Below are 72089 nucleotides of genomic sequence, written 5' to 3'. Positions count from 1 at the left end.
TTGTAGTTCGTCACTTCTTTACCGAGAATTTAGTTAAAATTACGTTCTAATTACGTCTTGAAAGTACACGAATGAGTCTCACACGCTATTCCGGACCATACCGCGGATTAATGAAACTGCTCTACATAAAAGCAAGTAAGTGCTTTGACACGTAGATAAAAGGGTAATACACCCTAGCTTACATTACTGCAGCTGATCAACATGTGAGTAGTTCTGCTGGCACAGTTCCCGCGTCCCGTCTTGTGACGTCATATGTCTGTTATTGCTGCTAGATGAACTAAGGTATCATCTACAATATTAAGAAGAACCACTTCTCGGATTCTGTTAATTAAATACTATTATAATATGTCATGTCACCAACTAAATGGAATTTCATATTAATCCAGATAACCCTGACGTCCTTCTGGAAGGACGACGTCACTCACTGTTGAAATTACACTCCTGGAAATTGAAATAAGAACACCGTGAATTCATTGTCCCAGGAAGGGGAAATTTTATTGACACATTCCTGGGGTCAGATACATCACATGATCACACTGACTGAACCACAGGCACATAGACACAGGCAACAGAGCATGCACAATGTCGGCACTAGTACAGTGTATATCCACCTTTTGCAGCAATGTAGGCTGCTATTCTCCCATGGAGACGATCGTAGAGATGCTGGATGTAGTCCTGTGGAACGGCTTGCCATGCCATTTCCACCTGGCGCCTCAGTTGGACCAGCGTTCATGCTGGACGTGCAGACCGCGTGAGAAGACGCTTCATCCAGTCCCAAACATGCTCAATGGGGGACAGATCCGGAGATCTTGCTGGCCAGGGTAGTTGACTTACACCTTCTAGAGCATATTGGGTGGCACGGGATACATGCGGACGTGCATTGTCCTGTTGGAACAGCAAGTTCCCTTGCCGGTCTAGGAATGGTAGAACGATGGGTTCGATGACGGTTTGGATGTACCGTGCACTATTCAGTGTCCCCTCGACGATCACCAGTGGTGTACGACCAGTGTAGGAGATCGCTCCCCACACCATGATGCCGGGTGTTGGCCCTGTGTGCCTCGGTCGTATGCAGTCCTGATTGTGGCGCTCACCTGCCCGGCGCCAAACACGCATACGACCATCATTGGCACCAAGGCAGAAGCGACTCTCATCGCTGAAGACGACACGTCTCCATTCGTCCCTCCATTCACACCTGTCGCGACACCACTGGAGGCGGGCTGCACGATGTTGGGGCGTGAGCGGAAGACGGCCTAACGGTGTGTGGGACCGTAGCCCAGCTTCATGGAGACGGTTGCGAATGGTCCTCGCCGATACCCCAGGAGCAACAGTGTCCCTAATTTGCTGGGAAGTGGCGGTGCGGTCCCCTACGGCACTGCGTAGGATCCTACGGTCTTGGCGTGCATCCGTGCGTCGCTGCGGTCCGGTCCCTGGTCGACGGGCACGTGCACCTCCCGCCGACCACTGGCGACAACATCGATGTACTGTGGAGACCTCACGCCCCACGTGTTGAGCAATTCGGCGGTACGTCCACCCGGCCTCCCGCATGCCCACTATACACCCTCGCTCAAAGTCCGTCAACTGCACGTACGGTTCACGTCCACGCTGTCGCGGCATGCTACCAGTGTTAAAGACTGCGATGGAGCTCCGTATGCCACGGCAAACTGGCTGACACTGACGGCGACGGTGCACAAATGCTGCGCAGCTAGCGCCATTCGACGGCCAACACCGCGGTTCCTGGTGTGTCCGCTGTGCCGTGCGTGTGATCATTGCTTGTACAGCCCTCTCGCAGTGTCCGGAGCAAGTATGGTGGGTCTGACACACTGGTGTCAATGTGTTCTTTTTTCCAATTCCAGGAGTGTATTTATTTTTGCGAATAACGCATTGTTGCAACGGTCTGTGACGCATTGTTATATGAAGTAGGCAGAGTCAGTTGCGCGCTGCGACAGTTAGTTTGACGCTATCGTTCATAGTGAGTGAGAACCTGTGTCTTGAAAATAGGGCAGATTTTACCATGGACGAACTGACTGACCTTGTCATCAATGGGTATGTATATTTTCTTTCATATTTCGTCAATAATTCTAAAGCTTGTCATATAATATCTTAAAGAATTAACCCATACTATTTATGGGTTCATATTACTATTGAAAGTTTTCGTCAGTTGTAATTCAATAATGTATTCAACCGTCCTTCCAGAAGGCCGTCAGGGTAATATGTTGTCGGTTTGTATTCACAGAAAACGATGTACACTGATGGAACTTTTGGACATGTTAGAATCAAAAGATGAGGAAATACTTAATAATGGTGTGAACGTAACATTACACCCTCCTCTAAATTCAACTGATGACGTAACAGAAGAAGATTTGTGTGCTGAAGAAAATCCAAGTGTAGATAAATTACCAGTAAGTCAGATCAATGCTACTGCTCTTTGTGATTTGGCCATTTCTACCAATGGTAATGCAGTGAATGTAACATGGATACAATCCTTTACCTCTGATGTTGTTCCGGGACCCTCCAGCAGTACAAAAACAGAAACAATAACAACAACAACCACAAACAAACCAGCATGGCTATCGAAGAATAAAGTTCTAAACCTCAAGAAATATAACTGGAAAAGTGGTGAAATAGTTAGTCCAGCACCTGTATGGCCTCTAATGTTCACAGTTGCAATGAAGAAAGGGCGAACACCGCTTGAATATTTCCAACAGTTTTTTGATAACAAAGTGCTTCAAATGATGGTCACTTACACAAATCAGTACAAAGCCAAGAGAGATAGACTAGGTGATTTTTCAGAAGATGAGATCTTGGTGTTTATTGCAATACTTCTGCTAAGTGGATATGTAACAGTGTCACGCAGAAAGATGTACTGGCAATCACAACAACCTCGTAACAAATGCCATGTCCAGAGATCGATTTGACTTTATCTTTTCCAATTTGCATGTATGCAACAATGATAATTTAGATAAATCAGACAGTTTTGGGAAAATCCGCCCATTACTGTGTATGCTGAATGATAGATTCAAACAAGTTGTGCCTAACGTCGATGATGGTCCCATACTTCGGAAGTCACGGGTGCAAACATTTCATAAAATCCGATGTGCATTCAAATTTTGGTGTGGAGGCACAAGTGGTGGATATATTATTTGGCTCTAACCCTACCAAGGGGCTGGCACGTGTAGTAAGGATTATGTAACGAAAGGTATGGGGTACGGTGTGGTAATGACTTACGTTGACCAGTTACTTCCACATGTTCCATATCGAATATACTTTGATAACCTCTTTACCAGCGTTGAACTACCACATGACCTAAAAGAGAGGGGCGTGGAAAAAAAGGAAGAATAAGAGGAAATAGAGTTAAGAATTGTACTCTATCATCTGCAGATAAAATGATAAAAGAAAATAGAGGATCATATGAAGTTTGTTCTGATTCAGCATCCGGGATTTCCATTGTACGTGTGAATGACAACAGTGTTGTTACTGTAGCCACCAACTTTGACAGAGTGCAACCACTACACTCTGTAGCAAGATTTTCCAGGGAACAAAACAAAAGGATTTGCGTGCCTCAACCTAACTTATTGCACTCCTACAATACTCATATGGGAGGCATAGATCGATCTGACCAAAATGTATCCCTATGTAGATGCTCTATAAGAGGGAAAAAGTGGTATTTCCCGATCACTGCACATATTATAGACATTGCAGAGCAAATTGCCTGGGATCTTTACAAGCACAACGAAGAACCCATAGATCATCTGACTTTTCGTCGTCGAATTGTGACTGCAATTCTTGAAAGTAACAAAAGAGTCACTACCAGCAGATGAAGTCCTAGTAAGAGAGCAAAACTAGATTCTAGATTTGATGGAAGATAACACTATGTTGCTGAATTACCAACGGACGAGATAAAAAAAAAGAAGAAGCAGCTGAAATGTCGAAGTAGCCACAAAAAAACTACTACTATGTGCGTAAAATGTGACGAACCACATCACGTTTGTTGCTTTTTGTATTATCATACTAGTGCGTAAAATATGTGTATAGGTTATTTTCTTTGTTTTTGTATTTATTAGCTGTTTTAGCCCATAATTTATTTATGTTTATTTCAAAGTATAAAAACGAAAACAAGTTCATCTACATCTACATCTACATCCATACTCCGCAAGCCACCTGACGGTGTGTGGCGGAGGGTACCTTGAGTACCTCTATCGGTTCTCCCTTCTATTCCATTCGCGTATTGTTCGTGGAAAGAAGGATTGTCGATATGCCTCTGTGTGGGCTCTAATCTCTCTGATTTTATCCTCATGGTCTCTTCGCGAGATATACGTAGGAGGGAGCAATATACTGCTTGACTCTTCGGTGAAGGTATGTTCTCGAAACTTTGACAAAAGCCCGTACCGAGCTACTGAGCGTCTCTCCTGCAGAGTCTTCCACTGGAGTTTATCTATCATCTCCGTAACGCTTTCGCGATTACTAAATGATCCTGTAACGAAGCGCGCTGCTCTCCGTTGGATCTTCTCTATATCTTCTATTATTGTGCAATGTCAGATACTTTAAAAATATGTTCCCTTATTGTCCTGATGTCCTTCAGGAAGGACGCCCATTTTTGGAAATACTAAATAAAAATAAATACTCAAAATTGTTTTTACTTTGTTCCTTACAACCTTGTGAATGAATGTAGATAAGATATAAATCATTTTTGAAAAACAAATAATTCAGGACTATCTGGGTTAATACCACGTCCTGTAACAAACACACATACAGTGCCGCCTTTATAAATTTTTCGCATACAGCAAGTAACAACACACATAGCTTTATAAATAAAAAATCTGCATGATATGTTAGTACGAGTAGCAACTGCAACATGAGTAATCATAAATGTCCAACTACGAGTACATGTCGAAGAGGAATACTCACATTCAGTATACATAGAAACGCCTAAGAAACTGGTATATGTAAACTGGTATATGTAAACAGGCTACAGTCAGCAACGCCTATATAAGACAAGGGTCTGGCGCAGTTGTTAGATCGGTTACTGCTGCTACAATTGCAGGTTATCAAGATTTAAGTGAGTCTGAACGTGGTGTTATAGTCGGCGCACGAGCGATCGGACAGAGCATCTCCAAAGTATCGCTGAAGTGGGGGTTTTCTCGTACGACCATTTCTCGAGTTTACCGTGAATAACAGGAATCCGGTAAAACATTAAATCTCTGACATCGCCGTGGCAGGAAAAAGATCCTGTAAGAACTGGACCAACGACGACTGAAGAGAATCGTTCAACAAGTCAAAAGTGCAACCCTTCCGCAAATTGCTGCAGATTTCAACGCTGAGCCATCGATAAGTGTCCGCGTGCCAAACATGCAACGAAACATCATCGATATGGGCTTTCGGAGCCGAAGGCCCTTTCGCGTACCCTTTATGACTGCACGACACGAAGCTTTACGCATCGCCTGGGCCCGTCAACCCAGACAGTGAACCGTTGATGACTAAAAACACGCTGCGTGGTCGGACAAGTCTCCTTTCAGATTGTAACAAGCGGATGGATATGCAAGGGTGTGGAGACAACATGGACACTAAATGTCAACAGGGAACTGTTCAAGCTGGTAGAGGCTCTGTACTGGTGTGGGGCGCGTGAAGTTGGAGTAATATGGGACGCGTTGTACGTGTGGATACGAATATGGCAGGTGACACGCACGTACGTGTGCATTCTGTCTGATCACCTGTATCCATTTGTATCCATTGTGCATTCCGACGCTCCTGGTAAATGTCAGCAAGACAATGCGACACCCCACACGTCCAGAATCGGTACAGACCGGCTCCAGTAACACTTCCACTGGGCATCAGACTCCTCAGACATGAACATTATTGAGCATATCTGGGATGCCTTGCCACTTGCTGTTCAGGAAAGTTCTCTACCCCCCCGTAGTCTTACGGACTTATGGACACCGAGCGAGGTGGCGCAGTAGTTAGACACTGGACTCGCATTCGGGAGGACGACGGTTCAACCCCGCGTCCGGCCATCCCGATTTAGGTTTTCCGTGATTTCCCTAAATCACTCCAGGCAAATGCTGGGATGGTTCCTTTCAAAGGGCACGGCCGACTTCCTTCTCCGTCCTTCCCTAATCCGATGAGACCGATGACCTCGCTGTCCGGTCTCCTCCCCCAAACAACCCCCAACTTATGGACAGCCCTGAAGGATTCATTGTGTCAGTTCCCTCCTACACATCTTCAGGCATTAGTCGAATCCGTGCAACGTCGTTCTGCGGTACTTCTGCGTGTTCACGGGGGACCTACACGATATTGGGCAGGTTTACTAGTTTCTCTGGATCTTCAGTATGTAAAGATCAGCTGAATAAGGGTCCGTGGAACCCCTATACAGTGTTTTTCGTCAGTGTCGCAGAAGGCGGGAGGGGGAGTCATTATTGTGGAATAGCATCGCTTCAGTCGGCCTTTCTGGGTCGTTTATCTTGGGCGGCGTCTGCAAGACGTCTCAGTTGTTTACAATAAATTTCAGAAGTGATGGTTACACCTTGAGGAAACAATTCGTAGTACACCGCACCGTCGCTGTTTCACCACATGCGTAACATTATCTTCTGTGGATGCGCGCAGATATTTGTATGGAAAGTTGCTACTTTGTTTGGACTTAAGTATTCTTTTCTTTTCCTCATGTTTGCACAAAGACACCATTTTTCATCACCAGTAATGATACAGAATAGAAATGGTCGATGTTCCTTTGACGCCAATTGATGACGCGCTAGCAGAGATGCACCCGCTGATTATTGTAATTTTGGCCTAAAGCATGCAGAAGACATATAACCGATTTTTGAACCTTCTCCATTGCATTATAATGTTGCACGGTGGTGGAATGCTCACAGTTCATCACATTTGCCAGTTCTCGAGTACACTGACACGGATCAATGTGAGTTAATACATTTAAACGATCTCATTCAAACCTTGAAAGATTTTCCCGAACATTGAGAGTCACCAACGTCAAAACTATGCCATTTAAAACGAGAAAACATTTATGGCCGTGCTCTTTCCAACGGCATTATCGCCATACGAGGTCAAATACTTCTGACTGCCTCCGCTGCTGTCACCCCTCCACTGAACTGAAACAGAAGAATATGCCGGAAATGTTCCGTTTTCTCCACTTGACACCTCTGTCTCTAGCCCCTACAGCTCCACCCACTGTCTCCAAATTAGAAAATAGCAAAATGTAAAGTCAAATATCAACAGTGAACTACAAATAAAAAATGACAATCATTAATTAAACCCGTAGCAGCCGAAATACGAACCTGCAAAACAAAAACGCTACGGCCTTATGTGACAACCTAATATTTTCAACAAATCGTATGTTTACTCATTGACCTCGTATACTGAACCAACTTGCCATGTAATGTGCTGGGAAACATAACTCGTATCTTTGATCACGCCGTGAAATCTCGGGTGGCGCTATTCGAAAATGTGCCCCGTCGGCAGAAGAGGATTAATTTCCGGCGGCAGAGCCTCGCTAGCGGCCGAGAAACGAGTACAGCGGCACGGGGCGACCAATCACGGATGGCGGACTGTTTGCTTCCTGCGAACCAGATATCGCAATTTGCAGCGCGTGTCGGCGCCACTTGCGCTTCCGCCGCTGGGAGGTGGTGACTACCTACATGCTGCCCGCCTGTACACATGGCGCTCTGTTACGTTGGCAGGCCTGTTCCTACCAATTGCGGTGCCATCCCCGGTCCACCGTACGCCGCCCAGATTATAATAATTGCCCAATTCCGAAGCGCATTTGATGGCTCTTATGATGTGTTAAAAACGCAGGCGGCTCATGGTTTCAGTCCTATTATTTGTTTCGTTTTTGGTGGTGTCCACCGATTAACCAGCTACTGTTGCTTATGAATCCACATAACGATACACTTCGCAAATTTTTATGTTTCGTACCCACATACGAGGGGTGCTCAATACGTAATGCCTAAAAGTATCTAGGGTACAGCGTATCATCTGTCAATCTTTCAGACGTCTTTACCCATTTGTTTGCTACAATATGTAGATTGTCCGTAACAGCAAAGAACTAGCAGCACAAAAGGTGAATTTTCACATTATCAAAGGAAAAAGAGCTCATAGCACTTAAGTTATGCTTTTTAGACCCCATGTTAGAGGTCATTTTTTTCCTGTTTTGGTTCGTACTGCCGTGGCTCAAAATGTTCTTCGTTTTAAGCATGTGGAGGAATGGATATCTCTAAAAAGGATAATCACCGACATTGGAAAGAAAACCGTACCTACAAAGAAGGTAACTGCGAAGAAACCACGGGTAGCAAAAGAAATACAGGGTGAGTCACTAACTATTGCCACCAACAATATGATGGGAGGTGAAAAGTTTGTGGGACAAAAGTTGCATGGTATAACGGGATCCATAATATGGTTCTTTGTTGATAGGTGGGGTCGCTCCACAGATATGAAGGTCTACTTCATTTTTTATGGGATGCTATAGTATGGTACTTATTTTCTGATAGCGGCTATTGAGACTAATCCAACGATGTGTAATAGTAAGATCTTTGAAGGTCAACGATGGTCACTAAGGTGGCGTCAACGTCCATTTACAGAAGGTGTTCGAAGTGATGACCATTGATGTCAACGCAGTGCTGCAATCTTCTTATCATGGATTGAGTAGTATTCCTTATATCATCGGCGCTGATCGAAGCACATGCTCTGACAATTCTCTCTATAACACAAGGATCTCGAACCACAGTGCCAACTTGCGTTACCTGGTTCGTAACTTTCCTTTGCCGCATATGTTTCCGATGCATTAAAGATCCAGTTCTCAATTTATCATACGCATATTTAAACGTACGACGGGTAGGGTGACTATGTTGAGGATATCATTCAGCGTGTAAGTCTCTAGCTCTCTCTGAATTTCGTTTGCATTCTACATAAATAAGAAGCATATCGGCTTGTTCTTCGCAGGAATACATCGTTCACATTCGCTTTATTCAACGTCACTAGTCTTGCCGTTCCTATTAGTGTTGTACTGGAAAACCGTCGGCTGGTGTTTACACGCCAATGACACGTAAGATGGACACACCGGCGAATATTTGCTATTTGGGCGATATACGAGATACAATTGTCAGAGCATGTGCTTCTATAAGTGCCGAAGTGATGAGGAATACCACTGAATCCATGATAAAAAGATTCCAGCACTGCATTGATACCAATGTCATAGCTTCGAACACATTCTGTAAATGGACGTTCATGCCAACTTTCTAACCTTTGTTGACCTTCAAAAACCTAACTATTACACATCAATGGATTCGTCTCGATAGCCGCTATCGGAAAGCATCCCGTTAAAAAGAAACAAAGTAGACCTTCATATCTCTAACGCGACCCCACCTAGCAACAAAAAACCAACGTCATATTATGGTCCGCGTTGTAGCATGCAACATTTGTCCCACAAACTTTTCAGCTCCTATGGTACTTTCGGAGTTATTCTAGGTTGCAATAGTTGGTGACTCACCATGTACTTCAGCTAATCGATGAAAGAAGGAAGTACAAATATGTTCAGGGAAGTTCAGGATCATATAAATGCAAGTCGCCGAGGAACCAGAAAATAGGAAGCGCAGGGAAGCTAAGGCGTAATGGCTATATAAAAAATTTGAAGAAGTACAAAAATAAATTACTATTGGAAGGATTGACTCAGATTATAGGAAAGTGAAAATAACCTTAGGTGAAATTAAAAGCAAGCGTTGTAACATTAATTGTGCAACAGGAATTCCACTGCTAAACGCAGAGGACAGAGCGAACGGGTTGAAAGAATACAAAAATGGCTCCGAGCACTATGGGACTTAACTTCTGAGGTCATCAGTCCCCTATAGCTTAGAACTACTTAAACCTAAGGACATCACACACATCCATGCCCGAGGCAGGATTCGAACCTGCGACCGTAGCGGTCGCGCTGTTCCAGACTGTAGCGCCTAGAACCGCTCGGCCACTCCGGCCAGCGAAAGAATACACTGAAGGCCTCTATGAGAGAGAAGATTTGATTGATGTGATAGAAGAAGAAACAGGAGTCTATTTGAAAGAGATAGGAGATCCAGTATTAGAATCACATTTTAGGATAGCTCTGGAGGACTTAAGATCATATAAGGCAGAAAAGTTAGCTAACATTCCTTCAGAATTTCTAAACTTATTGGGGAAGTTGCTACAAAACGACAGTTGTGTTGAATTAATGAGTCTGGATACAAGCCATCTGAATTTACGAAAACTCCACGCACCTCAGAGGACTGTTTTGTATCCCTCCTGGAAGGCGGCGCGTGGGTAGGAGAAGGAGCAGGAAAAATACGTCGGTACTGCAGTGACTTTAAAAATGGTTTACTGGAGCTAGAAAGAATACATAACTTGTAGAGATGCGACGTCTTCGACCCGTCGTATGGAGAGAAAACTGAAGCGAAGTGTCCTGGCTGGTTGCACCTGATAAAATGGGGCGACGCAGTCGCGATGCTCGTGGAGCTGCACAGCACCAGCTAGAGAGCGCAGTCGTCGGTGTCTCGTGGCAGTGCCAACCTTTGAAACTATGCCATGGCATCTACATCTACATCTATATCCATACCCCGCGAGCCACCTGACGGCGTGTGGCGGAGGGTACCATGAGTACCTCTGTCGGTTTTCCCTTCTATTCCAGTCTCGTATTGTTCGTGGAAAGAAGGATTGTCGGTATGCTTCTGCGTGGGCTCTAATCTCTCTGATTTTATCCTCATGGTCTCTTCGCGAGATATATGTAGGAGGGAGCAATATACCGCTTGACTCTTCGGTGAAGGTATCTTCTCGAAACTTTAACAAAAGCCCGTACCGGGCTACTGAGCTTCTCTCCTGCAGAGTCTTCCACTGGAGTTTATCCATCATCTCCGTAACGCTTTCCCGATTACTAAATGATCCTGTAACGAAGCGCGCTGCTGTCCGTTGGATCTTCTCCAACTCTTCTATCAACCCTATCTGGTACGGATCCCACACTGCTGAGCAGTATGCAAGCAGTGGGCGAACAAGCGTACTGTAACCTACTTCCTTTGTTTTCGGATTGCATTTCCATAGGATACTTCCAATGAAAGTCAGTCTGGCATCTGCTTTACCGACGATCAACTTTATATGATCATTCCATTTTAAATCACTCCTAATGCGTACTCCCAGATAATTCATGGAATTAACTGCTTCCAGTTGCTGACCTGCTACTTTGTACCTAAATGATAAGGGATCTATCTTTCTATGTATTCGCAGCACATTACACTTGTCTAATTTTGAGATTCAATTGCCATTCCCTGCACCATGCGTCAATTCGTTGCAGATCCTCCTGCATTTTCGTACAAATTTCCATTGTTACAATCTCTCGATACACCACAGCATCATCTGAAAAAAGCCTCAGTGAACTTCTGATGTCATCCACAAGGTCATTTATGTATATTGTGAATAGCAACGGTCCTATGACACTCCCCTGCGGCACACCTGAAATCACTGTTACTTCGGAAGACTTCTCTCCATTGAGAATGACATGCTGCATTCTGTTATCTAGGAACTCTTAAAGCCAATCACACAATTGGTCTGTTAATCCGTATGCTCTTACTTTGTTCATTAAACGACTGTGGGGAACTGTATCGAACGCCTTGCGGAAGTCAAGAAACACGGCATCTACCTGGGAACCCGTATCTATGGCCCTGTGAGTCTCGTGAACGAATAGCGCGAGCTGGGTTTCACACGACCGTCTTTTTCGGAACCCATGCTGATTCCTACAGAGTAGATTTCTAGTCTCCAGAAAAGTCATTGTACTCGAACATAATATGTGTTCCAAAATTCTACAATTGATCGACGTTAGAGATATAGGTCTATAGTTCTGCACATCTGTTCGACGACCCTTCTTGAAAACGGGGATGACCTGTGTCCTTTTCCAATCCTTTGGAACGCTACGCTCTTCTAGAGACCTACGGTACACCGCTGCAAGAAGGGGGGCAAGTTCCTTCGCGTACTCTGTGTAAAATTAAACTGGTAGCCTATCAGGTCCAGCTGCCTTTCCTCTTTTGAGCGATTTTAATTGTTTCACTATCCCTCTATCCATCGTTGATACCACAGACCGTAAAGGCTGACGTGCGCGAATTATCACATAATCAGCTTAACAGCTCATGCATCCAAGCTGCTGACAATAGTAATAATCAGAAGAAGAAAAGTGAGAATGTGTGAGATGACCGTGAGTTTGGCTTTAGGAAAGGTAAAGGCACCAGAGGCAATTCTGGCGTTGCGGCTGATGATAAAAACAAGAGTAAAGAAAAATCAAGACGCGTTCGTAGGATTTGTCGATCTGGCAGATGCGTTCTAATGCGTAAAATGGTGCAAGATCTCCGAAATTCTGAGATTAATAGGGGTAAGCTATAGGGACAGTCGGGTAATATACAGTATGTGCTAGAGCCAAGAAGGAATAATACGGCCAAGAACGAAGTGCTCCCAATGAAAAAGGGTGTAAGAGAAGGACGTACTCTTTCAACCGTACTGTTCAATCGGTCCCTTGAAGAAAATACGATGAAATTAATAGGAAGGTTCAGGAGTGGAACTGAAATTCAAGGTGAAAGAGTACCAATGATACGATTCGCTGACGACATTGTTATCCTGAGTGAAAGTGAAGAAGAAATATATGATATGCTGAATGGAATGAACAATCTAATGAGTACAGTATATCGATTGAGAGTAAACCGAAGAAAGACGGAAGAAATGATAACAGCGAGAAACTTAACATCAAGATTGATGGTTACGAAGTAGATGAAGTTAAGGAATTCAGTTACGTAGGCTACAAAGTAACAGATGACGGACGGGGCAAGGAGGACATGACAAGCAGGCTAGTACTGTCATAAAGGGCTTTCCTGGCCAAGGCAAGTCCTCTAGTATTAAAGATAGGTCTTAATTTGGGGAAGAAATGTCTGAGAATGTACATGCCGCGCACAGCATTGTATGGTAGTGAAACGTGGACTGTGGGAAAACTGGAATAGAATCGAAGCATTTGATATATGGTGCTATAGGCAAATGTGGAAAATTACGGGGGACTGGTAAGATAAGGAATGTGGAGGTTCTGCGCAGAGTCCAAGAAAACAGGAATATGCGGAAACGCTGACTAGGCGAAGGGACAGGATGATAGGACACATGTTAGAGCATCAGGGGATGACTTCCATGATAGTGGATGGAGCTGTAGAGCGTAAAAATCGTAGAGGAAGACGGAGATTGGAATACATCCAGAAAATAATTGAGGACGTAAGTTGCAAGTGCTACACTGAGATGAAGAGGTTGGCACAGGAGAAGAATGCGTAGCGATCCGCATCAAACCAATCGGAAGATTGATGAATAAAAAAATAAAGATCTGTTTTCAAGGGAATCTTATCCCATCCTTCCTGCCAAGTAGCGCCAAGTTCAGGAAAGGTGATGGAGATGGATAACGATCACGCAAAGCAGACCACAAACAGTAAATAATAGTGCAATCTGATCACTGTGGTGACCAGGACAGATGTGACAGTTCGTCCTTACGCTCACAAAACCAGTCCTGGAGATGCGAGCTGTGAAAAGAGGGCCCTGTAGTGTTGGAATATAGTATCACCATTACATAACAGTGTGTCATGTGATGGACCTCATGAGCCAATACGGTGACTTAATCCTTGGCTGTAATGCGACATCGCAGAGTAACTACAGGGTCCACGAAGTATCACAATATGGCTGTGATCAAAACCCCGCCATGTTTCACACTTGGGGCGCAGGCTAGGCCGGAAGCTAGAAACAGTATTGACCAAGACTCATTCGACCATATGAGTTCCTTCCATTGCTTCACAGTCCAGGTCTTATAGCTTCGGCATTTTTGTATTGATGAATGGTTTTGAATTCCAGTTCGCTCTGTTGTCCCCAGCTTCTGAAGCTCCCTTCTCGGAGCTGCCTTCGCGTTGCATTGGTGATGATGATAGGATTTGCAAGTGCGACGTTCTGCTTCGAAGTGATGTTTTTCATCTGTAGTCCTCTTATTTTTCGTCAGAATCCTCTTCAATAAGCGCCTGTCACAAACATATTCGTCCGTGTTGTGACTAAGCAGATGATTTTTTGTTTTTCATTTTCCCTTTTTGCGGTATAAATCTTCGACATTGTGGCTCTTGAAACACCAGACATTTTGGCTACATTGTTACGGCAGCACCGACCGCACGAGGATAGCAAAAGCTATAGATAAATCTAATAAATCTTCGATAAGGTGCATTTTCAAACTCCAAACACTTCGTCTATCTTGGTTCCGAAAGCACCCACCATTCGAGCACCAACAGTTTACCCAGGTTAGAATTACTTAGCTCCTACATAATGGATCAAACCTACTCAGGACAATGTTCAGAACGCGACTGACACTTGGAACGTAGTGACAACACCCCACAGGTGCCATTCGTGGTGAAAGACAAAATTTGCTGTTTTGGTTTATCTTCAAACGTCCATTTCTCGCGTTGTTTCCTGATATTTGTCCAGCCCGTGTAAGTGACGTTTGGGGTGGTGCAAAGAACGACGCAACTGGAGAGTGGATGGCTGGAAACAAATGATACGAAGTGATGAATCTCTCTGTTCGTTGTGGCAGTCCGATGGAGGTGTTTGGGCTCTGACGAATGATAGGAGAACGTTACCTGTTATCATGTATAGTGAGAACAGGGAAGTACGTAGAAGGTGGTGTAAAAGTATGTTTTCCGCGGTCACATTTTACCATATTGTATATTGCATACAGCAGAGGAACATTTCTGAGGCGATACTTGCCTTATCAGCTTGACTATTAACTTCGTCGTAAAGCAGCTTTCGCAGGTCAATATTTTGCGGACACTACTGTAAAGGACTGACTTGCCAGCGTCCCTACCTGAACCCAGCGGATAACCTATGGCATGCGTTACAACACCCACCTTGCTTTAGACCCCAACGTCCGACATCACTACCTCCTCTAGTTTCGGCTCTTCTAGAAGTATGGGCTGCCGTTCTTCCACAGACAATTAGCGACCGCATTGAAAATGTGCAGCAATGTGGAAGCTGTCAGAAAAGCGGATAGTGGATACACCGTATATAATGTCCGCAAAGAGGTGTCCGGATACTTTTCGTCAAATAGTGTATGCTGTTACAATATTGAAACAGGTAGTTGATTGTAAGATGAAACATAATCACAGAACACAGAAGGGAGCTAAATAGCTGTGGTATCAATCAATGTGATGCTTGACAGATTAATAACAGTATATATTACTGTTAAGATAAACCTTCTGTAGATTGAAGCGATTAGTGTGACGAAATTCGACTGGTGAATATCCTTTTATGGTAGGAAGACTGTGGCGAAATCCTCTTACCCTCCTGTGGACGACTCCGAGCCGAAGGGAACTGAATTGTAGCACCTGCTTTACTAACAGGTGTAGGTTCTTCAGATTTCACATATTGTCTAAAAGACGCTTCTCCCGTAACAAAATAAAGGAATCCACAGATGCAAGACTGATTTGAACACTGCTGCGCTTTAGTAGACGCGGATCAATTGGAAGTGTACTATTTCGTGTACGGGTGAATTGGAGGTTTCTGTTCCTTGTACATTTCTGTTAATTTGTTGACAACCAAAAGATGCTCGCATAGCCAAACTACTTGTTCCTACATAAATGCAAGTTACGACAGCCTATAGCAGTTTCCTGATGCTGTTCTTCAAATTCTTAAACTTGAGAGAATATTACATATAAGTGCGACTCGCAGAGAACCAAAAATACAAAACGGATGCATTGTTGTTTTGTATTTTCAGTAAAACAAAGAACCGTCTCTCGATACCTCGCTGGGTTCCTTGATCTGGGTCGAGCCATGTGTGAAGAGACTAGTAAGAGTTTCTGCTTCCTGATGACAGCGTCCGCCTCAATAGCAGCGTGGTCAGGGCCGCAGATAGCCATGCAAATGGCCCGGGTTTGATTCCCGCTGGGTCTGAGATTCTGTCTGCTCGGGGAGTGGGTGTTGTGTTGTCTCCATCATCGTATCATTCTCAGCGACACGCAAGTCACGGAAACGTCAATCAATGAGACTTGCGCCAGACAACCGGTCTATCCGACGGGTGCTCCGACCACATGGCATTTCATTTCATTTCATGACGCCAGCCGCCTACTTTATGAGATAGCTCCCGGCGTTATTAGCCTCTAATGGGTCGTTCTGAACCATAGATGTATCCGTTGGCAGTAGCCAGTGCGCCTCTTGGTGCGGTGTGTGTGTGTGTGTGTGTGTGTGTGTGTGTGTGTGTGTGTGTGTGCGTGCGTGCAGGCAAATGTATCGTAAATGATGATGCATTACGCCGTTACAGCAGGCACAGTAGGACGGCAGTGAGCGACAACAGATATATTACAAAGACCATTCTTATTGCGTGCGGCGCCTATTCATTCTTCAGTCTGCCTCTTTTTATACATTTTATAGCACCAGTTTCTCCCATTCTTGGCCACTGTCAAATATAATTTCCCATTGTTTTGAAAAAAAAAGGACCTGTTATTGCTCTTTCAAACTTCTTACTTCCTCTCAGTTCATCAGCGGTACTCTCGCCCCATAGTTCGTTACATTTCACATGGGTTCTACAAAGATAACAATTTCATTTCAATGATTTTTGTTTCCTCTCTAAAGTCTATTTTAAGACGACATGGAACGCAGCGCGCTATCTTGGCTCCAAAAATCCTTACGACGGGTAGGATACGGAAAGAAGCGTTACTAAATGATAATCTAATGGTTTGCTTGTAGTATCCAGATATCTTGTTCACACTACAAGCAGTTTTAAGAGGGTGATTTGGATCTATACAACCGCGGGATTCAAACAGATGTAGAGGAAAGACCGTTGCCGATTATTTTAAGGCTACATAGTTGAAGGTTTGAAGAGAGGGGATTAATGGCTGCCTTTCTAGTATCAGACTTTCAGAAACAAGGCAGGAATTACAGTAGCATGAAACCGTCGTCGAGGACTGTCCTCGGCGTATTAGACAGAAATCAGATGTACCTAATTGATGATTACAGTGGACGAGAACCATCAAACCAACGTAGTTTGGCAACCACGTAGTTGCTTGCCCATGACGCTTGTTGTCATATTCACGATTAATTTTAACTTCTGTACGTTACTTTCCCCTGCAGGATTCTCAGAGTATCTTAAATATCTCTGTTCTGTGCTCGGTATGAGGGTCGAGATGAAGGAACGGACTCGTCAGGAACGCCGAATTCCAACCTCCCCATTCCAGTTTCCTGTAAAAACGTAATCAAGACTTTTCGCAACTCTCCGGATCGTATCCTCCGTAGACCTCGAATGAAATGTTTGAGATCTCTACATGAAACGTTCTTTGACGAATGTGTCAAGCAGATGAGTTCCACCCTGCTATTCCCGTAACCGGAAATGTTTTCATCATCTGCTGCGTGGAATTGTAACGACAGTTCGACTACGAAGATAGCCCAGTTGTTAAGACGTTTGAGAGACATTTGTCTAGGCGTATTAACTCACTCACAATTAATTCGTGGAAGATGTAAAAACTGATAACCTCCCATATTTTATTTGTCTCTTGTGCCGTGGCGGCTTTGTGCTATCCTTGGATTCCCTGACTGACTGGTGTCCCGTTAGCAATCTGTACTCAGTCGCTCGGTTTATCACTGTTTGCGAGTGGGGAGGAGGCGGGACCCGTGCCGCGGTTGGTGAGTTTGTGTTGGTACGAGGTGGCAGCAAGTGCAGACTGGAGGGCCAGTCTGTCGACATGATGACCGAAGGGGCCTTTTGCTGTATTCAGAGCTGTATGCACGATACCATCTATTGTGGCTAATTTCTGGGTTTTGGACAGAGAGTGCCCCAGCAACTTTCCTTCTGGAATGTTCTCGCCTTGTGCAGTTTGGACGCTTGCGGCCGGAATAGTGCGTCGAAAGGTGGCTCATGGAGTACTAAAGAAGTTATGGTGCGTACTGTGTCTATTCCCTCAGGGAACCTCGCCTGTGCAGTTTGAAAGATGAGGTTCTGTAGCAAATACTGTAACCTATTTGAACTCGCGCGTGTAACTTTGCTGATTTGCTTAGTGATTTCTATTTAAAAAAATTATTCTGTTCCATCTTGGCGTGGTGGCACAGCATCATTCTACTGCTGCTATTTAAAAAACAGTCGTACGTTGCAGAATGTTCCTTGTTAACTTAAGCACAACACGCTTCACCTGCATAGGGCATCATTAATTTCTGTTAAAACATCTGAAATTGTCTGCCAAAAAGCATCCAGCAAGAAGGCATCATGCCCATCAGGGCGAAACGTGTTCTTCTTCAGTTAATAAAGAACCTTGTGCAATGTACGACTGTTTTTTAAATAATGATTTCTATTTATATGTGTATAAGAAGTGTTGTAATGTCTGTTGGTGTATTAGAAACTCCGATTTTACTTACGTGGGCTGCTGACTGAAGAGGTAAATTTGTCTTTGAACTGTGTTGGTGGTAGCGGTAAGTACCTATGGGACCAAACTGCTTAGGCCATCCGTCCCTAGCCTTACACACTATTTAATCTAACTTAAACTAACTTACGCTAAGGACAACGCACACACTCATGCTCGAGCGAGGACTCGAACTTCCTACGGGGGAGGGGGGGGGGGGGGGGGGGGGAGCTGCGCGAACCGTGGCAGGGCGCCTAACACCACGCGGCTACTCATTAGGCATTAGGTTCAAATCATTCCTTATCTGTTGTAAGTTTCGAGCAATGTTGGATCAGCATTTGATGTTCTAAACTAATATTGTTTACAATTTGTTTTAGATGGATTTAAATCCTGAGGATCTGCAACCGCGATCTTATTTGTAAATGTTAAGCCGAAAGCCCGTGACAGACGTGAAAGCTTCTAGCCATTATTCTGTAGTTTCAAATGACCATTCCATGCCTGTTAGCAAGTCTGCTATTGGTTATCACAAGTGTCGTATCCTTTTATATTAGCAGTTTTAGTACAGTAATTGAAATTTCTGCTTGTAATTAAAAGGTTTAAGATTGAAACTTCCTGGCAGATTAAAACTGTGTGCCCGACCGAGACTCGAACTCGGGACGTTTGCCTTTCGCGGGCAAGTGCTCTACCATCTGAGCTACCGAAGCACGACTCACGCCAGGTACTCACAGCTTTACTTTTGCCAGTATCTCGTCTCCTACCTTCCAAACTTTACAGAAGCTCTTCTGCGAACCTTGCAGAACTAGCACTCCTGAAAGAAAGGATATAGCGGAGACATGGCTTAGCCACAGCCTGGGGGATGTTTCCAGAATGAGATTTTCACTCTGCAGAGGAGTGTGCGCTGATATGAAACTTCCTGGCAGATTAAAACTGTGTGCCCGACCGAGACTCGAACTCGGGACCTTTGCCTTTCGCGGGCAAGTGCTCAACCATCTGAGCTACCGAAGCACGACTCACGCCCGGTACTCACAGCTTTACTTCTGCCAGTATCTCGTCTCCTACCTTCCAAACTTTACAGAAGCTCTTCTGCGAACCTTGCAGAACTAGCACTCCTGAAAGAAAGGATATAGCGGAGACATGGCTTAGCCACAGCCTGGGGGATGTTTCCAGAATGAGATTTTCACTCTGCAGCGGAGTGTGCGCTGATATGAAACTTCCTGGCAGATTAAAACTGTGTGCCCGACCGAGACTTGAGCACTTGCCCGCGAAAGGCAAAGGTCCCGAGTTCGAGTCTCGGTCGGGCACACAGTTTTAATCTGCCAGGAAGTTTCATATCAGCGCACACTCCGCTGCAGAGTGAAAATCTCATTCAGGTTTAAGATTCATTCAGTTAACTTAGAGTTAATAACGCTACGTTACGTTAAGGGCTTTATTAGTTCTTGAAAGATCTTAACAGCTAATAGCCGGAGCTCCTGACTTTAGTGTAGTAATGTTTGCTATTCCGTGACAGCCTTGGCTTCTGACATTGCAAGTTTACCAGACTGAAAGTTGTAAATTTGCCGTCTTTCTCGGAGGACTGACTCTTGTTCTTGTTAGTTGTGTGATTTAATTTAGGAACCTTTAGTTAATTCCACTGCCATACTTGTGTGGGTTTTATTTAAGGGCCTTACTGCCGTTTAAAATTTTGGCAAACTTTTGTTGTTCACTGAGTTTTGACAGTGGCTTCAGAGGGTAAGGATGGCTTTGGCCTACTTACTGTGATAAACAGTATTTATTTCAGTTATTGTTTCTCCGTTTTAAATTTGCTTGTAGAAGTGAAGCTTGTTGTTTAAATTCGTACTGCTATCATCTCGATTACTACTTATGTACGAGAAAGTTACTACTCGTCATCGTATATCAGGTGCAAGATAAGACTGTGCATTTCATTATCATTCCGTTAGTTGCCATATTTTGAAATAATTTTGTAGGTTCTTAAGGAAAAATAACGTGCTCATCAAGCGTTCGCCAATCCAAGTCTCCCATCCTCATACTTCACTCTGGTTGTTCCCTAACTATACTTCTTCATGTAACTGCGCTCATTGCTGCTTTCTCTGTACACATACTATGGATCCGCACAGTTGTAACCCAATCATCAAAATCAACTACTTCATTCCATGTTCAGTCTACTTTTCATTTGTTAGTCACCTCAAGGAAAAAGTGTATTGTCGATAATATTCGTACAAAGGAAATAATTTCAACAACTAGTGTCCATATCGTGACTTGCCCGGATGTCCATGCGTGTTAGCAAGCAGTTTTCGGGATTCCCGAAAGTGCACTGGTCGCAGATAGAATCCCCGATTAACGACGAGGACCGGTCAACCTGATGATGGGTTTTAGGCGGCTTCCCACATAGGAGTAGATAAATACCGAGCTTCACCCATGTCCCGCAGCGGTTACACGATTCGCAAACACTCGCAATAAGTTCTTGCACTTTCAGGTGGGCCGGCCGGAGTGGCCGTGCGTTTCTGGGCGCTACAGTATGGAACCGAGCGACCGCTGAAGTCGCGTGTTCGAATCCTGCCTCGGGCATTGATGTGTGTGATGTCCTTAGGTTCGTTTCGTTTAATTAGTTCTAAGTTCTAGGCGACTGATGACCTCAGAAGTTGACTCGCATAGTGCTCAGAGCCATTTGATCCAATTTTCAGGTGGGGTAACACGAGACGCAAGAAGATGGGCTACATAAAGTACCTACTGAGGGAAACAGGGTGGCGAAGGGATGAGCATCCGATCACCCTGTGCTATTAAAACTGTCAAATCCATATTAACTTGCCGACCCGTGAAGACACGGGTTAACGTCAAGAAAAAGAAGAAGATACAGTGATTGTCTTACGGTCTCCATACGCATGTTTGGGTCATTCATCACCGGTTTGTTACATGACTTTTCGTCATGGAGAAGTAGCTGCTCCCGTTTCGTAATGTGAAAGTAAAGACTGGGAGTGCTAATAAGCCACTTCAGTCGTGCAGAGAGGAAACCAGCCTGTGGTAGGCAACAACACATAGGCTGTTGCACCTGAAGGTCTCACTTCGCATACAGTAATTTTATCTACAAAGGAAACATCCTAAAATGGATCATTGCCGTCAACGACTATCACATGAAAACATTGAGAAACATTCCTCATTTCCTAATGAACCAGATGAAAAGATATGCCACTGCACATTTCTTTTCGTATGTCCTTTATTTCTACGGTTCATTTTCCTTTTATTTTTATATTTCAAATATTTTGTTAAGTTGCTTCAAAATATTTTCCACAGCTACATTCCACAACTCACTCACAAGCGCTATCGTACGGATTTTAATCGAAATATTTTCTTCGATTAAATGCAAGGAAACAAATACTACACGTGAAGCGCACTTAGAACACTGTTACACTGCGAGCTCTTTTGTCAGTTTTTATAGACAACGAATTTACGGTATTACATCTACTCAAAACTGGCTGGTTTCCTTGCCATATTACGTATGTACATACGTAAAGTAACGGATAGGAACCACCCTTTGCGACTTACGAAAACGAGCTCACAAACCCTTGCTCCCCGTTACTACAACACAGTAGTTTTCATAAGAATAAATTTTAATAACCCCTGCATCTTAAACGTAGAGCTAATGTACGGAAAAGGGTCGACATGGAGAACGAGCTTTTTCCTCAGAAGCCTTTCAGAGAGCAGTGTAGATCTGAACGCCCCCATTTGCTACCCCTTACCCACATGCATCGACTGAACTTTGAAGTCAATTATCCCGCCCAGTTTCGTACATAGCGTTCGCATAGCCAATGTGAGTGTGATTATGGCTTTATGTTATTTAACGGTTTATGATTTTCCTACATTTATCCTGAGCCACAAGTGACATTTATAACAGGAATTCATAATTTGTTCATCGGATACGATTAGTCTAAAAGACATTATATCATGACGTTTGCTTGACACAGTAGACCACTATGTTCAGCTTGTAATTTTGATATTAACGACCTATCGCCCGAAGTTATCTTAAGAGTGAAACTAGCCAAAAATAAGAGAAATTGTTAATGAAACAATTTAGACAAATTTAAGTAGTCCTTTCTCAATCAGGTAAGAATTTTGAAACTGCGCCGGCCGGTGTGGCCCAGCGGTGCTAGGCTCTTTAATTTCGGAACCACACGACCGCTACGGTCGCAGGTTCGAATCCTGCCTCGGGCATGGATGTGTGTGAAGTCCTTAGGTTAGTTAGGTTTAAGTAGTTCTAAGTTCTAGGAGACTGATGACCTCAGATGTTAAGTCCCTTAGTGCTCAGAGCCATTTGAACCATTTTTTTAAAAACTTCCTGCACAAAGAAAGAAGAATGTGATGGTTTTCGCTCTGTAGTACATTCACATAGTACACAGGAAATCTTGCAAGAAGGGTGTAGCACTGGTGTTTATTGAAACATTCGTGACGGAATTTAAGGGATGATATCGGTTCTGACGCTCCTTTAAAATCGCCAAGTGTCATACCGGTGAAGCAATGGTAGTGGAAGTTAGATTCGCATGCTAGGACTTACCCCACTTCCGGATACTCCTGTTAATACGTGTTCCACATGCACTAATTAGAATTCCACTACAGATAATTTCTCTGTCATGAGGCACTTTCTTACCTGTAACATGCACCATTTTCTTTCCCTTGATGACGCAACCTACTTTTAACTAGCAGATGACCTCTTTTGACAACTATGGCGCTATGTTAGCAGTTCCTGCAGTTAGTAAGCAGCAGGCTACCTCTTTAGCTTATATATATATACTCCTGGAAATGGAAAAAAGAACACATTGACACCGGTGTGTCAGACCCACCATACTTGCTCCGGACACTGCGAGAGGGCTGTACAAGCAATTATCACACGCACGGCACAGCGGACACACCAAGAACCGCGGTGTTGGCCGTCGAATGGCGCTAGCTGCGCAGCATTTGTGCACCGCCGCCGTCAGTGTCAGCCAGTTTGCCGTGGCATACGGAGCTCCATCGCAGTCTTTAACACTGGTAGCATGCCGCGACAGCGTGGACGTGAACCGTATGTGCAGTTGACGGACTTTGAGCGAGGGCGTATAGTGGGCATGCGGGAGGCCGGGTGGACGTACCGCCGAATTGCTCAACACGTGGGGCGTGAGGTCTCCACAGTACATCGATGTTGTCGCCAGTGGTAGGCGGAAGGTGCACGTGCCCGTCGACCTGGGACCGGACCGCAGCGACGCACGGATGCACGCCAAGACCGTAGGATCCTACGCAGTGCCGTAGGGGACCGCACCGCCACTTCCCAGCAAATTAGGGACACTGTTGCTCCTGGGGTATCGGCGAGGACCATTCGCAACCGTCTCCATGAAGCTGGGCTACGGTCCCGCACACCGTTAGGCCGTCTTCCGCTCACGCCCCAACATCGTGCAGCCCGCCTCCAGTGGTGTCGCGACAGGCGTGAATGGAGGGACGAATGGAGACGTGTCGTCTTCAGCGATGAGAGTCGCTTCTGCCTTGGTGCCAATGATGGTCGTATGCGTGTTTGGCGCCGTGCTGGTGAGCGCCACAATCAGGACTGCATACGACCGAGGCACACAGGGCCAACACCCGGCATCATGGTGTGGGGAGCGATCTCCTACACTGGCCGTACACCACTGGTGATCGTCGAGGGGACACTGAATAGTGCACGGTACATCCAAACCGTCATCGAACCCATCGTTCTACCATTCCTAGACCGGCAAGGGAACTAGCTGTTCCAACAGGACAATGCACGTCCGCATGTATCCCGTGCCACCCAACGTGCTCTAGAAGGTGTAAGTCAACTACCCTGGCCAGCAAGATCTCCAGATCTGTCCCCCATTGAGCATGTTTGGGACTGGATGAAGCGTCGTCTCACGCGGCCTGCACGTCCAGCACGAACGCTGGTCCAACTGAGGCGCCAGGTGGAAATGGCATGGCAAGCCGTTCCACAGGACTACATCCAGCATCTCTACGATCGTCTCCATGGGAGAATAGCAGCCTGCATTGCTGCGAAAGGAGGATATACACTGTACTAGTGCCGACATTGTGCATGCTCTGTTGCCTGTGTCTATGTGCCTGTGGTTCTGTCAGTGTGATCATGTGATGTATCTGACCCCAGGAATGTGTCAATAAAGTTTCCCCTTCCTGGGACAATGAATTCACGGTGTTCTTATTTCAATTTCCAGGAGTGTATATATATAGTACTGGCCATTAAAATTGCTACACCGAGAAGCAATGCAGATGAGAAACGAATATTGATTGCACAAGTATATTATACTAGAACTGACATGTGATTACATTTTCACGCAGTTGGGGTGCATAGATCCTGAGAAATCAGTACCCAGAACAACTACCTCTGGCCGTAATAATGGCCTTGATACGCGTGGGCATTGAGTCAAACAGAGCTTGGATGGCGTGTAAAGGTACAGCTGCCCATGCAGTTTCAACGCGGTACCACAGTTCATCAAGAGTATTGAGTGGGGTATTGTGACGAGCCAGTTGCTCGGCCACAGTTGACCAGACGTTTTCAATTGGTGAGGGATCTGTAGAATGTGCTGAACAGGGCAGCAGTCGAACATTTTCTGTATCCAGAAAGGCCCGTAGAGGACCTGCAACATGCGGTCGTGCATTATCCTGCTGAAATGTAGGGTTTCGCTGAGATCGAATGATGGGTAGATCCAAGGGTCGTAACACATCTGAAATGTAGCGTTCACTGTTCGAGGCGCCGTCAATGTGAACAAGAGGTGACCGAGACGTGTAACCAATGCCACCCCATACCATCACGCCGGGTGGTACGCCAGTATGGCGATGACGAATACACGTTTCCAATGTGCGTTCACCGCGATGTCGCCAAACACGGATGCGACCATCATGGTGCTGTAAACAGAGCTGGATTCATCCGAAAACATGACGTTTTGCCATTCGTGCACCCAGGTTCGTCGTTGAGTACACCATCGTAGGCGCTCCTGTCTCTGATACAGCGTCAAGGGTAACCGCAGCTATGGTCTCCGAGCTGATAGTCCATGCTGCTGCAAATGTCGTCGAACTGTTCGTGCAGATGGTTGTTGTCTTGCAAACGTCCCCATCTGTTGACTCAGGGATGGAGACGTGGCTGCACGATCCGTTACAGCCATGCGGATAAGATGCGTGTCACCTCGACTGCTAGTGACACGAGGCCGTTGGGATCCAGCATGGCGTTCCGTATTACCCTCCTGAACCCACCGATTACATATTCTGCTATCAGTCATTGGATCTCGACCGACGCGAGCAGCAATGTTGCGATACGATAAACCGCAATCGCGATAGGCTACAATCCGACCTTTATCAATGTCGGAAACGTGATGGTACGCGTTTCTCCTCCTTACACGAGGCATCACAACAACGTTTCAGCAGGCAACGCCGGTCAACTGCTGTTTGTGTATGAGTAATCGGTTGGAAACTTTCCTCATGTCAGCACGTTGTAGGTGTCGTCACCGGCGCCAACCTTGTGTGAATGCTCTGATAAGCTAATCATTTGCATATCGCAGCATCTTCTTCCCGACGGTTAAATTTCGCGTCTGTAGCAGGTCATCTTCGTGGTAATGGCCAGTAGTGTATATATATCGAATTAATGTGTGTTGTTGAATGGAATGTCTATGTGGAGTTTTATTATTTTATTTATATTTTTTTTATTTTTTTTACTCGATCTTGGTTCCACTGCAAAAATATGCGACGGCACGGATCGTTCTTAGATTCTACTGGCACAAAAATGTAGCTTGGGATCCTGTATGGTTATAGAAATTACTTAGACGAATCTATGCTCAAAAACCGTTAATCATTGTAGGGTATATACAAACACACAAAAAGTATTTCACCATTTTCAATACGTAAGGACTTACGTGTGATTTAATTACGCCTTAGTATAGGCCAAATCTATGTCCTATTGCACGTAACGTGAATCGTCCTAATAAATAGGTAAGTGGTTTGAAAATGTCAATTTTCTATAGATCGTGAATGAAAGAAATAATATCGCTCATCTCCAACGTCGCCTGAGTAAAGAACGGGATAATAATTACAACAATTAGAAATTGCTGCTTAATGGCAGCCAATTGTGGTCCAGCGATGTTGAGCTTGCTGCTGCGCGGCGTCCGAAATTCTTTGAAAAATGATGGGACATGCAAACCGCATATGTGGTGCAAGTTACAGTTAAAATTAACAACAGCGATACTTTAGATATAATAAAACATGTACACACCCTATTACATAGATGGCACACAATGGTGTCCTATCCGAACAAGACCAATCAAGAGAGAATCTGGTGCTTTTTGTTTCACGCTGATACCAGAAAGTACAATGCTAATAATAATACTTATATTACAGACAACAGTTTTTCTTTATAATCGCATTATTCCTTGACTTTCAATAGAGTTTCTTTTAGATATGACAAATATAATTGCACAATATCGTGGAAATATATTTAAGAATTTATAGTTTGCTTAATCTGGGCCATGGGACGTCATAATGCCTCCTGAAATGCCATGGTCACATGTTTTAATGTCCGAGCACGGCATTCCACATTACGTCACATGAAACACTTTCACTAAATTTTACACTTCGCAGTACAATATTTAACATAATTCCAGTCATAGATTTTTATGATTATCTGATACTTTTAGTTCACATCAATACACTTTACACCGCTTAACAAGGTTACAAAATTTCAACATCATTGGTACATACATTTAAGAAATGTATTTTATTTTACCAGAGATAGTCTGTTATGAAGTTGCGGACATTTACTTATTATCGCTTTTCATTCGGACGAGGGCCCTAAGAGAAACGACAGAAAACCTGGGCGGAGCGATACAAACTGTCCTTCATCTCTATCTGTTAACAAAGTTTCAAATTTTATCACGTATTGCATTCTTGATTTGCAAAGTTTGCATTTGATCGACTAGATAATTTGACAGATGTATTACGATGCCGTTGGTCGATGGTGTCGCCAGCTGGTGGGCGCCGTCGTCGGCCGTCGGGTGTTCGTGGGACGTTGCAGGTACAGCTTCGCGTAGTCGATGCTGCGTCATCGTGGATACGCCCGGCTGGAACGTACATAGCCTCGGCGTGGAGGGAGTCGCCGCACCCCGCGTTGACGTTTAACCGCGCTACCTTCCGCCGAGGCCGCATCGGCGTCGCCTCCTGCGTTGTCTCGCCAAACCGTTAGTAACGCCAAGGAGTGACCATGAAACAAGTTCCATTACACAGTATTATATGTTTAACGAACAGATGTGAAATTTCCATGGGAAAAAATACACACATTATTAGTCACTGCTATTGTATAGTTCATGGCCAGCTCTGTAACTGTTTATTACACCCTACGTGCGTAATTCCAGTAGTTACATAGTCCCGCAAACATGGTTGCTTTTTCCACCTTTCATGATATTCTTCATGTTCCGCGCTATTTAAGCGTCATAAGGTCGTCGCACGCTCTACACTTCACCGTGTCTTAGAACGATGACTATTCGCTGTTTATAAGCTGTTCTAAAAACATCATTCCGCGCGCGGCACGACGAGTCCGCTTCGCATTAGAATGTTGATTGTTGTCGCGAGTAAAACGCTGTCTATTCCAAATACATCATTCGCACAGTTTACGTGAGATGTAATTATACAGTTTTTCCATACTCGTCACACTGTGTGCACGTAACCACATCTATTCGTGAAGGACGTCCGCCAAAGTCTGTACAAAGTACGGCGAACACACTTTCTCGTACTACTGATTGCGAATTACACAATTCCAGATAGTTCAAGTCACGATTTTTGTTGTCTCTGTGACCACACAAATGTCCTCCACAGAACAAGTTAAACACAGATTCAGTCACTTACGCTCCTGCACCCCACGTCACGATTGTCTGACCAATCGATCATCAGGACTTTTACTCAGCCTATGGCCTGACTTAACTATAATAATGGCTTTACCATATTATACTCAACAAATTGCCTATATTTTTATATTTTCTCAGGACTGCCGTGCATGTTCCTGTGTTACATGGTGCATAATATGCGTTTCTCAAGCCGAATCTATGTTTAGCTATGGGTCCAAAAATCTTGCAGCGGCTTGCGGTAAAATTGCATGACATATCCCTGCTCAATTGATTCTAAAATTGTTTCACCGAAATATGCTTTGCTGATGGCCCATGGTGTTTCCCTTTTAACATGGGTTTTATTCATGGTCATCATTCTTTTTACTCTAGTAGTTGAAATAATAGTAAATACATGAGTTTCTGTATTTAAGAAAATTATACTTACATCTCTACTAAATCTTTCACAAGCTGAACCTTGAAATGAAATAATAGTACTAACTTTACCTTACAGTATGGAATTCAATCAAATGTTTCCATTTAAAACAGATATTACTTTATATTCACTATTCTACTTCAGTTACACGAACTTGTGTTCCTTCGTTACACTGTTCAGTAACTAATGTGTTTTCTATGCATCTTGAAAAGCTAGTAATATTTTTCTTTTGTCAAGTACACTCACATGGATGACACTTTCTATGTCCTAAATACAGAAAAATATACCATGGAAAACATCTCTGTTCCACTATATAAATGGAAAATACATCAAAAACTTAAAAAATCTTATATCTACATTGTCATTCTGATTCATTTTATATACAGTTTGATATCATTATAAGGGTGTAGACCTTTAATCTTGTCTCCATCTACGTTAGACAAGAGAAAGCTACAATTACGTGATATGTCCATGATTGTGTATGGCCCAATGTATTACATCTGCCATTTCTTGTTTGTCTTTTTCAATAGCTATGGCTTGGGGTGATTTTTCACTAAAACCAAGTTTTGCATTCCACAACCTTTTTCATATTTTTGTCACATTTTTTCTTTCATCCTTCTACACATTTGGAAGAGTATTTGCCACCTCACCAACTATTACCTCCCGAGGCTGAAATGCCCTTTGCAATCTAGGTAAAGGATTTATCCATTCATTGTTTTCTATTTTATCAAAGATTATTTCATTTGGTGTACAAATAGTAGCCTAATGGGGCAGGTTATTATGAATATTTTCGAATAGAGGTACCTATTCCGCCCATTTTGTGCATCGTTTCGATGCATATTTTCTGATAAATCTATTGAGTTCAAGAAAAGCCTGCTCCACGGGACTTGCTTCCAGGTGGTATACGGCTACAGTAATGTGCTTTATACCATGCTCAGCTGAAAATCTTTCCATTTATGCCCTGTGAAATACTTAGAATTATCAGATATAATTGCTCGCGGCTTGCCTACATTTGGAATATAATCTTTGAAGATTTTCTGGGCCATAGGTTTCCTGTAGAAGTCTTTAATGGATATATCTGGAGAATGTATCTTAAACTGCTAATAGATATTTCATCCCACCACGTGCTGTGTGATAGTGTCCTGGTACATTCACAGATACCAAATGATGCGGTCCCACGGATAGAATCGGTGAAGCATATTATTAGTGGATCTGTTGACATGTTTTACCTTTTGACAAATAGTACAAGTTCTTAAGATTTTATGTATTGTACGTTTCATGCCTGGGAAATAACAGTATTTATCAATAGTATCATTACATTTTTCTGTGCTTCTGTGGCCCCATAAAAGATGAGTGTGCCACACAAGACTTTCTACACGTTGTTCAAGTATACAAACACCAACTGTCGGAATTACTACCCTTTTTATGGAACAGAATGTCGTTTTCTAGCTTACATTTTTGAATTAGCTCAGGGCCTGAATTCTGAAGCAAGGATTGTTTGATTCTTCTTCACAACAAGTCTGAGTCGGGGATCTGTGCCATATTTTTACACATTCTCAGGAATTGACTTGTATGTACGGTATCTTTCACCAGTAATACCTTAAACTCGGATGCTTGTTCTATCAGCTCGGTAAATTCAGACAAAGCCTGAGGTAGCCTGGATAAAGCATCTGTCACACTATATTGTCCTTTCTATTAATATACAGTATTTGAAATGTATATTCTTGTAATGCGAGTGCCCACCTCGCTAATCGGGCATGTAGTAGCTTACACTTCAACAGGAAGCTTAAGGCTTGTTGCTCACAAAATACCTAGGGTAGTTTCCCGTAAATGTAGTAGTGGAATTTCTGTATAGCCCATACTACCGCTAATGCTTCCTGTTCCGTGACTCAATAAGAGCGTTCGCAGCTAGTTAAAACTCTGCTTGCAGAGCCTATGACCCTTATTTCCTTCATTCCTTGCATTTACTCCCACTTGCGGAAGCACCCGTCGTAAGACAGAAGTCATTATTCATGTTAGGATGGTACAATACATTTGAATTCAGCAAAGCGTGTTTGATGCTCTCGAATGCTTCTTGGCACTGACAAGATCCACGGTCTAAATTTGCGCAATAAGTTTAACACTGAGTCATTGTTAAGTAACTGGTCTGGCACGAAACGGCGAAAGAAAGACGCGAGGCCAAGAAAAGCCTTAATCTGCTTCTTAGTGCGTGGACGAAGAAATTCCTCTATAACCTGCACCTTTTTTGGGTCGGAAACAATTCCCAGGGGAGATATAGCATGCCCTAAGAATTTAAGTATTTCCCTTCCAGACTTGGATTTTTCAAGATTGGATGTTACCCCTGCGTCTGCAAAATTTCTGCAAAACCTCAAGTAACTATGTGCTCTTCCCATATGGGATTCGCTATTAATAAGTCTTCAACATTGAGTGCTATTCCGTCTAAAAGGTCACGTCATAGGATTATATCTAGGGCCTAATGAGTACACCTGCACTAACAATTAAACCAACCGGTACTACCTTAAATTGATAACTTCTACTGCTGAAAATAAATGCAGTATATTTCCGAATTTCCATTGATAATGGTATCTGCCAATATGACGATTGCATATCAATGGATGTAAAGAATTTCAACCCATAAAACTTTTCAGTTTCCTCCTCTACCTTTTCTGGTCTAGTACGCACTGGTGCAATGACCTTGTTTATGTTTCTTGCATCTAGTACTAGATGTAGTTTTCCGCCAGACTTTGCAACCTCAACGAGTGGACTGCTATACTGTGATAACAACGGCTCTATAATTCTGCACTGCAACATTTTTCTTATTTATTTTGTAACCCCCTCTTTCTATAACCACGGTACAGAATATGTGTCGTGACAGAAGGTTTCATGGGGTAACACCTCTATGTCGTATTCGTAACCCTTTATTACTCCTGGTTTCTCCGAGAAAACATTTAAATGCTTTGACAGAAACGAGTAAGCCTCTGTTGCTGGCTAATGTTCAAACAATCCGATTACTTAACCTTGTTTTAAACCATTTCCTGTATTTCCGTAGTGTTCTCTGTTCCGTTTTCAGGATAGTAGTATTCCTTCCATTTTAAATCACATTTAAATTATAAAATCTTGAAACCGCCGCCTTTGATTTGAATACTCTGGCAATACTTGCCATGTACTTCTTTCGTTCTGACCATAACCACTACAGTTCTCCCCCCACCATACATTAAACTAGTTTCCCAGATAGGAAGGTCAACGTTTGCCATTCTGCCTCAGGAAACCACAACCCAGGATAAAAGCTACTGATTAACCTTTTATTACTAGGAAAGGGTTTTTGACGCCCCTTCCCTAAATTTCAGGTCAAGCTGCACCAGGAATTTAACTATTTGTGCCTGTGCCCCAATAGCTCCAGACACCCGACAGTCTTGTACTGGAGAAGTCGGTATTTTATTTGTCTTACATAATGCCTTTTACAGTTCCGAACCCTGAAGACTACTAGTCGAACCAGTATCGATGTACGCATCGACAGGAATAACTTCTATCTGCTTTTTAATCACAGCCTGTATCTGTCCTACACTGCTGCTTTTGCACTTACTGGATTCGTTTAGTAATAGATCCTGCATTGCGATATCATCATTATATCGCAGCATGCAACGGGCTCACGAGTCTGTTTTGGGGCTTATAGCGGTCAGAACTAGTTTGTTGTCCGGAAAGGGCCTGGACGGTTGCCGTCTGACTCCTCCACTATCTTAACAATGATTTTGCTGTGCTGACTGATTTACGTTTCCTCTGAGATTTTCATTTATTTGTTCACAGTTCGGTCCTGGTGGAGGACCTTTGATTTGGTTCCACCGTGGTGAGAAATTAATTCGCCACTGATTTCGGTTGTTGCTGTTGATATTTCACCACTTCGAATTCCTTTGGTATCCAGTGTTGGACCTGTCATCCCAGTTTCTTTTCCTACTCCGTTGCGGATAACCCTCACCATTAGCTTGCCTTCCATTACTGGTTCAAATGGTTCAAATGGCTCTAAGCACTAAGGGACTTAACATCTGAGGTCATCAGTCCCCTAGACTTAGAACTACTTAAACTAACTGACCTAAGGACATCACACACATCAATGTCCGAGGCAGGATTCGAACCTGCGACTGCAGCAGCAGCAGCAGCACGGTTCCAGACTGAAACGCCTAGAACCGCTCGGCCACAGGTCCCTCCTAACATTAATTAACTTATCTTTGATATGTCAAGGCAGCCGCAACTTTAGCAGCCGGATCACACATTGACTAGCCATTGGCTCATACCAGTACCAGGTCTTATTAATGTATTTCTAAAAATATTTCCTTAGATTAACATATCTGGGATTATACATTTCTGGGCAATAGACTTCATTTCTTGATCTCTCCTGAATATTCGGCGACCAATCCTTGCCTAAGAAAGCCTTTCCAAATTGCTCAGTAGTGTGACACCTATCCATGGCCTCATTTGCCATAAGTCCAGCATTTCTGAACATTTTTTTTTCTGCCCACATACTAGGCAAGATATTCCTAAGGCTTTTAATGAGAATGACACGGAGTCAAAAATTTGTAATTGCCTATGTTTAAGTAGGCTTTCCTCTACCATCAGGGTCGGTGCCAGTACCGCCGCTCCCGGAATGCTAGGCAGCGTTATCCGTAAGCTATTAGGACTGTGGCTGTTCCGGCCATTATCATGTGGTTGACCATAATCAGTAACCACATCCGGTGCGTTTCGATGTACTTTACCTGTAGGTGTGATACTTTAATGTTTTGACAGCCGAGCGCCTCGCGTTCTAAGTTGGCAATATGCTCTGTAACTTTGCGCTGCCAGCGTGGCAGCTCTGTGCGTAACCTATGGCTCAGCTTGAAACTGCTTTATTTAAATGTGTGAATCTGTACTTAAATTGGTAAATGACTGAGAAGATGAAACCTTTACGTTATTTGATTCTGAAACAGCTGAGTAAAAGTGAACGTATTGAGCCTACTTTCTCTTTACTTTTTCTTGTCATGTCAACACTGACCCACAATATTCTAGCGCAACGCTGACTGCTCAAAAAAATTACAACCTGACTTCAAATAATTCAAAAGAATGGACCTGAATAAGAAGCAATCCTGACAATAACCTATACATTTCATTAAGCACTTACCTCACAAAAATTTTCATTACGCGAATTACTGCAATACAGCGAGCGTCAATACTGCCACCTAAAAAAAGATTCTAATTTTAAAGCCACTAACTACTTATAGGCATGTGGTTAGCGAAAGAAAGATTTTGTTCTCTACCCTCCACCAATTCTAACTTCTAAAATTTAACATCCATCATTGCTGAGTGTTCACCTCCAACTGCTCAACAGTACTTCCATCATTGCTGGAGACAAACTTCCAACTGCCCAACACTACTGCAGATTAATTTCCAACAACGAGTCCAACAAGCCACAGAGTCTCTTATACAAGGAAAATGCAGTGAGAGATTCAATGCAAAGCGCTACACAGTGATATCAACACAGAAGCAGCCCACTTCCATAGCCCCCCTGCTCCACACAAAAAACTTTACTAATTGTTTTAAGCAGTGGCCAAGAAAAATTTGTTACAATTTTTCATATTAAAAATGTCAAATAGATCAAGTTACACAGTTATTAATGCGTTATTGGTCAAAATCAAATATTATCCTCAATGTCCCTAAAGACAGTCCTAATCATATATCAGAGTAGTAGTCTATGACAGTTTTATGCACAAAGTCTGAGCAGTACAAGAAAATGGACACTCAAGTAGTGGATCACCATGCAGTTTTGAAGAAGTGTTGTTCTCCTAACGGAAACACAGTGCTGACTCTTGACATGAATATTGGTAGAATTAGTAGGTCATCACAGAGCAGACCAACTGTATTTCTTGTAGATATTATGTTAGTAGTAGGCCACCAAGGGTGCAGACCCACTATGGTTCTTGTAGAGATGGCCAGCAGCCATCCATTGCGACTGTGCTGGTGTAAAATCACAACTGAAGAGTCTTGCGGATAATAAAGCAAGTCCATAAACCACCACTTGTGCACTCACAAGCATGACCAACATGCTGTATTCGGAGGATTTTCGACTGCAACGAACGAGGAACAACAAAACGAGACTGATCATGTCGGTTCATAACAAAATAACTCCGTGGTGTATAGCCAAGTTGTCACGTTGCGCAAAGTAACGTCCCACAAGGGGATCACTAATCTGTCTAGCAGGCGGAGGCCTTTGGGTACGAATATACTGCCAAAGAATCTGCAAAGAAGCGTAGGCGGCTGTCGCAGAATGAATGCGACGAAAATTAACTGGAAAACCATCAGCTAATTGCTTATCCAGCGAATCAATGAACATGCATGACAATTCAAAAGAATCAAACTTGTCGTCAGGACCGTTAGAGAGGCAAGGCATAGCATCGTTATTGTAGTTAGACAAAAACAAATACCAATATTGCAACTTTTGTGCAGTAAGGGCTGGAACTGGCTTTGACAGGTGAAACAGCGACATCAAAGGCTTATGGTCGGTGACCAAATAGAACTTGCAACCGTACAAAAAATCATGAGACTTTGTCACTTCATATACAATAGCTAAACCTTCTTTCACGATTTGATAATTGTTTTGCTGGGCAGAAGTGAGCAGCTTAGAAGCGAAAGCGATTAGGCAATCGACAGAATTAATGCAGTATGACAGAACCGCTCCGATGACGTGAGAAGATGCATCAACAGCCAAAACAACCGGTTTGGAGAGATTGAAAGGAATCAAACAACGATCACTCCACAGCGTCAATTAGAGGTCGCTCTCATAGTGTCAACCTACAAGCGTGCACCTACACTGTGGCATCAGAGCTATCAATACCACACTAACTACTAAAACCACGAACTACTAATAATCATGTGGTTAGCAAAGGAAAGATTTTGTTGCAAACCAAATTATGTATTTTCTTACCTTAATGTAACATCCAGTTCAAACACGAATATAAATCGTCATTGACCTCCAGTACAAAGATATACGATCATGAATAATTTTTAATCTCCAAGTCGGATACTTCCAGATCGTTAGGCTACGCTAACACTTCAGACCTCTACCCTCCATCAGTGCTAACCTCTCACATTTAACATACATAACTGCTTGCTGTTCACATCCAACTGCCCAACGCTACTGGCGATTAACTTCCAACAACGAGTCCAGCCAGCCACAGAGTCTCTTACAAAGAAAGCACAGTCAGAGATCCAATGTAAAGCGGTACACAGCGCTGCCAATACAGAAGCAGCCCACTTACAAGCTGTGCGACTTCTGTTTGCAGCGTTTCCGTTACTCGATTGTTAGCAAGGCAACGCCCCCAGTCACACGCAGAATCGCTATGTTTACTTTTTCGTCGACCTGTTGTACTATTATTTGTTCCTTCGACTCCAGCCATTCCTGGAATCCTTTCTCGATTCTGTCAGCCTGATCGGCTAAATTATTTTCAGTATACTCTCGGAATGGGACTTCTAGTGGTTCCATTCGAGTCTTGATTGAATCTACCTTATTCTTCAAAGTCATTTGTGCTGCCTGTGTAGCCTTTATCTCCAAACCTAACAGCTGACTAGTTCAGGCAGCCCCTGGTAGGAATTCTTTAATTCAGTTACCTCTGAGGAAATTTTTTGAAGGTAATCTGATAGCATTTTTTCAATAGTTTTTTTTCGCTCAGTTGTGATAACAGTTGCCTATCCATCTCAGCTTGTAATCGGTCACATTCTTCTAATTCTCGTTTTAACGTTTCTGCTCATTCCAACAATTGTCTGTCTCTCTCCGCTTGCAATCGATCACGTTCTTCTAATTCTCGTTTTAACTTTGCATCTCTTTCCAACAATTGTCTGATTTCCTCCACTTGTAATCGATCACGTTCTTCTAATTCTCGTTTTAACTTTTCATCACTTTCCAGTAATTGTCTATCTCTCTCCACTTGTAACCGATCACGTCCCTTATCGTGTTTTTCCAATCTGTGTAGTAAACCCGCGAATGGATCGGGCGGTAGAGAGGTGACATAAAAATGATGTCCAATGGCCTGTTTTCTGAAAAAATATTTTCTGTTTACGGTATTTCATCCTCTACGTTCGATTCGGTGTTATGCTATTTTATGTTCTTAGGGAAGATGAACTTTATCACGATTTGACTTCATACATCATGACGACATGGTGGGCAGCAATCAATGCTATTGCTTGCGTGCTCTATGGAAGGAATAACAGTAAGCTTTACCTGCGTTCGAAGGAATGCGGTGCTTATTTAAACGACTGCAGTAAAAGTGCACGGTGTCTGTGGGCCGAGGGAAGCGTGTTTTTTCTGTGGAACCTGGGTGCAAACATTTTCGATCGGCCGAGTTCCGTGGTCTCATTGTGCAGACACATTGGTTGGAGCCAGTCGGTCAGCGTTCACGTCCAGGTCGACTGACTAGCGCCGAGAAGTCGCCACTGCAATGGGCAGCGCATTGTAGACCGGCAGTATAGGAGAGGATGGGCCCTTGTTGGGCATATTAATTTCCAAAACATATTTAGTGTCATTTTACATCTGTATTTAATATTTTATCGTTAGCACCTACTAAATCTCTTAACTAAATTCCAAACTACCATGGATACTAAGTCTGTGAGCTGCGTTGGGACAGGTGGTTTCATTTTGGAAATCGTAGCGTCATGGGAATTGGGGAAGCAAACGATACTCTTCCATTCTTTTGCAGGGTTTTCTCAAGAGATAGGATTATAGCTGAACAAGAGGAGAAAATTAGAGGCCTTCAGGCTGATTTGGACAGAATGAGGGAGGAACTGAAGAGGTTAAGGAGGAAGGAGGGTAAGCAGCGGTGGGAAGTGGTAGCTGGGAACAGGGGCCACAGAAAGAGAACAATGTCTGACTTGTTCTCCATTGGCAAAACCAATAGATTTGCCTTACTACCTCAGTTACGTAAGGAAGAGCTCCAGTAGAAGCAGATGTAGTTAAGATGCAACGGAATCCCACTAGGAAACCAACTGTTTCAAAAAAAGGAGAAAGTAAGAGGAAAGGTCTGTTGCTAGGTAGCAGCCATGGAAGAGGTGTGGGCCAGATTTTGCAGGAAAAATTAGGTGACAGGTACCAGGTCACAAACTTTTTCAAGCCAAGTGCATGTCTTAGCCAGGTGGTAGAGGATATACGTTCCTTCTGCAATAGTTTCTCGAAGCAGGATCATGTGATTGTAGTGGGTTGAGTGGATACAGTGTTGATAGGGATCAGGGCTACAGTATTGAGTGTGACCTGGTGAAAACAGCCTCTGCAACGACCCATACCAATTTTGGGCGGGTGCCTGCTTTCGTGCGGCATGATCAGCCCCAGTTGAACCGCTCTGACAGGAGGGCAAATATGGAGTTGGATCAGTTGCGTAGGGTGGCCACTCTGTCAGACCTTGGATTCATTCCTGTCAAGGCTATTGATAGGAGGGATTTCACAAGGCATGGCCTACACGTCAATGGGAAAGGGAAGAGTAAACTGGCGGGGTTGTTGGCGAAATCCATAAGGGGGACACTAGTACTCATGGATGTACCGCTTTTTAGGCTAATATCAGTGTTCAACGTGACGCTCAGGCAGACAGGTGCTAAAGAGGTCCAAAACTTGCAAGATTCTCACAATAGTAAAGTAAATAATAATGTTACTATATTTAACCAAAATATTGGTGGATTACAGAAAAAAGTAGATTCATTCCAGGATTGAAGAATAAAGTAGATTAGCTCCTGGTTTGTTTAGATGACATTGAATCTGATAATGTAATAGATTTGTTATTCCTGTCTCAGCATCACATTATGTCTGATATGGAAAACGTAAATATCAGTGGTTATAAACTAGCTGCACATACGAGTAGAGAGGATAAGATGAAAGAGGAGTTACAATATATGTCAAAAGTTGTCACTGTGTAAAAAGCTAAGATAATAAAAAGTTTTGTCTAGAGCAACATATAGAAGCATGTGCCTCTCCACTTAAAATGAAGGAGGACCCTTTTATAGCTGTAACAGTATATAGGTCCCCTCCAGGAAACTTTCATTTATTCCTGGAAAACTTGGATGCCTTGTTGTGCTATCTGCCAGATAGGGGAAAGCAAATTATTATTTCTGGTGACTTCAGTGCTGATTCACTGAAGTAGTGTAACAGGAAGAATGACGTGGAAGTCTTGCTCAGTTCTATCAATTTGACATCTGTCATTAGTTTTCCTACTCGGGTAGTATAGGACAGCAGCACATTGATAGATAACACTTTTACAGACCAAGATAAGTTTAAAACCATAAATTCTTGTCCTTTTGAGAATGCCATTTGTGATCATGGTGCTCAGCTAGTTACAGTATATCACATAGCTCCATTCAGTAATTCAAAACTACCCTCCAGAGTTGTGCATTTAATTAATGACTCAGCAATTAGAAATTTCAGGGAAAATCTTCAGCAGTTAGACTGGGATGAGGTGTATAAGGAACCAAATACTAATCTAAAATATAACATATTTCATGATACACTTGTAAGAGGAATGGAAAACTGTTTCCCTAAGAAAGTAGTTAAATGTAATTATAAGAAACGATGCAAAAAACCTTGGCTTACTAAAGGAATAAACTTATCTTGTAACCACAAAAGGTAACTGTATCCAACAACAAGAAAGAGTAGTGAACAACCAAATGTTATAAAAACTACTGTGCTACATTAAGAAATATTATTAAAAATTCCAGAAACATATGCGTCATGTCTGAGATAAATACCTCTCATAACAAAAGCAATTTGTAATATTATTACAAGGCAGACAGGGCAACCTAGAGTACAGGATGAGGGCATTACGATGAAAGCAAATGGAAACTTGACAAACATCGAGCCACAAATCGAAACATTTTGAATTGCAATTTTTTAAATGTTGTAGAGAAAATTGGATCTAAATGTTCGTTAGAAGATGCAAGGCAGTTAATGGAAGAGGCCTTACCCAGACAATACGATACAATTGAAATTCCAACAACCTCTCCTTCTGAAATTAGGAAGATAATAAACTCTCTCAAGAATATAAGCTAACATGAAATTGATGGCATTTCCTGCAGGTAAATAAGAGCTTGTTATCAGGAGATAAGTGGGATTCATAACCACATAAGTAATAGCACTCTGAAGCAAGGTATTTTCACAGATAGGCTGAAGTATGCCTGCATAAAAAGGGGATAGGTCTGATGTTAACAACTACCGCCCAATCTCTCTTCTGACTGCCTTATCCAAAATTCCTGAAAAAGTAATGTATTGTACAGTAGTTTTACACCTTCGTAAAAATTAAGTTTTAACAAAATGTCAGTTTGGTTTCCAGAAAGGTTTTTCAACGGAAAATGCTGTATATATTTTCACTAATGAAATATTAAATGCTCTGAGGAACCAGAAGTCACCCATTGGGGTTTTTTGGGATCTCTCAAATTCTTTTGTGTGATACGAGTGCGACAGCGCTCAAATGGTTTAAATCATACCTAACTGGAAGACTGCAGAAATTTGAAGTAAGCAGTTAACATAATAAGCAAATAACCGGTGATTTCTCAAACTGGCGAACAATCAAGAACCGGGTGTCGCAAGGTTTGGTCTTGGGTCCTCTGCTGTTCTTAATATATATTAATGACTTGCTATTCTGTATTCAGGAAGATGTTAAGCTGGTACTTTTTGCCAATGATACAAGTATAGCTATCATACCCAACAGACAAAAATTAACTGATGAAATTGTAAACGATGTTTTTCAGAAAATCATTGGGTGGTTTTCTGCAAATGGGTTCTCATTCAACTATGATAAAACACAGTATATGAAGTTCCACACAGTAAATGGAATGACACCATTAATAAATATAGACTTCGATCAGAAATCGGTAGCTAAAGTAGAGTATTCAAAATTCTAGGTGTATGCACTGATGAGTGGTTGAACAGGAAAAAACACACTGAAGATCTGCTGAAACGTTTGAGTTAAGCTACTTGTGCTATTAGGGTCATTGCAAATTTTGGCGATATACATCTCAGTAAATTAGCTTACCAAGCCTATTTTCATTCTCTGCTTTCGTATGGCATCATATTCTGCGATAACTCATCATTCATTAAGTGAAAGAGTGATCATTGGACAAAATTGCTGGAGCTCAACCAATATCTTCCTGCAGACACTTGTTTAAAGAGCTAGGGATGTTCACTGTATGCTCACAATATACATATTCACTTATGAAAGTTGTTATTAACAATCCGAACGAATTCAAAAGTAATAGCAGTGTACATGACTATAACACTAGGAGAAAGGATGATCTTCGCTACTCGCGGTTAAATCTAACTTTGGTTCAGGGGGAGGTAAATTACGCTGCCACAAAAGTCTTTGGTCACTTACCTAATAGCATCAAAAGTCTGACAGATAGATATTGTTGATGTGGTCTTCAGTCCTGAGACTGGATTGATGCAGCTCTCCATGCTACTCTATCCTATGCAAGCTTCTTCATCTCCCAGTACCTACTGCAACCTACATCCTTCTGAATCTGTTTAGTGTATTCATCTCTTGGTCTCCCTCTACGATTTTTACCCTCCACGCTGCCCTCCAATACTAAATTGGAGATCCCTCGATGTCTCAGAACATGTCCTACCAACCGATCCCTTCTTCTTGTCAAGTTGTGCCACAAGCTCCTCTTCTCCGCAATCCTATTCAATACCTCCTCATTAGTTATGTGATCAACCCATCTAATCTTCAGCATTCTTCTGTAGCACAACATTTCGAAAGCTTCTATTTTCTTCTTGTCTAAGCTATTTATCGTCCACGTTTCACTTCCATACATGGCTACACTCCATACAAATACTTTCAGAAACGACTTGCTGACACTTAAATCAATACTCGATGTTAACAAGTTCTCTTCCTAAGAAACGCTTTCCTTGCCATTGCCAGTCTACATTTTATGTCCTCTCTACTTCGACCATCATCAGTTATTTTGCTCCCCAAATAACAAAATTTCTTTACTACTTTAAGTGTCTCATTTCCTAATCTAATTCCCTCAGCATCACCCGACTTAATTCGACCTCATTCCATTATTCTCGTTTTGCTTTTGTTGATGTTCATCTTAAACCCTCCTTTCAAGACACTGTCCATTCCGTTCAACTGCTCTTCCAAGTCCTTTCCTGTCTCTGACAGGATTACAATGTCATCGGCGAACCTTAAAGTTTCTATTTCTTGTCCATGGATTTTAATACCGACTCCGAACTTTTCTTTTATTTCCTTTATTGCTTGCTCAATATACAGATTGAATAACTTCGGGGATAGGCTACAACCCTGTCTCACTCCCTTCCCAAACACTGCTTCCCTTTCATACCCCTCGACTATTATAACTGCCATCTGGTTTCTGTACACATTGTAAATAGCATTTCGCTCTCTGTATTTTATCCCTGCCATCTTCACATTTAGAAAGAGAGTATTCCAATCAACATTGTCAAAAGCATTCTCTAAGTCTACAAATGCTAGAAACGTAGGTTTGCCATTCATTAATCTTTCTTCTAAGATAAGTCGTAGGGTCAGTATTGCCTCACGTGTTCCAACATTTCAATGGAACCCAAACTGATCTTCCCCGAGGTCGGCTTCTATCAGTTTTTCCATTCGTCTGTAGATAATTCGCGTTAGTATTTTGCAGCTGTGACTTATTAAACTGATAGTTCGGTAATTTTCACATCTGTCAACACCTGCTTTCTTTGGGATTGGGATTATTATATTCTTCTTGAAGTCTGAGGGTATTTCGCCTGTCTCATACATTTTGCTCACCAGATGGTAGAGTTTTCTCAGGACTGGCTCTCCCAAGGTTGTCAGTAGTTCTAATGGAATGTTGTCTACTCCGGGTGCCTTGTTTCGACTCAGGTCTTTCAGTGCTCTGTCAAACTCTTTACGCAATATCATATCTCCCATTTCATCTTCATTTACATCCTCTTCCATTTCCATAATCTTGTCCCGAAGTACATCGCCCTTGTATAGGCCCTCTATATACTCCCTCCACCTTTCTGCTTTCCCTTGTTTGCTTAGAACTGGGTTTCCATCAAAGCTCTTGATATTCATGCAAGTGGTTCTCCTTTCTCCAAAGGTCTCTTTAATTTTCCTGTAGGCAATATCTATCTTACTCCTAGTGAGATAAGCCTCTACATCCTTACATTTGTCCTCTACCCATCCCTGCTTAGCCATTTTGCACTTCCTGTTGATCTCATTTTTGAGACGTTTGTATTCCTTTTTGCCTGCTTCATTTACTGCATTTTTATATTTTCTCCTTTCATCAATGAAATTCAGTATTTCTTCTATTACCCAAGAGTTTCTACCAGCCCTCGTCTTTTTACCTATTTGATCCTCTGCTGCCTTCACTATTTCATCCCTCAAACCTACCCATTCCTCTTCTACTGTATTTCTTTCCCCCATTCCTGTCAATTGTTCCCTTATGATCTCCCCGAAACTTCGTACAATCTCTGGTTCTTTCAGTTTATCCAAGTCCCATTTCCTTAAATTCCCACCTTTTTGCAGTTTCTTCAGTTTTAATCTACAGTTTCATAACCAATAGATTGTGGTCAGAGTCGACATCTGCCCCTGGAAATGTCTTACAATTTAAAACCCGGTTCCTAAATCTCTGTCTTACCATTATATAATCTATCTGATTCCTTTTAGTATCTCCAGGGTTCTTCCATGTATACAGCCTTCTTTTATGATTCTTAAACCAAGTATTAGCTATGATTAAGTTATGCTCTGCGCAAAATTCTACCAGGCGACTTACTCTTTCATTTCTTAGCCCCAGTCCATATTCACCTACTATGTTTCCTTCTCTCCCTTTTTCTACCAATGGATTCCAGTCACCCATGACTATTAAATTTTCGTCTCCCTTCACTACCTGAATAATTTCTCTTATCTCATCATACATTTCGTAAATTTCTTCGTCATCTGCAGAGCTAGTTGGCATATAAACTTATAATATTGTAGTAGGAGTGGGCTTCGTATCTATCTTGGCCACAGTAATGCGTTCACTATGCTGTTTGTAGTAGCTTACCCGTACACCTATTTTTTTATTCATTATTAAACCTACTCCTGCATTACCCCTATTTGATTTTGTATTTATAACCCTGTACTCACCTGACCAGAAGCCCTGTTCCTCCTGCCACCGGACGTCACTAATTCCCACTATATCTAACTTTAACCTATCCATTTCCCTTTTTAAATTTTCTAACCTACCTGCCCAATTAAGGGATCTGACATTCCACGCTCCGATCCGTAGAACGCCAGTTTTCTTTCTCCTGATAACAACGCCCTCTTGAGTAGTCCCCGCCCAGAGATCCGAATGGGGAACTATTTTACCTCCGGAATATTTTACCCAAGACGACGCCATCATCATTTAATCATACAGTAAAGCTGCATGCCCTCAGGAAAAATTACGGCTGTAGTTTCCCCTTGCTTTCAGCCGTTCGCAGTACCAGAACAGCAAGGCCATTTTGGTTAATGTTACAAGGCCAGATCAGTCAATCATCCAGACTGTTGCCCCTGCAACTACTAGAAAGGCTGCTGCCCCTCTTCAGGAACCACACGTTTGTCTGGCCTCTCAACAGATACCCCTCCGTTGTGGTTGCACCTACGGTACGGCTATCTGTATCGTTGAGGCACGCAATCCTCCCTACCAATGGCAACGTCCATGGTTCATGGGGCGGGGGGGGGGGGGGGCAGATAGCCATACAGCATTTAAAATGAAATTAAAAGAATTTCTGATTGGCAACTCCTTCCACTCATTAGATGAATTTTTGGATACAGTAAGTAGGTAATTTCCCAACACACCACCGAAAAAAAACGTTAAGTGTCATGTATTATTTTGTATAGACACCTTTCATCAACCTGACAAGTTTCACATCATAACAAAGTATCGTATTCATGATATATGGCACAAGTACTAATCTAATCTAATCTAATGCCACAGGGGAGATAACACGCTTTTTGTGGAGGGGTTTGGCACCATCCTGGTCATGCACTTAGCAAAAAACATAGTGTAATGCATGGAAAAAAGGCCGCGGAGCTGAATCTTTTTTCCTTTTCTCCCAATTAACTGTAAAGTCTCTGATGGTCAAATCGGTGTATGCAGAGCAAGGGGCGTTCTCCCAGTTTTCAGTGCCATATACCAGCTCGGGATTGGCTTGTGAAACAGTGGTGAAACGTCCCATTTGAATGAGTAATGAATTACTGCCCTGATAAACCTCTTACGTTATTTGATTTTCAAACAGCTGAGCAAAACTGAACGTACTCAGATATTACTCTCTTTACTTATTGTGATCAACACTAAAGTGACACACAATATTTTTAGCTCAACGCAATCTGACTTTCAAAAATCCCTACAAAAGAATGGCCCTGACTAACATTAACCTATACGTTTCACAAATCACTTACCTCACAAAAATCTTCAATACTCGAACTACTGCAATACAGCGAGCGCCACTACTGCCAGCTAAATAAAAGATTCAAACTACTGAAGGCACTAACTACTGATAGGCATAGTTAGCAAATGAAAGATTTTGATAGAGAACAAACAATGTATTTACCTTAATAGTGTTCAAAAGTCATAATGTATATCGCAGTTCATGACATCCATTCTTAAAAATGTACTGTTTCTGATGGACACACGTCCAGATCATCCGCTCTCAAACTTCCGCCATCTCTCTCCCCACATCCACCACTGCTGGCGGCTCACCTCCAACTCCGTGACGCTATGCGCTGTTCACATCCAGCTGCCCAACACTACAATGGCAGACAACAACGCAAACTAGCCACAGACTGCACACAGCACAGCCAGTGATTTTCATACAGAGCACTACGTGGTGTTACCGATAAGAAAACATAAACAGCCTACTTACATAGCCCCCATGCTCCCCACAATAAATTTTACAAATTGTTTTGGGCACTGGCCAATACATATTTGTTAAAATTTTTTCACAATCACAATAACAAGGAAATCAAATGCACACACTTATTGATACAATGTTGGTCAAAAGCAAAAATTTTCTCACAGTCCATAAAGATAGTCCCGATCATTCATCACTGTAAAACTGCAGTGCTTTTTTTTTTCAAAGTCTGAGCAGTAAAAGAGAAGGCACATGGAAGTAGTGGATTTCAATGCAGTCTTGAAGAAGTAGTGTTGTCCTCCCAACGGAAAGACAGTGCTGACTCATGACATGCAGTCAGGTAATAGGCCACAACAGAGCAAACCCACCGCAGAGTCAGTCGAAGTTTTGAAGAATGTTGGTAGGTAGGTCATCACAGAGTAGACCCACTGTAGTCCTGGTAGAGAGTATGGTATTGGTGGGCCACCAGAGGTGCAGTCCCACTGCAGTCCTTGTAGAAATAATGGTATTGGTGGGCCATCAAAAATGCAGACCCACTGTAGTCCTTGTAGAAATAATGGTATTGGTGGGCCATCAAAGATGCAGACCCACTGTAGTCCTTGTAGAGCCGGCCAGCAGCCATCTGTTGCGACTGTGCAGGTGCACAATCACCATCAAAGAGTCATGCAGACAATATAGCAAGTTCATAAACCACCACTTGTGCACTCAGAAAGTTTTTGGAATAGTCCTTAGGACCAGCAATGCTGTTAACAAGTCCCTTGTTGAATTATTAACACACATCCAAACACTAACAGTCCCAACTTCTCACATATCATGCATTACTATGACCAACAGAAATGTCTGCAGTGAAATGTAACTTAATTTGAAGATCTGGTGTCTATACAATTATAAATTTACAACATAAGAATACAATTACAAAGGGACAATATACATCATTAAAGAACATAATAGTACAGATAACATTTGTAGTAATACAGGCTTTACAAAAGAATAGAAATAAACATATACATCAGTGTTACAGGAATTATGACATAAGTAAATGTATAAAATAATGAGAATAGTTTTTGAAACATTACTTTCACACATGAGCATTAAAAGAGAACAGAATAAATAATGTCTAAACATCTTTATAAAGTAAATAACATATTATTAGAATAATTCTACAACATAATTCTCATCAGATAAACACATAAAGACAGGAAGAACACAAATACAAGAGGGTACACACAAACACATAATGGAGTAACAGAAAAGGAAAGGACAGGGTTTGTTTCACTGCAGTATTTTGCAAACAAAACTTTCTTTACTTCTTGGCGATCTCCTTTCATTCATCATTATTCCCAAAACGTCCTATCTATACCTGCTTTCTGTACTTTTTTCGTATAACTTCTCAATGCATTTCTTCCAATTCATCGCAACTCATTCTCTTATATAGCCTACACCCTCTTAAGGTAACTTAAATCTACTGAGCTCAGATGTATATGCTAAGGGACGAGGCAATGCAGCAACACAAAACAATTAACACAAACAGCAATGACAAAAAAATGTAAAGTGACAATGCAAGCAGTAGTAAAACTAAATTAACAGAGCAAATGCAACATTACAACTAATATGAGCCAATGTGCAGCAACAAGAAAAATAATTCAGTAGTAAAACTGGCTTAACAGAGTAATAGAAAGTGAAATTTAGTAGCACTATGCCTGGCAAGCAGCAGCAGCAAATGCAATAACTTATATCTAATCATGACAAAGCTCAAGCAGAAAAAATATCACAGTAAAGATAGGAAATGTCTAATAACTATGTGAGATCTTAACACTAAAGTGATGCATCACCTTAACTTACACTACTAAAAAGTTACCAGTCTTTGACAAAAATTATGTATGCAATTCTTGTGAGGGGAAATGTCTCTTTTGTGCTCCCTCTTTTTTTTGGAAGTAGATCATAAAATTATTGTTTAATGGATCTGTAGACATAAAATATTTACATTGGTACATCTATTAACTTTTATTTTAACCAATGCTGCAGTGCAGTTAGAAACTAGATATTAAACAAAATGAGCAATCTCTCAACTAGAAAGACAACAGATGTAAAATGTTTCTCATAATTTCATTAAGCATTTTAGTAAATATCATAAATTAAGAGCTCCACAGTGTAATCTTATGTTTTCAAGTTTGAGCGCGTCGTATTAGCGATGCTTTCTACAAAGAAATGTCAATAGCGAGGATAATGGCCTCTTTTTCTTTCTCCACCTGTGCCTCTGAAAGTCACACACTAATTACTTTTTTCCAGGCGATTGTCGTGCAGTTGGGTGCCCACGACGCATTACATGAAGGTGGTCACTTAACTTTCTTAGCGAAATATTTATGACACCAGTTTCCACTACAGTGACAGTCTCATATAAAAATTTCACAGGTCAAGAAGTTGCGTTGCAAATCTGTAGAAATAAAATCCTATAAAATCCAAAAAATATTCGTCGGCATTGTGATACATTCACGCATTTACACACATTTCATAACTCTTAAAGTACGATTCTTGGTTTTCAACATCCTTTTTCACAAGTCAGAGTCCCTAACCACTACTCATTATTCCTTACCTTATTACACACATACATATTCATCAACACGTCTTCAATATTTCCTCATAATAAATACATAGCATAATCAAATTCCTCATATAGCATCAGCTTATTGATCATAAACATACCTCAACAGCATAATACACATTGTCATCGAAATAATAACATCATAAAAACTCAGCCAAATCTCAAAAACGTCGAAGCTTTCTGCAATAATTTCAAAACCTAAAAAAATTCGCTGCTCATTTCAATAGTGTCATCTGCCTCAATCGTACTTTCAAAATCATGATCTCATATCAAATACATCATTCAAAGCTCTCTTAGTATCGCAATGGTTCTGAAAAAAAATATGGAGAGTTCACAAAGTACATACAAAATACAGTTTCGTAAGTGTGAAGTTTTCCAACTGTGTGATTGCGTAAACATCTGTCACTGATGTAGTAAGAAACTGTTTGTTTCTCTGTTAAATAATCAGGTAGCTGTGTAATTCTGTGTGGGAGAAATATGGTACCGATGTGTAAAGTTGTATAAGCAACATACCATATTAGCTAAGGCTCCTTGTGGTTGCCACACACATGGTACACAAAGTAAGCGTGTACCCCCCTGAGGATTAATGTAATTATATCCTCAGGTGTTACAGATTACAGCAATGGAATGAAATGTATCACGGAAAATTTTCTTTGTAATTAAAAAATCTTTAAAAATAAATGTTTTAAGTACAAAATTAATCACTCAAATGCGTGTCCTGTAGCGCTAAATGTGCGTCTTGCTGTAAGATAATTCTGTAAGAAGTGTCGTAGTTATCGTCCTCTGTAAGCAAAGTTCTGCTGAAGTCAATTTACTCACCTCGTCATAAACAAAAGTGAAATGCTTTGCATATAGATATCTTAGTTATTATGCTTACTGCCGTGATGAAGAAATTTCTGTACTTTAACGTATTGTTGTGCTACGGAAAAGGCTGTCTCATTGTAGCTATACCACAAAAGGTACTACTAAAACATGTTTTACTTTCCAGAATAATACATAAGAACTGTGCAGATATAAAACAGATACACCGCAAAAGCAACAATGTGAATTGTGTCACACATTTGTAGCGTCGTGATATAATCGTGTAGCTGTTAAAGAAACCAAATGCTAAGTCATCTTTAATCTCACAGAAAGTACTTTAAATCCAGAATGTATTCTCAAGTAAACCAAAATGTTGCATTAAAATCTCGTTAGCAGTACTGGTATATGTTCTAAGTATGTGAGTCTTATAGTCGTTACGTTATTGTGCAATTAACAAGCAAGAATGTACACACACAATAAAACCATGTCCTCTGTTCACTATAACAATGCATTCGTAATTTCTGTTTAAATAAGTTCTCTTGGTTCTTCACTGGATATTTAACTTCAAACATTGTTGCATGTTAACAGATTCTAAGTCTGACAAAGCATTCTAGTAACGTAAAGTGAAAAATTCTATAGCAAAGACTAAGTTTAAAAAAAAAAACAGATGATCTCTCAATAAACGGTTTTACATGTGAAATATGGTGCAATCCTTTACTCTTCCTAGTACGCAGAGTTTCAACTTGAATGCAGTTATCATGCAGTATACGTCGGTAAAGAATACTGGAATTTTTCTCAACATTAGCGTCTATGTTATTTATCTCTGAGCCAGCTGGCACACATGGCTGCCTGCGGTGCGAGTCATTGTCTATCTCTTTGTTGGCGCGCGTCGTTATTGGAATTAGGAGATCTAACTTCTACAAATTCGCCTTACCGAGAGAGCCCTGCCCTGTTTGAATCCCACCAGTTCTAATGGAATTCAGGTATGTCGTTTTGTCGGTAGTTTACATAGTTTCTTGTTTGTTGATCATGTGGTGGAGAATTTCTCCCAGAATCGTAACTGCGCGGTGGACCGTTGCGTCTGAAGTTATTCTGTCTACCTTGATAATAATTATTTTGGTTCCCATATTCACTGTTTCTCTGGTTGTCTCTGTGATAGTCATTACTATGGACATGCGTTCTTTCTCTGTAACTGTTACTACTCTGCCAACGGTTGCCATATGGGTGGTGTCGGTTTTGGTCACGATTTGCGTTATAAGAATAGCCTTGTCGTGTCCAATTATTATTTCTTTCATCGCGAAATTGTGAAGGATGTGACCTGTAATTGTTGTGTTCCTGTTTTTGCGTTCCGTGATTGTCATTGTCAATTTCCAATTCGTGTAATAGTCCCTGAAAAGCTTCAATGTCGTCTTTGCAACGTCCTTGCAAAATAATATGTCGTAAATGTTCAGGCAATTTGATTAAGCAAATACGAATGGGTTCTGAGGGGCTGTAAGGGTTTGACAGGTACTGATTCTTGTGCAACATGTCTTCAAAATATTTCACAAGACTGGAAAATTCAGATTGTTCGAAATGTTTCATCATTATGATGCTATATTGTACTCTGTCTTGTGTGGCTTGAGACCAATATGCTGAGAGGAAGGCATGGTAAAACTCTCCTTCACTGTGGCAATCGTGAATGACCGATCGCATTCTTACAGCTGGTAGCCACACATGAATTCTAATCTGTGCTCTAATGACCAGTTGGGAGGAAAACAATGAGAGAATTGATGAAGCCACGCTTGTGGATGAATGTCGTTGCCGGAATTCTGAAATGTTTTGAATTTATATGTAGTAATAAACAGTTTATAGTCAAAATCATCATGTCGGCGAGTCGAATGTCGGTCATTGTTACGTCGTTTCGGCGGTTCCATCTCAAAATTCGATGTAATTTGCCAATTTCTTTCATAATTTCCGAAGTGCTCTGTGTTATTATTTTGTGGCTGTTCCATATTTCTATGTCCCTCTTCCCGTATTGGAGCGCGAGTGTCCTCTGAAAGATGTAATTCTTGTATTACCTGTGTCAACTGATCTTGTACTTCCCGGGTTTTTCTTCGGTTTTGCGTATTAATTTGATTCTGATTTTGTTTGAATATCCTAATTTGTTCGTACTCTTCTGTGTCAGTGAAGGCTACAGGTCTTGCGTCATTCAGATCATCATCCACCTTTGTAGATAAGTTAGTGAACTGATCCGAAAGTTCGGCTACTTTCTCCGATAGTGAACTTATTTCCTCAGTGTGTTTCTCTAAACCAAGTTTCAGAGAGTCCATTTGTGTTGAAATCGTATCTACTGTGTCTTTTAAGTTTTCCTGAGTTTTTGCAAGTTGCGTAACCTAATCGGTAGATGCAACTGAGTCGATTTTAACCCGCAAGGTCTCGTGATTTTTATGAACAATAGTTTGCAGTTCTTTTATGGCTGCTTCGTGATTCTGTAATGCATTTTCATGCCGCGAAAAAACAGGTTGGAAATGCTCAGAGATTTGTGTTTTTACGTCATTACAGACTTTTTGACATTTCGATTCGATTTAATGTTACTCAGTAGGTAAATCTTCATGTGTTTGTTCAAGTGTGGTGTCTAACTTTTGAAGATTTTGTTCTATTGTATCTAACTTTTGAAGATTTTGTTCCATTGTATCTAACTTTCGAAGATTTTGTTCCATTGTGTCTAACTTTTGAAGCTTTTGCTGTGTTTGTCCCATTTGTTGTATTAATTGTGATAACAATGCACTGGTGTCTGAAACATGTTCCTCAGTGCTTTTTGGCAGTGAATTTACACCAGCAACATTCACATTTTGACAAGCAGAAAATGTGTCTTCACTTATTTGAGAAAACGGGGAGGACCCAAAACCTGATTCTACAGTATTTGCGAGATTGTGTCCTGTCATTTTGGATTCTTGAGACGAGCTGTTGCTGACCGACCGATCGATAATGCTTACCTGTTCAGCAATTGTTTCACTGTCTACGCCATTATTTGCCGCCCGCGCAATTTCCCTAGGCACAATTACCAAATTACCACTTTGAATGTCTGTTAATTCATTACACAGTGGTGCTGCTAAGCTATCCTCGTCGTCACTATTATTTCTCAGTTTACTTTGGAGCCTAGTGTTACGTTTTTCACACACCATTATTGTCACAATATTTCACACGATAATACAGAAAAGCTAAATTTGAAGAGAAAAATAAGAGAACACATTAACATAGCACTGAAAATAATATCTAGTTAATTGCAAGTGCAGCTACGATATACTTGGTGCAAATCTGCATGCATGCAACAACTGTTTTACTGTACAACAATGAAAAACTACAACTACAAAGGAATTTCTCTCTATGATTATGTGCTAGCAATAAATAATAGCTACACAAACTTCAAGAAAAAATCAGAAAATTCCAGTGAGGTATCCTGACAGGGTCGCCATATGAAACATCCCCTTAGAAAAATTAGTGAATAATTGGGCTGATAAACCTCTTACATTATTTGATTTTCAAACAGCTGAGCAAAACTGAACATACTCAAACATTACTCTCTTTGCTTATTCTGATCAACACTAAAGTGAACCACAATATTTTCAGCACAACGCAATCTGACTTTCAACAATCCCTACTAAAGAATGGCCCTGACTAACATTAACTTATATGTTTCACAAATCACTTACCTCACAAGAATCTTCATTACTTGAACTGCTGCAATACAGCGAACGCCACTACTGCCAGCTAAATAAAAGGTTCAAACTACTGAAGGCACTAACTACTGATAGGCAAAGTTAGCAAATGAAAGATTATGATAGAGAACAAACACTGTATTTACCTTAATAGTGTTCAAAAGTCATAATATATATAGTAGTTCATGACATCCATTCTTAAAAATGTACTGTTTCTGATGGACACACGTCCAGATTATCCGCTCTCAAACTTCCGCCATCTCTCTCCCCACAGCCACCACTGCTGGCGGCTCACCTCCAACTGCGCAACGCTACGCGCTGTTCACATCCGGCTGCCCAACACTACAATGGCAGACAACAATGCAAACTAGCCACAGACTGCACACAGCACAGCCAGTGAATTTCATACAGAGCGCTACGTGGCATTACCAATAAGAAAACATAAACAGTCTACTTACAGTGGGAGATGTCTAAGATGTAACTGTGCTTTGCTACCGAGCTGACGATGAAGCAGCCAAAAAGAGAAGACATCTCTCTTGTACTGGGACTTCGCTAGTAAAGAACTGCAGGTCTCTACCTACGGTAAACGGTGAGACTTGTGTCTTTTGCTAGTGTGCCACTTAGATCCTGTCCTGTACCGTCAGAGGTTCTGGTTCTAGCGTCACGCATACATCGAGTGATGCACGGGTGTGCTTATTTGTCATGAGTCGGCCGTCTAAACATTTGACATATTCCGTCCGCATAGTCGTGGCACAGAGTCATATTTGTTTGGCAGACCAGCCAACGGACTCACCTGCACACTGGAATCCACCTGCGTTTCAGATGTTCATAGGGAAGTACCTGCGTTCCGAATTAACCGAATGCGAGATCGTGTATTTTTCGGGCGCACGCCAGTAATATCAGATTGCGGCCGTCAATGACTACAGTCGCCGAACGCATCGTGCTGTGCCGCCCTGTCCAGGAGGAGGGTAAAGTATTCGATGCTTCGGCGTAGGGCTTCATTATATGTTTCTCAACACCCTGTTCCTTGGAACTATATTTTTCTTTTTGGGAATAGTAGAGTATAGATGCTTGATGGTGGCGTAGTTTTTGCGCTTTAACCTGAATTCACGTGTATGAAGTCAGATAAAGCGATTAGTATTCCGGTTAGTGTCGTGTGTCGATCCCCAGCTGATCACTTTGTCCACCATAGACCCCTTGTTAGTGAAAGCGTTTGTCGAATAAGAACTTTTGTGTGACGTTTCTTTAGTAATTTTTGTTCTCTTGTGATGTTAAGGATAAATAAATCTATTGTCATTTAGATCACAACCTCTCCCAGTGGTCTGATTAACAGTGCCTTGCCATTTTTATTTAAGTCCAGATTCCAAAGGAGATTAGCAAGCTTCCAACTGTACTTGGTATTGGTTGCCTAATGTGGGCCATGGGACGTCATAGGCTACAATTGCTTCAGGAGAGTAAGCGGTGATGTGGAATTCGTTTCTGCAGTCATTAGTTCCCCAACTTGATAGTAATCATATAGGCGACTCTGCGGGATAGCTGATGCCCAGTAGAAGCATACATTTTCCTCTTCTCTTGACAATAGGATCCAAGCAAGTTCCTGCTAATCGATAGATATGTGGCTGATGCTCCTTCATTTTTAGAAATTGGTAGGATGCCAGAGTTTACGTCCAGAAAAAAGTCTGACGGCTTCCATCTGAAAGACAATAAACTAAAATCAAAGCACTGTACCTCTGGGGTCGGTATTCTTCTGGTGGTGTAAAGGGTAGTAATCACAATCTCGCCATAAGAGGAACTAAGTGCCTGGTCACAACTCTTTTCAGAGTAATTTATACCTCTATTAGCTCTCTAACATTAGTTAAGAACTTATTTTCCATAAAACGAGAACTTGGCACTGAGACTGTGACGTCAGTACGAAGTGGAAGTTCTCTGTGTTGGAGTCGATTCAATGACGACAAGCCAAGTTCAGTTTTACACTGGCTATTCTCACACCAAAGAAATGTTTAATAGGAACGTGGACTAAAGCAGAGGCAGACATAATCAAACAAGGGTCACGTTATACACAATATAAAGTCAGACCGAGCCTCTACTCTAACTGTAAGTTGACTCCAATTTATTACTTTTCCAGCAGGACGTTTCATGTGTAATTTCTGTCGCAGAACTTTTTTTTTTTTTTCAATCAAATAACGAGCTAGTAGCCACCCAGCTAGAACGATTTCTGTAATTTATGATTCCAAAAAAAAAAAAAAAAAATCCACGAAGTCTGAAATTGTTGTGCTTTAGGCGCATCCTTCACTGGTCCACACACATTTAAAACAGGATAAGCACCTTAATTATTTACTCTTCATAATTATAACTTGTTATCTGGAAAGCTAAAATAGGCCACACAAATAATATTTCCTTTGATAATAACAAATTTATATCTTAATTAATTATATTGATACCTATTTTTTTTAATGCTACAACTATGTCTACTACTACAAAACTACAATAAAACCCTTAAACAGTCACCCAACTACTAATACTACCTACCGCAGGCACTACACAATCTGTTCTGTGTTTTTTCATGTTTTTTGGTGTATTTTACATGTAGATAGTTGTTTCCGCTACTAGATCCGTTCTCATATTTTCCGGTCAACAGCCATTGTCTGCTGTACTCCGCGAGGGTATGGGCAGGGGTTGGGCGTTCGGGCAGCAGGTCAGCAGCCAGCAGCGTTTCAGCTATAACAAGTAATTCCACCGATCCCTGTTAGCTCTTAAAGTCCACGCTTACATGATCACTTGCACCAAAGTAATGTAAATTCTTGAAGAACTATTTCCTTCAGTGGTTGCCGGGCTTAATCGTCTTTTCTCCATCTGAGGAATATATTGCCTAGCCGAGTTGTCTGCTATCTGACGTGTGGCTGAATGCGTCATGAAGTCTTCTTCGTCTTCTTGGATACTGCGGCTATAGTATCGTCCAAGATGCGTCAAGTCCACTCGCCCCTTCCTGCTGCTTTGCGGCCCAACGTCTTCAATGTCCGACGGCCATAACCCACCGCTTCTTCAGAGTGCGCCGTCCCACAACGTGTGTTCTACTGTGCCCCCTCTGCCACAGGCGCAGCTATCATTCATTTATATTTTAATTTTGTGTAGATACGTAGCATACGGACCATGAACAGTCAGGTAGTGTATCAATCCACGCTCCATTTCCATTAGTGTAGCATCCAGGCAGCGTTTGGCGGCGCGGTAAGCGTACAAAAAGATAATCAGCGGGTCGTGGGGTCGTCTCAAAATGGAAAAAATTTTCATTTTTTTATTTTCAATTTTTACGTCAGTTTTTGAACCAGATGAACCGAAGAAATGCTAATCCCTTGTTTTAAGCATAAATTTAATGAGGAAATTAATGAAAAATTACATCAATGAATACATATCATGATAGGGAACTCCTTCATGTGTTGTTTAATGTTAGTAGACGTCAACGCGACATGTCTGCACACGTCCAGACGATATTCAATTTCTCACCACGAATTCACTAACATTACAGATGTAACTGTCCCAACCGCCACGAGGCTTCTTTCCCGTAAATTATTGACGTCTCTGACCTTTCAACAGTACACAACATTTCTCATATGGCCCCAAAAGAAGAAGACAATTGGGGTTAAGTCTAGGCTTCGTTGTCGCCAAGGTATTGGGCCAACCCTGCCTACCGGTTTCCTTGAAAGGCTCAAATAACACAATGCGCTTTCTGTTGCGTAGTACACATCGCTGCTGAGTTGATCCGCACTGCACGCACGCCTGGACTGAACTGAGGGAGTGGAGGAAAAAAAACAGAAGTGGTGAGGTCTCAAGGTCAATTAGACCTACCAACTGCAGGGGAGCCAAACTTGGAGAGTTGATGAATCAAACACTGCAAACTAGAATAGCGTATTTCACTTGGTATAGATTCTAGGACTCATGAGAACTTGGGAGTTTTTTTTCAGACACAGTGTATATTAAATGGACACCCTAACTGCAAACAGGCGTTGATGTACTTCATTGGGGACATGTTGAAAATGTGTGCCCCGACTGGGACTCGAACCTGGGATCTCCTGCTTACATGGCAGACGCTCTATCCATCTGAGCCACTGCGGGCACAGAGGATAGTGCGTCTGCAGGGACTTATCCCGTGCACACTCCACGTGAGATCCACATTCCCTATATGTCCACACCACTACATTCGTAGTGCGCCTAATAGATGTTTGCCCATCATACTCATTTCTCGTGGCAGATTAATCTACCAAGTCCCGTACGAGTCCGGGCATAGCGTGTGCGTTCGCACAAGAAGGTCAATGGCCGGGAAGCCATATTTTAACTATATATGACGGTAGTATCTGTTCCCGAAAGAACAGTTACCGTGGATGACCATGCAGCTTTGCTAGAAGCGTCCATTCCTCTTCAACTGTATTGCCAACTGCGCTATTCCTTATTGCTGTATGTATAGCGTTAGAGAATTTCAAACTATCTCGTCATTCCTTAGTACTTCCGTATCCCACTTCTTTGCGTATTGATTCTTCCTGACTAATGTCTTGAGCTTCAGCCTATTTTTCATCACTACTATATTGTGATCTGAGTCTATATCTGCTCCTGGGTACGCCTTACAATCCAGTATGCCTGCCGGAGTGGCCGAGCGGTTCTAGGCGCTGCAGTCTGGAACCGCGAGACCGCTACTGTCGCAAGTTCGAATCCTGCCTCGGGCGTGGATGTGTATTATGTCCTTAGGTTAGTTAGGTTTAACTAGTTCGAAGTTCTAGGGGACTAATGACCTCAGAAGTTGAGTCCCATAGTGCTCACAGCCATTTGAACCATTTGAACAATCCAGTGTCTGATTTCGGAATCTCTCTCTGATCATGATGTAATCTAATTGAAATCTTCCCGTATCTCCCGGCCTTTTCCAAGTATACCTCCTCCTCTTGTGATTCTTGAATAGGGTATTCACTATTACCAGCTGAAACTTGTTACAAAACTCAATTAGACCTTCTCCTCTTTCATTCCTTGTCCCAAGCCCATATTCTCCTGTAACCTTTTCTTCTTCTCCTTCCCCTACAACTGCATTCCAGTCGCCCATGACTATTAGATTTTGGTCTCGCTTTACATACTGCATTACTCTTTCAATATCCTCATACACTTTCTCTATCTGTTCATCTTCAGCTTGCGACGTCGGCATCTATACCTGAACTATCGTTGTCGGTGTTGGTCTGTTGTCGATTCTGATTAGAACAACCCAGTCACTGAACTGTTCACAGTAACACACCCTCTGCCCTAACTTCCTATTCATAACGAATCCTACACCTGTTACATCATTTTCTGCTGCTGTTGATATTACCCAATACTCATCTGACCAGAAATCCTTGTCTTCCTTCCACTTCACTTCACTGACCCTTACTATACCTAGATTGAGCCTTTGCCTTTCCCTTTTCAGATTTTCTAGTTTCCCTACCACGTTCAAGCTTCTGACATTCGACGCCCCGACTCGTAGAACGTTATCCTTTCGCTGATTATTACATCTTTTTCTCATGGTAACCTCCCCCTTGGCAGTCCCCTCCCGGAGATAAATGGGGGACTATTATGGAATCTTTTGCCAATGGAGAGATCATCATGACACTTCTTCAATTACAGACCACATGTCCTGTGGATACACGTTACGTGTCTTTAACGCAGTTGTTTAAATTGCCTTCTGCATCCTCATGTCGTTGATCATTGCTGATTCTTCCGCCTTTAGGGGAAATTTCCCACCCGTAGGACAAGAAAGTGCCCTGAACCTCTATCCGCTCCTCCGCCCTCTTTGACAAGGCCGTTGGCAGAATGAGGCTGACTTCTTGTGCCGGAAGTCTTCGGCCACCTATGCTGATTATTTATCAAAGTTTAGGCAGTGGCGGGGATCGAACTCGGGACCGAAGACGTTTTTGATTATGAATCAAAGACGCTACCCCTAGAACACGGGTACTAGACTACATTCGTAGTGCGCCTAATAGATGTTTGCCCATCATACTCATTACTCGTGGCAGATTAATCTACCAAGTCCCGTACGAGTTCGTGCATAGCGTGTGCGTTCGCACAAGAAGGTCAATGGCTGGGAAGCCGTATTTTAACTATATATGACGGTAGTATCTGTTCCCGAAAGAACAGTTACCGTGGATGACCATGCAGCTTTGCTACAAATGAAATGATAATTAAATGGACACCCTAGCTGCAAACAAGCGTTGATGTACTTCATTGGACACATGTTGAAAATGTGTGCCCCGACCGGGACTCGAACGCGGGGTCTCCTGCTTACATGGCAGACGCTCTATCCATCTGAGCCGGAAAGCTACATAAAATTGGCCTTGATCCAACGCCCAACTGTGACGCATGCGGAAGAGAAGATACGCTTCCTCATAGGTTCACGTGCGGACATGCAGAAGAAACTACTACATTTCTTCGACAACGATTGTCAGTGATAGACCGTACGACGCCCTGTGGTGTAGATATTTTACAGATCATTCAGCCAATAAAATTGAGATATCCACGAGCAAAAAACAACGCTGCAACTTGGATCATGGGCCACACAGCATCGTTTATTATGCAGAATAGGCATGCTACTTTCCTCGACTATTATTCTTACATAGAAATTGAACACTTTAAAATGAGACAACATTGTGACTACAGGAGGATATTTGGAAATATGCTAAACATCATAATTAACGGTTAAATGCTTCAAATACAATATTTCGGATAGCAGAGGTTGCCAGTGACCTGTATGTATGAATCCCATTTGCTTCCTGGGACTTTAGTACTTGTCGGAATTTTACGATACTATTCAGATTCTCACCAATGCAGAAGGCATTTTTTTCTTTCCCATTTTCGTTTTCACATTTCCCTTTTCTCGCAGAGCAGCGGAGCAACTTTCCTTCAATTATGAAGTGATAGTCTTTTGTGCACCATAAAAATTTCTGTTTATTACTTGGCTCAAAAAAAAAAAAAAAAAAGAACTCAAGAAGACATTTCATTTCATATATTGCGCCACGGCAGCCTAGAAATGATATATACTTTGTTCAGTCTATTCTTATTACAAATTGGAGCAAATGTTTACTTTCCTTCCTTATGAAGAAAAGTTGCGTAACGGTAAGCGTCGCGCACTTAAATAAAAAAAAAACAGTGGTCTACGGGGGAAAAAAAAGGTGGATAGAGTGTCTGCCATGTAAGCAGGAGATCCCGGGTTCGAGTCCCGGTCGGGGCACATATTTTCAACATGTCCCCAATGAAGTACATCAACGTCTGTTTGCAGCTAGGGTGTCCATTTAATTATCATTTCATTTCTAGCAAAGCTGCATGGTCATCCACGGTAACGGTTCTTTCGGGAACAGATACTACCGTCATATACACTGTATATTGTATTTGTCGTATCGTGAATGCTGTAAGTAGAACCCTTTCTTGGAAATTTATAAGCAATCCCCAAATTTTTCTTTGCTTTCCCTCTTCGTACTTTTTAAGGAAAAGTTGTAAATGCAGTATATAACAATTATTTCGGTTTATAAGCAGAGAAAGCAACGTAAGGATTCAAAACTGAAATTACATGCCACTTAGGGACTCGATCCCACGACCCACGGCTTATCGTTCTTTACACTTCCCACTTCGCCACTCGCTGATTGGAAAATATGCTAACATAAATGGGTCGTACCTCGCCCAGTCCGCGCCAGAGACGATATTTTTTCCTAGGCGCACGGCCATTTTTAGCTCCCACTTACGTCACTTTCATTGGTGGTCAGTCACTGCATCATAAATATGGACGAAATAAGTGATGATGAGTAGGCGCCGTGCCCTTATTAGGTCAACAGCATATCGTAAAAGCTTTACACACAAAAGTAAACGTGTAAGCCCGCTACGATAATATTCAGCATCAGCAGGGACAAGATTCAGCGATGTGGAACAACTAAAGCCGCTTTCCAGTATGAAATATCAAAAATGGCTCTGAGCACTATGGGACTCAACTGCTGAGGTCATTAGTCCCCTAGAACTTAGAACTAGTTAAACCTAACTAACCTAAGGACATCACACACATCCATGCCCGAGGCAGGATTCGAACCTGCGACCGTAGCGGTCTCGCGGTTCCAGACTGCAGCGCCAGAACCGCGCGGCCACTTCGGGCGGCAGTATGAAATATCGATTCTGGTATCGTGTGATACTGAAAAATTTTGCTGTAGACGAGTTTCTGCCCTTGTATTGGTAAGTGCGGTAACAGCTGTTTGTGCATGTTGCCGAGACCTGCGACTGTGTTCGTACTCGGCAGCAGTGCTCAGTTCGACCATAGGTGGTTCATTTACAAAATGACGATTTTCATCATGCTGTGTGCAAATTAACTGAGATAACCAACCCAGCGTACACTGGTAGTAGAGCACAACCACCGTCCTACAACCGGAACGGCTTTTTATCTTACGCTATAATCACCGAAGGAATATTTTGACATATTGGGTAATGAAAGGCTATCTATCCCATACTCTATGTGTTACTCAAAATCTATCAATTTTATTGTGTACTCGGTTGAAATCAAATGTAAATTTCTTGGTAGGCGGGTTTTATACCCTTTTCGAGTGAGTCGTTTAGATCTGTCATTGCTACTGTACATTCTCTGTATTAGTCTGCAGAGAGTTCAGCCTTTATTTTGCCGTCTTAGTATCAGAAATGGTAACCTGAGGTGTATTTCCTGTACAGCCACGATCTGTGGCGTATGCAGCACCATACATGTGAAGATGATCGAATGTGGTCGAAACTAGGCACACAGCAAAACAAAAAAAAAAGTGCAGCTGCGATGGAAAAAAATTTAATTATACTCGCTGTCCCTCCTCCCTCCAGAACCGAGGCATCGATATTTGGTTTCAACAATGGAATCTGATACTACTGAAGCCTCTACAGTAGAGTTGATAAATTCGCCTACACACGTTATGGATTAGTGGTTCTTTTAAGATTTCATTCATTGACACAAATACGTTTTCCTCAACTTCTGTTTGCGAAAGGGGTTGATGACATCTCATCTATTCATATTTTCACAGTCATCAGAGACTTAAATAATCTGATACGAGTAGTCTTATAATTAGTTGGTTAGCTGCAGCTCTGGTACTATGTTTGCACTTGTTTGGCTTCCTCATACAATTTTTGTTCAGGCACTACGAAACATCGACCACAGCAATATGCTGCATGAATAGTGTTTTTGACACTAGCAAATAATGCAAAATTTATAACCTTCTGAGGAAGGGCACTAGCTGCTTTAAACCGATGAAGGAAGTAAAAGTTGTTCTGTGCAGATGGTTATTGATTATTTAAGTAAAAACGATGCAACGCCATTTATCAACAGTCCACTGAAAACATAGCCATTTCTTGCGCTGATAACGGCCGGCTAGTATGAAACGGTAACTCCCTAGTCCAGCTTCTTTAAGTCGCCCAGCAGCAGTGCGAGATGACAATGTTGCAGGTACTTCACAACTGTTCTGAGATGTCAGGCGTAGGTGTGAAAGGTTTAACAAGTGTTTGAAGCACAATGGGCGATGCTCCCTTGCGGAGGTCAGAAGTGGTTGACTCGAACCTGCTGCCCTTAGGTTTCCATGCACTCTAGCAATAGACCATTCTGACATACGAATGCACCAAACATCTGGATACTGCATGTTCTGGCCATTTGGTAAAACTGAGACCCATAATATGCTCCTTTCGAAATCTGCTTGGTGCTGATAACACTGTCTCAAACGATTACGTGGCATCTCCGTGTCCTTCACAACGATTGCTCAAGATCTGACGTAGTTCACTTCCAACGTGTACACTAGCAGGCCTGGCAACAACGTTACACACAAACAACTCTAATGCACACTATTGTTGTTCTACTTTCACATAGAACTGATCTCTAATCCTTTCCATACCCGCGCTTAGTGTGTACATGTATGAAGTTACATTGTGTTCTACAGTACACCCTCCGTTGAGCTTAAAGTGCACTGCCTCCAGACTCATTAAACCTGTCGATACGAGTCAGTGCTCTGTGCTCTGTGTGCTTCATATTTTTTGGTGGCCAGTGTATATCCTGCCATCCTCCACTACTGTATCATTGCCTGAGTGATGAACATTGTGAACACCAACAACTGTTTATCAGATTTCAGTGTGCACTGATAGGCGATCTCAACGGTCTATTGATGTGAGTAGATTGACAGCATTGCCTAACGAGGATAAAATCTCCTCCAATAAGAACTCTAAGTGATCCATTAATTGGGTTCTACAGTACACCGTTGAGCTTAAAGTGCACTGCCTCCAGACTCATTATACCTGTCGATACGAGTCATTGTGTATTTCGGGATTCTGGATTAGAAAGTGTTTATACCTCGCTAGTAACCTCTCTGGTACAGCACCAATGTTTACCCGAGCGCTGTGTCCGAAATACGTGAGACACGTCATGCTACTATTACGGGAGCGAGTGTTCTGTTGCTTAAGTATCTCAGTAGCAGCGTTCATACTAGCAACAAATGTGTGCTAACGATTCCAAGAGGTACAAGTAGAAAGGCTGTGGCAGCAATAATCCCATAAATGACTTCATTGTGCTCAAGACTAGTGAAAGCTCACACTCGTGTTTAAAAAAAAAAACGGAACACCTTGAACGGCTAGAGATGGGACATTCATATTCACGGGACACGCATGTTCTGCAGATGTTAGCATTTCAGTCACCTCGGTTCAGAAAGGGTCCTGTTGCCATGCAGCCTGATAACTTGGCCCATGCGTGACGTCATCGACGCGTACTGGGCGCGAATGGCGTCCTGTGCTGTAATCATCCATGATGCGTTCATCTGGTTCCAAAGTTCATCTGTGGTGGATAGCACTGGGTCACAGCACTACACCAGTCTTTGCACCATATACATATTTTCGATTTGTGATAAGTCTGGTTATGTGGCGGGCCAGGACAAAAGGCGGACATCCTGTGACTCCAAGAAGGCACGTATTCGTGCGACAACATATGGTCATGCATTGTCTTGTTGAAAAATGGCGTCTGAGGTGTTGTGCAGGAAGGTCATGAATACGGACTGCAGGTCAATTAATGTAGGTCACATTGGTCACAGCACCTTGAACATGCAGTAACTGTGATTTCTGATTGCATCCTAAAGCACCCCACAAGGCCTTGTGTTGGCGCAGTATGCGTTGTTCGAATGCAGTCACTGTGATGCCGCTCCGCCAGCCTGCGGCGAACCAAAAGGCGGCCATAATTTTCAAGCAAACAGAACCTGTATTCGGCCGAAAATACTATCTGATGCCTTTCCTGTCCGCGGTGACGTCGTTCCATACACCACTGCAGTCTAACATGTTTCTGCACTTTCGTCGAAGGTAGGAGGGGAAGTGGACAACCCGTCCGTTATCCGTTACGTAATAAAAAGCGATGGATTGTCACTCCTGATAGTGTACGATGTGTTACACTGTGAGGTGAGGAAGGCGACGATCTGTTCCGCAGTGCCATTCGGATGAGGTGTCGGTCTCCTTGGGGGGGAGGGTGTTATCTGAGTAATGCTACCTGATTCATCTCGACGCTTTCTACGGTCTTCCGTGAACCATTCTGCATTCACAGGTTGCACTGCCGAGACACTTCGTCCCACACGAGCAGCAGTTTCCTAGATGGATGCGTCACATTTTTCCCATGCCAAAAATGCCCCCACTTTCAAACTGATTGAGTTGACAGTACGCCTGCGAGGAATCCTGCACACCTGCTAAAGTCACATTGATCCAGTTTCTTCGGTTTATAGCGACAACGAGAGCCGCAGGTACGTTTGCCCGGTAGGTGCTATTGTGACACGATTCCGCCGTGAATGTGGCGTTGAATATATGATACGTACAGTCCATGAAAGATATACAGAACGCCGCAGGTACATCCGCCTCTTACATCCAAATAAATCGGCTGGAGCGGAACGCTCTATAGATATTGGTCACTCTCTTTTGAATGAAAATGTAGAAATTTCAGCATTTATAATTTTCTGGGACTCGGTGGTGAAAGATGCAATTGAAATTCGCTTGGATATGTCATGGAAACCTAAACTTTCTGTAAAAAAAAAAAAAATAAATAAATAATAATAAAAATAAAAATAAATATTTGAAAGGTGTCGCCACAGTGCAATTCAAAGTGGCCATTGACATCCGAGCGTGGATCGATTGCTGTGCCACAGATATAATTCATGGACACTGTAATTCTTCGCTGTCGATCAACGTAGACGCCTGTGTATCTGTGGCCGCGCGTGCGGTGGCGCGATCCGCAAGTTTACAAAGACAGACAGAGTGTTGGAGCGTCAGACTTTCGGCTCACTCTATAGATTGGCGAAAGATATACAACCGAAATATTAGAAGAAGGAGCTGATCTGATGCTGCTAAATACACAAAATTTAAAAGAGCAGCCACTGAGCCGCGAAAACATAAAGATGTAAAACGGTCGTGTGACGTCGGACTTCAAGGGAGATCTTATATCGGTGAACTGCCCATTTCGCATGTGGTTCAGATATTTTATTACAACTGCTATCCGGTGAAAATGTATATGTCAAAATCCCATACATTGGTGGTAGTTCAGTTCTGTGTTGGGCACGGCTCCTGTTCTCTCCATGGGAACACAAACGATCCGTTCGCTGAATGCCTGTAGTGTTACAAAAAGTATTTCTTGTTAGCTCTCGCTTGTACCGATTGGGCGGATTTCACAAGCTGGTTTACATAATGTGTGCCATCAGGTGATGCAGCCCCTTCACCTAGGGCGTTAGCACACAATCTTTACGATCTTTCTTTCGTCGTTGAGCATACGACGGTCTTAGTAGTACACAAGAGTGAAATTTGATTATTGAAATCATTTACATCGTCTGTGCGGGAAAACTGTTTCTTGTAATTCTGGTAAGGTTTTCCCATTGCTTGTTTTGTATATTGCAAGGGATTAATTCCGTCTTGTTAGTTTATTATTTGCGCAGGACTGTTTGTTGCAAAGACGTCTAGTATGTAATCGAACTGTTCACAATTCGGGTTGCCTTGTGAACTAACTGGACAAAATGACATTCGAAGATGCATTTACTGTAATTTCGGTCAATGTTTTACTCTTACTACCGACTTCAGACATGAATTTTCGTCAACACATCGAGGGTAGCTTGAAGTCGCCCATAACTGTAACTATATGAGTTGGGTCTCTCTTCGAAACGGTGCTCAAATTACCCTTGTACCCTTTATCATTAATTCGGCTGATATTTCGAAATTATAGGTGCCAACAGCGTCGTTGTCAAACAGTGAAGCAGTGTTGGTAGGGGAGCGGGTGAAGCAAGGACGTCTGCAAAGTTTCGAAGTCTGCTGCCGTATGCCGCCGGAGTGGCCGAGCGGTTATAGGCGCTACAGTCTGGAACTGCGCGACCGCTACGAGCGCAGGTTCGAATCCTGCCTCGGGCATGGACGTGTTTCATGTCCTTAGGTTAGTTAGGTTTAAGTAGTTCTAAGTTCTAGGCGACTGATGACCTCAGAAGTTAAGTGCCATAGTGCCCAGAGCCATTTGAATCATCTGCTGCCGTATGATATAAACTGTGCCCGCCAGTGGACACCATTGCCCACCAGTGGACGCCTTTCCCCACATGTGGAAGAGTCCACAGTGACGTAAACAGTCTGAGGAAATATAGGGCCTGATAAAGTTAAGAACTGTAAGGAGAAAAAGGTAAAATTCTGGAAGATACCATTCTGCAAAGGCAGCGCTTGGAAGTATCAGCGGAAGGTATTCTGATATGAAATTAGCGTATTCTTCAGTGCTGTGAATTTAGCATCGCGGATGCAACAGGTTTCGGTCAGCTGAAAAAGTGCCTGCATGTCCTAACCTATCCTGTAGAGGCTAGTCCCACGTGACATGTGCAGGTTTCAAACAGAGTCCCAGAGTGAGAGAGTATTACAGTGCGTAGTGATGCAAGTAACTTTATCTTGCATGCTGCAATATCCGACAGAGGGGCCAGTGCTACGTTCGCGGGAGCAGTGTGATTTCTGAATGAAGGATCTGGAACTTTGTGTAGTTGTAACGAATGTGCACCTGCGGTACTGGAGGACACTGGGTCTTGACAATATATGAATCTTTCATCTGATTTGTCTGTGATTTATTTATGGGTGTAACCACTTCTCCAGAGTATTTTTTTTGTAGCACCTTGTTCTCAGAATTCATATGCTGATGTGCAACATGCTGTTAGCTTTCCCTGCAGGTAAACTCAAGTAAGTTTGACAGGTGTGGATGGTGCGGTGGGGCATCAGAGACGCAGTACCAAACAGGTAGTTTTGCTGTGCACTAGATCCACGCACGCCTGTTATACTACAGCTTCCTGGTATAGGCGGTTTACGTACGGCTCATTGTTGGTTGGAATTGGCACCGTTCTCACTTTCTTTTGTATAATACCGACATGCTCCATTTCATTTCACATGTAAAAGTTGACTAGTCAAATACACGGAAAATACAAGAATTAATACCGATAGGTTACAACTCCAGCATTCTACGGTGCAAGTCAAGGAATGTGCAACCTACACGGTCGCCGAACCGTCTCAGCGTCTGATTTAGACCCTCCGCTCGGCTCTCTACCAAAGGACTGCAGGCGATCCCTTGAAGTTTGCTACAGATGGTGAGGTCCGCCTTCATCCTGCAAGGAAGACTAGCTGTCTATGATACTGAAGATAGCCACAGCGTACCAAAGACATTCCCATTTTTCTAAAGTGACAAATGTCATTAGTAAAAACGTGAGCTATTACCTGCAGCTGGCCGCATCCTGTGCTCTTCAGGCATCTTGAAGGATACATTTCACGACTGGGATGATTCATCCTGGTACGCACACAAAGTGCGCACCGGATTTCTTTCCCTCCTTGACAGCCTAAGGGGCTCCATCACGTCCTAGCATTGAAGCTCCCAACTACCATTAATCCCATCTTCTCTGACTACCCAGATCTTTGAAGCCAAGAGGCTAACCCTGAAACAGGGCAAGCCACTGCATCTCTTTCAGGATTTTTATCGATCACAGACAGTCTCCGCATTGACAGCGCTTGGCTGAGGGTGCATCTACAGTTCGGCTATTTGTATTGTTAAGGAATTCAAGCCACCTCGCGTTGACAAGTTCCATGTTTCATGTGGGGGGTGGGGGGGGGAGCGTTTCGTGAACGGCATCATACCGTTTGTCTCCATACTTCAAACGTCAACATCTAATGAAGAAATTGGATTTCATATAAATATATTGGAATGAAATAGGAATTATCTCTTATAAAGGTAACAGCGAAAGGATTATATCTCGTTGCCCCTTTAATATTTATTCTTTTTTATGCGTTGATAATGATTCAGGAATGTTTCTTTTGGCTCTTTACTCGAGCATTATTCAGTACTTGGGAAAAGAATGCGATGGAACACTTCTGCAACCTTTTTTTTCGGTCTTGATTTCCGTACAGCGTAAACAGGTGGGTGAGTGTTTTTAAAACTACAGATGGAGACGAGAGATATATCCTTCGCTTAGAGCATAGCACTACCGGCCTCACTAGGTCCATTCCATAAATGTTCGATAACGTAGCATGCTACTATCTCCAGGCTTTCCTCGCTTATTCAGTCCGTTCTGTTTGCTAGGCCACGTAAAGGTGTTCTCCGCTTCCATGTAAAGAAAGAGGTCCGGATTCCTGTCTGGCGATCTCTTTTTAAGATTCTAGCTGGAGTCGTCGAGCTATAAGTCTGCTCTCTGGAACATGATCTATTGCATCTTCAAGTTGTTCTTTGCAGGCTAGTAGGCGGATGTATACTTAGGTATCAAAGCGTTTAGATGCAGTTTATTATTCAATTACGATTTTGGTGAAAATCTCGTTTCGTTTACAATTAAAAACGCGTGAATCGGTGATTGTTCTTTGGCCTTAGCCCGAACCAGAGCTTGTGCCATCAGCACAGTCGCTTGGTTTAAAAAGACTTTTCCTCATGCGTAATAGGCTAATGCATGTTAATTCATGGCAGCGTTTGGTTTAAACGAGGAAAGTTGATCAGATTTAAGAGATGAGGTAGTTCACGACAGGCCCATGTGCTGGTTCCTAATAGTCTCAGTTTCGTTCACAATGCCAACATTTAGTCGTTCTTAGCGATCTCTCCGCATTCGGCCCTTCATTCAGGTTTCCCATCGCTTTAACGCGTTTTTAATACGACGTATCCATTACATTGACTTTAACCTTGTGTTATACTGATCACCACATGTTCGCTAATCGATGAGTTGTGGTTAGGAATTCTTACCAATACAAAGAGGTCAACCTATTGAGTAAAACGAATGTTACCAAAATTATAGCTGTTTTCGGGATGGCTCTGATAATGTACACTCCTGGAAATTGAAATTAGAACACCGTGAATTCATTGTTCCAGGAAGGGGAAACTTTATTGACACATTCCTGGGGTCAGATACATCACATGATCACACTGACAGAACCACAGGCACATAGACACAGGCAACAGAGCATGCACAATGTCGGCACTAGTACAGTGTATATCCACCTTTCGCAGCAATGCAGGCTGCTATTCTCCCGTGGAGACGATCGTAGAGATGCTGGATGTAGTTCTGTGGAACGGCTTGCCATGCCATTTCCACCTGGCGCCTCAGTTGGACCAGCGTTCGTGCTGTACGTGCAGACCGCGTGAGACGACGCTTCATCCAGTCCCAAACATGCTCAATGGGGGACAGATCCGGAGATCTTGCTGGCCAGGGTAGTTGACTTACACCTTCTAGAGCACGTTGGGTGGCACGGGATACATGCGGACGTGCATTGTCCTGTTGGAACAGCAAGTTCCCTTGCCGGTCTAGGAATGGTAGAACGATGGGTTCGATGACAGTTTGGATGTACCGTGCACTATTCAGTGTCCCCTCGACGATCACCAGTGGTGTACGGCCAGTGTAGGAGATCGCTCCCCACACCATGATGCCGGGTGTTGGCCCTGTGTGCCTCGGTCGTATGCAGTCCTGATTGTGGCGCTCACCTGCACGGCGCCAAACACGCACACGACCATCATTGGCACCAAGGCAGAAGCGACTCTCATCGCTGAAGACGACACGTCTCCATTCGTCCCTCCATTCACGCCTGTCGCGACACCACTGGAGGCGGGCTGCACGATGTTGGGGCGTGAGCGGAAGACGGCCTAACGGTGTGCGGGACCGTAGCCCAGCTTCATGGAGACGGTTGCGAATGGTCCTCGGCGATACCCCAGGAGCAACAGTGTCCCTAATTTGCTGGGAAGTGGCGGTGCGGTCCCCTACGGCACTGCGTAGGATCCTACGGTCTTGGCGTGCATCCGTGCGTCGCTGCGGTCCGGTCCCAGGTCGACGGGCACGTGCACCTTCCGCCGACCACTGGCGACAACATCGATGTACTGTGGAGACCTCACGCCCCACGTGTTGAGCAATTCGGCGGTACGTCCACCCGGCCTCCCGCATGCCCACTATACGCCCTCGCTCAAAGTCCGTCAACTGCACATACGGTTCACGTCCACGCTGTCGCGGCATGCTACCAGTGTTAAAGACTGCGATGGAGCTCCGTATGCCACGGCAAACTGGCTGACACTGACGACGGCGGTGCACAAATGCTGCGCAGCTAGCGCCATTCGACGGCCAACACCGCGGTTCCTGGTGTGTCCGCTGTGCCGTGCATGTGATCATTGCTTGTACAGCCCTCTCGCAGTGTCCGGAGCAAGTATGGTGGGTCTGACACACCGGTGTCGATGTGTTCTTTTTTCCATTTCCAGGGGTGTAGTTTGTTCCTAATCACCTTCTCTAACTGAATAGTGCTGACGTTACTGAGTGAAATGACCACCTGTAAATACCATATTATTTCTACATGTCAAGTCTTTTTAGATTAATTGCTTTTTGGAAGGAGTAACTGATTTGGCTTTCAGTCACATGGGGTGCCCTGTAACCAAGAGGCTCCACTTGTAATGATATAGCTTGTTATGGCTTCAGTAAGTGATACGGTGATCAGTGCCTTTCAGAAGTTAACATGATTCAACGATTCCCATATGTCACATACCAGTTTACCCCCAGATTAAATAAGTGTCTAAATGTTATTTTTAGCTGTGTAAGAGAGTATGTAAAATCAATACTTTTCGGATATGTTTGCTGTGCCGTACTTGGGAGGCAAACCTGATTGTAATAAATGCCCTTCTAAATCCGATATGACCTTCACTAATCTAATTCCCTCCCACATTCTGCTTTCCTTTGTAGTCTGTATACAATCAGTAATTAGGGCAGCATATTCCCCAAAAGCTTTCCTTATGAGAATTTCTAAACAATACTGGGTTCACCTATGAAGTGTAAATATACAAATAAAGTATCACCACTGTGTGCCCGTACAAAGAAATTTGCGTTTATCCGTTGCGCACCGCATTCCATGTGTGTAGTTTCACCTGTGTTTAATGTATAGTAGTTTTAACAAAGTTACGTACGTCATTGCACTTACAGCAAGCGACGATTTATTTGAGAAATCTGAATGACTAAAAAAAAAAAGAAAAGAAAAAGAGAGAGAGAGAGACTCCATGTGTGCATTATAGAAGACGGACGCTAATCTTAAAGACCCCATTTCTACTTACAACTTTCGAATATAGGTAGGGATCGCTTTTATTTGGCGATGCAATGCATACGAATATCGAGCTTTTTGAATAGTTAAAACCACACTGAATCCTGCCACAGGTCGCGCATTATTTTATTTACTACTGTTTTCATTCCACAGACGACATCGCCTTCAAACAGTAATCGCCTTGAAGTTTACACGTAAAAGATTCAGAACCACGCTTAAGATCATCGCTAGACTTTGTGTTCGACGATAACGTTTAGCGTCGCTCTGAGTCTTTAACATCTAGTCTTCACGGCAATGAAAGTTTCAAGTAGCTGTCGTCTCTAGAATGGAACAAGTAATTAATCAAATAACTGGCCACCTGTGGCATTTTATCTGCACGTTAACTGCTAGGCGTCGCTAAGTTCCCCACCAGGCGACGTCTGCGTTTGCTTCGACTCAGTTCATTGAACAGGTGATCAGATTTTCGCTTCAAGACAGCTGAAGAAAAGTACACTATGGACGGTGAAAGAAACAGACAGAAGAGTATTAGGGTGAGGACTGCTTCGGTAGCCAAAATAGGGCTTTTAAAAACGGTTTCGATGTAAAGTTACGTCGACATCTAGTATGTATCAACCATTTAAGTTGGGGCGGCTGATATATCCGGCCATGTCCTGCTGATTCACAGCGGTTTCGACGGCAAGGCGAGAGTTGTCTACATTTCGAAACGGCCTCTACTTTACATTAATACTATAAAATAAATATCTGTTATACTATATGACATTTACTTGGGTCAGCGTAAACTACGTGCTTCTTGGAGCCACATTGTCTGCTATTACTCTGTTTTTTGGGGAACAGATGGGCTGAATACATCGCTGATTTTGTTGCAGCTTTCATCT

This window comes from Schistocerca piceifrons, chromosome 1, assembly GCF_021461385.2.
Source record: "Schistocerca piceifrons isolate TAMUIC-IGC-003096 chromosome 1, iqSchPice1.1, whole genome shotgun sequence".
NCBI classification, from domain to species: Eukaryota; Metazoa; Arthropoda; class Insecta; order Orthoptera; family Acrididae; genus Schistocerca; species Schistocerca piceifrons.
The sequence above is the reverse complement of the archived record's forward strand: the minus strand, read 5'-3'. Positions refer to the sequence as shown.